The 72,089-nt window shown below is 37.9% G+C and overlaps 1 protein-coding gene across 6 annotated transcripts; it reads left to right on the forward strand.

The window, feature by feature from the left end:
• Positions 1–15,145: 15,145 nt before the first annotated feature.
• PPM1A (protein phosphatase, Mg2+/Mn2+ dependent 1A) lies at positions 15,146–58,452 on the forward strand. 6 transcript variants are annotated; one of them, XM_070249838.1, is made up of 7 exons: positions 19,404–19,692; positions 43,975–44,101; positions 47,625–48,478; positions 50,882–50,999; positions 55,158–55,266; positions 56,517–56,574; positions 57,564–58,452. In XM_070249838.1, the coding sequence occupies exons 1-7, from the start codon at positions 19,675–19,677 to the stop codon at positions 57,591–57,593; spliced, it is 1,314 nt and encodes a 437-aa protein (XP_070105939.1). In that variant the 5' UTR covers positions 19,404–19,674; the 3' UTR covers positions 57,594–58,452. The 6 variants fall into 6 exon arrangements, 4 of the variants coding, with proteins under 4 accessions (XP_023483605.1, XP_023483606.1, XP_070105939.1 ...); XM_023627837.2 differs by lacking the exons at positions 19,404–19,692; positions 43,975–44,101 and adding an exon at positions 15,146–15,496; XR_011432159.1 differs by lacking the exons at positions 19,404–19,692; positions 43,975–44,101 and adding an exon at positions 15,166–15,496 and having other exon boundaries at positions 56,517–56,745.
• Positions 58,453–72,089: the final 13,637 nt, after the last annotated feature.

Consider the following 72,089-nt stretch of genomic DNA (forward strand, 5'->3'; position numbering starts at 1 on the left):
GGCTAGCCCCTGTTGTTTTTATTTTTTAATCTGAGAATGTCTTAATTTTTTCATCGTCTTTGAAATACAGTTTTGCTGCATATAGAACTCTCGCTTGACAGTCTTTCCTTTCAGAATTTGAATATGCCATCCCACTGCCTTCTAGCTTCCAAGTTTTCTGATGGAAATCAGCCGTTAATCTTATTGAGGATTCCTGTATGTGATGAGTCTTTTCTCCTGTTGCTTTCAAGATTCCCTCTTTGTATTTGGCTTTTGACAGTTTGATTGTGCTATATCTAGATGTGAATTTCTTTGAGTTTTTTCTACTTGGAGTTTGTTAATTTTATTAACTGTATACATCAATAATTTTCACCAAATTTGGAAAGTTTTAGGCCATTATTTTTTCAAATTTTTTTCTGCCCCCTCTTCTCTCCATTTGCTTTCTGGGACTCACCCCATGAATATGTTGGTACTCTTGATGGTGTCCTACAGGTCTCTAAGGCTCTGTTTGTCTTTCTTCATTTTTTTCCTTTCTGTTCCTTATGCTGGATAATTTCAATGGACTTAAATTCAAGTTAACTGATTCTTTCTTTTACCTGCTCAAATATGCTGTTGAAGACTTCTAGTCAGTATTTCGTTTCAATTATTGTACCTTTTGACTCCAAGATTTCCCTTTGGTTTGTTTTTATATTTACCATCTCTTTACTAATATTATCTATTTAGTAAGTCATTGTTCTCACACTTTCCTTTACTTCTTTAGACATGATTTCCTTTAGTTGTTTGAACATATTTAAGTTAGCTGATTTAAAGTGTTTGTTTAGTAAGTCCAATGCCTGGGCTTTCTCTGGAATAGTTTCTATTGACTTCTTTTTTTTCCTGTGTATGAGTCATACTTCCCAGGTTCTTTTTATGTGCGTGAGGGGGAATTTTATATGTCAACTTGACTGGATCGTGAAGTGCCCAGATTTTTGGTTAAACATTATTTCTGGGTGTGTCTGTGTGTGTGTTTCCAGAAGAGAATAGCATTTGAATCGATAGACTGAGTAAAGCAGATTGCCTTCCCCAATATGGGTGAGGATGATCCAATTCATCGAATAGAGCAAAAAGGTGAGGGAAGGGAGTTTTCTCTCTCTTTTTCTCTCTGCCTGATTGTTTGCACTGGGACATCAGTCTTCTCTTTCCCTCAAACTTGGACTTACACCATCAGCACTCCTAGTTCTCAGACCTTCAGATTGAGACAGGAACTACACCACCAATTTTCCTGTGTCTCCAGCTTTCAGATAGCAGATTGTGAGGCTTCTCAGCCTCCATAAACACATAAGCCAATATATATATATAAATCTATAGATGCATTTATTATTTATGTTTATTTATATGTATATATTCTCCTATTACTTCTGTTTCTCTGGAGAACCATGACCGATACATCATGTCTTGTAATTCTTTTGTTGAAAACTGGGCATTTTAAGTAATATAACGTGGCAACGCTAGAAAGCAAATTCTCCCCTCTTCCTGGGGGTTTATTGCTGTCGCTGTTTGCTGTTGTCTGTTTGTTTAGAAACTTTTCTGAACTAATTCTGTAAAGTCTATATTCTTGGTCATGTGTGGCCACTGAAGTCTCTGCTCAGTTACCTTAATAATCAGCTAATCATTAGACAGAAATTTCCTTAAATGCTTGGAACCAATAAATCTTCCAATTTGCTAAGAAGCTCTGTATGCCTAGTGGGTGTCTCAGTCAGGCACTATTCAACTCTGTCTTTGATTTTACTGTCTGATTGTGTAGAGCCTCAAAGTTAGCCAGAGGTGACAACTTAGGACTCTCTCAGGTCTTTCCTGAGCATGCACATAGCCCCGGGCATATGCACAGCCTTACATATGCACATGGCTTTCTAGATTCTCAGGCATATGTTGACACTTTTCAAAGCCCCCTGTAGACATCTCATTCCCCAACTTTTCCTTTTAAGCTTTTTGGTTGGCCCAACTGTTTGCCCCAACTGTCATCTACTGTTTCAGGTTACCATGATTTTAAACAATTGTTGCTGATTATTTTTGGTGCAAACGTTCCTGGAAAAAGGCAGTTTGTGCTGAGCAAGATTTGAGTTGGGTCTTCCAGAAAACCAACATGCAGGTCAAATGACTATTCTCTGGGAATGGGGCTTTGAAGGAATTCCAGCTCTATTCTGTCCCCTCCAGTGGGTGTCAGGCTGCTGCTTTTCACCATAATTGCCAGCTGTTGGCTTCAAGGCTACCATGGAGCTGGAGAGGAGAGTACGGGGATAGGGCAAATTAAAACACCACAAAGCTATTGTTCTTATCAAGATTCAATCATTTTTCTTGAATAAATGTTCCCAAGATTGCTGTAAGCATTTGGTTAATTTCCAGAGTCCTGAAAAAAATTCATTCTGACAATTTTTCCAGGGTTTTCATTGCTTTTATGGAGGAAAGGATTGTCAGAGGTCCTTACTGCACCATTTCACTGTCATCTTGTAGCACCTTCTAAAAGCTAACCTCAGACATTCTGTAGTATCACTTCTGCCATATTCTATTATTAAGGCAGTTACAAATGTGTACCTAATTTCAAGGGAAAGTGACATAGATTCCAACTCTTTATGTGGAAATGGTGAAGTTCTGGAAGAACATACAGGACAAGAAATATTGTTGTGGCTGTTTTAGGAAAATAAAGTTTGCACAGTCCATCTTCTAATCATAATGATTCACAACTCTCCCACATGCTAAATCTTCTAACCTCTTCCCCAAGAATGCCTAAAATCTTATGCTATTAAATCATCAGCATCAGGCTTGAAGTTCAGAATTTCATCATCTAAATCACCTCTAAGAATGAATGAGGTTTCTTGTGTATGGCTCCTTGGGCATAGCTCTCTGAACGCTTTTGATCCTTTGATCTAAAGACCTTCAAATGAAAGAGTTAAGTTATCTGCCCTCTACACACCCAAAATATAATGTTAGGTTAACTGTTGTAGATACTCCATTCAAAAAAGGAGAAATGGGAGGCACAAAGTGTCACTGGCCCATAGCAGTACTAAAATCCAACTGGGCACATGTTATCAGTTCTTTGATTATGGCTTAGTCCTTTTACCTAGAAATGATTCTCCACAGCCCTTGGTTCTATTCCCTAAGCTCTTGGTTCTACACTCTGAATTATTCTTCCTTTTTCACAAATAGTTTGTGTTTGCAAATAAAATATTTTCTCAGCTTGCGTCCTGTCCATAAAAGTTCAGGGATGTAGAGGCTTCTTTTCATTTTTTTCTGTCTCTATTCCTTTTTGTGTAAGCAGATAAAATTCCATTAAAACCTTGTGGATTTCTTTTGTATCAATTTATACTCCACTCTATTTCATTGAGACAAGCCCTTCCCTACCTTGGGTTCTTGGTAAGGCTGCTGTGGGAAACAGCCTTAAGATTCTTGGAGGCTGTATTTTTCAACAAACAGTATCTGTGAGACATGCCATTAAGATCCTCAGAGGGATTTTTGACTGAAAAAGTCCATGAGGCACTACCTTAAATCTTTCTGAAGTCTTAACAAAAGGTTTAAAATAACACTTTTGACTTATTTAGACTATGCTTTCCTGACAGAACCCTTGATTTGACCTCTTCCAGGAAACCATTCTTCCTTTGACATCATGAGCTGTCTAGGGAGACTGGGAATGAGAAACAGTTTTGGTTATGAACCCAGCAGATCGTAAGTCTTTTTTTATATTTGACAGATCTTTCTTTAGAAAGATATTATCTCTCTCCTCTCGCATTTTACCAAGGCAGCTAGAAGAAGTCATGGGATATATTTAACACTCTTCCTGGGAGTTTTCTTAGCTAAATCATCCAGTTAATTAGGTACATTTCCTTTTTTAACTTTACTTCAGGCAGTAGTGTTGCTAAACTTTCCCTCCAGCTTCCAATAACATTTTCCTCACTTTCTTTTAATCTTTTGTCGATAGGCCTCTTGAGGGCCACAAGATGTCTGCTAACTTCAAGATCCTTTAGACTTTCGCTAACTCTCCTCAAGTTCCTTTCACCTTCTGCCTGCCACTTGGTCTGAAAGCCATTGCCTCATATTTTAGGCTTTTTACAATTCTTTCTGGCATGATCCGCTTCTATCCTGAGTCATCTCATTTGTTTAAACTATCTAAGGGCCCACCATTAGTCACATCATCAGCATAAACAATTAGGAAACATGACAAACAACAAAGACACTCCTATCACTTAGGAAATTACAAGGGTTTAGAGGCTATTTCCCAGGAACTGGGGGCAAAGGCCAATTTTTTTTTTTTATTACACAGACTATCAACTAGAACACCTACGCATGGCCTCTCCATGTCCCTTGGGCTCCCTCATAACATGGCAGTATGGTTCTAAGGGCAAATGTCCTGAAAGAGAAAAAACCAGGTAGAAACTGTACTGCCTTTTATGACCTAGCCTTGGAAGTAGCACAGTGTTACTTCAATCACTTTGTATTTGTTGAGGCAGTTCCAAAGGCTCACCCAAGATCAACAGGAGACGATATTCTCCCTCCTCTTGATGAGAGAGTGGCAAGATTTGGAAGAAGAGAGGTGGAACTGGAAATATCATAAAGGCCTTTTTGTAAAACAAAGTCTGATCCATCAAGTCCAAAGTCCTCCTGGAGGCTTTCAAAATCTTTGACAACTCCGCCTCATACTACTTTTCATTCCTGACATCTAACTGCCTCTTCACATTTGTTTCCAATCCAGTTAAGAAAGTCATTCCCGTCTCAAGGATTCCGGGCATAGCTACCCCACTACTGCAAAGTCTCCTCCTAATGCAAATCCAGCCCGTCTTTCAAGGATTACCCTATTGTGACATCTATGAACCAATAGATAGAAACCCCAATTTAAACCAGCTTAACAGAACAGAGAATTTATTGTCTCAAGAGACTGAACACTCCAGAGGAGGAGGTGGCTTTCAGCATGCCCCTGGAAGCTCCAAACTCTCATCTTCCTTACTGCTAGCAATCGTAGAGGAATGGGGGGCAGGGGGTAGGGGTGTATCTGTCCTCTAATGACTAGCAAATGTTTCCTGGGATTTACTCTAAGTGGTCTACTTAGATCATGTGCCTAACCTTGCGCTAGATCCTGAGATCAGAGGAAGGAATTATGCTGAGAGAGAGAAAGGGGTAGTTTCCCCTAAAGAAATGAGGATTACTGTTACTAGAATACAGGGGAAATAGATGTCCAATTCCAGAGTCAGGGTTTTTCCTTGCTAGAGTGGTGAAAGATTGAAGTTGGCAGAGACTGTAAAGATTATTTGAGTCATCTTCATTTTACATATGTGGAAACCTGAAATTCAAAAAGATAGAATGACTTTCCTAAGTTGTATACAGTGGTACAGCATCAAAGCCAAGAATAAAACCCTATGTTCTGATTCCCCAGGCCAGAGTTTCTTTGTATAGCTTGACATCTTAATAGACATTGAGATTGTGTTTTAAACTTCAGTTTCGTATTATAAACAGCAAAAATTAGAGTCACATGGGGTTCAAATTCTATTCATTCACTTGCTCTGCAAATTTGGGCAGTGACTTAACCTCTCCGAGACTCCATTTCTCATCTGTAAAATATAGTAATAATAGCTACCTTGAAGGGATATTGTCAGGATTAAATTAGATATTGCAGAAATAAAGATTCTGGCAAACGGGAAGTGCTCAATAAAAGGTAGCTATTATTTGTATCTCTTGCCATGTTTCTTAGGGTTTGACACATACTATGTTTTTATTCCATACTTGGCATTTGACTAACTTAATTCTTTTCATAGGTGGAGGGTTATGATTTACGTCATCTAGAGCGTTTGACTGAGAAGTCAGTGAAAACTTTTCTCCTTAACAGCCTTCAAACAAATATTGAATAACCAAGAAGGATCTACCTAATCCAAATTAGAATTACAAGGAACACTTCATGGGTTTTTAACACCCTTTTGTAACATTGCCTTTGAGAATCTAAGTGTAGGATAGTAGAAATTTCATATGTTGTCAATTCCATGTGTTTCTGTATTTTAGTTTTTGCTTTTGAAGTCAGGCAGGACTGACATGTGATGATGAGTTTCGTGATGACAGTCTAAATAGTCCGACTGTCTTTAAGCCAATGTTTATGGGTACATAACCCAGATATGGTACACATGACTCACCAGGCCACATAAATCACTGGCATTTTATATCAAGCCAAGATTTTTCTTTTGGCATAGCATGTTTCAAGTACTCACATTGTTCCGTTTAACCTTTCCATGCTTTTGTTGTGATTTACAACACAAAAGAGTTTTGTGTGTCTTCACTACGTGGACAAAGGTCAGTACTTTTACTGACCCCCGAGAGATGTACACATGACTTTTTTTTTTTTTTTTAAAGATTTTATTTTTTCCTTTTTCTCCCCAAAGCCCCCCGGTACATAGTTGTGTATTCTTCGTTGTGGGTTCCTCTAGCTGTGGCATGTGGGACGCTGCCCCAGCGTGGTCTGATGAGCAGTGCCATGTCCGCGCCCAGGACTCGAACCAACGAAACACTGGGCCGCCTGCCGCGGAGCGCGCGAACTTAACCACTCGGCCACGGGGCCAGCCCCTGTACACATGATTTTTTAAAAGTACAGATACATGTATTTTATAAGATATTTCTTTCAAGAACTTATAATTGCCATAAAATGCAATTCGAACAACAAATTATTTCTAATAGATATTTTTAATAGAATTGATATTACATATATAAGAGTCTGGTAAATGGGAGGTTTGTAATATAGTACAGCAGCTATTACTTTCATCCCTCTCCATGGTTAATGGTATTTGACACACAGTAGGTTCTTAATCAGTACTTGGTTTTGAATGATGGATTATTCTTCCCAGTAGTAAGTGCTTGTGATTTATACCATCTAGTGCATAGGCTGAATTTGGCACTAGGAGCAGAAATTGTTGTTTCGCTCCTCAATGTAGAGACTACAGATTCTACAGTTGTAATATAATAGCCATAATAATTCTTTTATGAAATATTTCTTGGGTGTCTATAATCTACTAGTTATAAGATTAAACATACAATTAGTCATGGTCCTTTTCCAAAGGCTTATTCTAGGTTTACTTTGAAGACTACCAATATGTGACCATTAAATTAAATGAAGAAAACTTAGTAGAAAATAAGAAGACTAAACATGTGAAGTGTATGTATTTCTTTTATAGGTCCGTGAGCAAGAGTGAACCTAGGCACAGTTGTTGAAGAAGTAGAATTAGTCTTTAGAGTTGTTGAGGTCTTCACTAAATCCCTTCTTAAGTGTTTTCTACCCTATCTCATCAATGCATGTCCAGGCAACTTGTTTCCTGAGTATTGAAACTTCACGCTGCTAAAGATTGTGATGTAAGTATCTGCCTTAGGTAGGGACACATTAACTATCATCCTCACTGGATAGCACAAGTTGCAAATTAGTTAGAATTTTAGTCTTCAGCCTTCAGATATGTGTTGGGAGAGTAGCAAGTTGAGAGAGAGTAATGAGGTTCTTGGAGAATATATATATTTTTAAACTATTTTATTGAGGTCATAATAGTTTATAAGATTGTGTAATTTCAGGGGTACATTATTAATCAGTTTCTGTGTAGACTACATCGTGCTCACCACCAATAGTCCCAGTTTTTATTCATCACCATACATATGTGCCCCTTTACCCCTTTCACCCACCCCTCCCCCTTCCCCTCTGGTAACCACTAATTTGTTCTCCTTATCCGTGTACTTGTTTATCTTCCACAAGTGAGTGAAATCGTATTTGTCTTTCTCTGTCTGGCTTATTTTGCTTAATGTAATACCCTCAAGGTCCACCCATGTTGTTGCAAATAGGATGATTTTGTCTTTTTTTTTATGGCTGAGTAGTATTTAATGTATATACATGCCACATCTTCTTTATCCAATCCTCAGTTGATGGGCACTTGGGTTACTTTCATCTTGGCTATTGTGAATAATGCTGCAATGAACATACGGGTGCATAAGTCTCTTTGTATTGTTCATTTCATGCTCTTTGGATAAATACCCAGTAGTGGGATAGCTGTATTATATGGTATTTCTATTTTTAATTTTTTGAGAAATCTCTATGCTGTTTTCCATGTGGCTGCACCAGTTCACATTCCCACTAGCAGTGTATGAGGGTTCTCTTTTCTCCAAACCTCTCCAACATTTGCTATTTTTTGTCTTGTTAATTATAGCCATTCTGACAGGTGTAAGGTGATATCACATTGTAGTTTTGATTTGCACTTCCCTAATAATTAGTGATCTTGAACATCTTTTCATGTGCCTGTTGGCCATCTGTATATCTTCTTTGGAAAAATGTCTGTTCATGATTGGTGGTTACCAGGGGAAAGGGGGGCTAGGGGGGTGGGCACAAAGGGTGAAGTGGTGCACCTACAACTTGACTGACAATAATGTACAACTGAAATTTCACAAGGTTGTAAACTATCATAATCTTAATAAAAAGTAAAAAAAAAAAAAGCACTAAGCAGTAAAAACAAAACAAAACAAAAAAACAAAAAGAATTGTTCATATCCTCTGCCCATTTTTGATTGGGTTGTTTGTTTTTTTATTGTTGAGTTGTATGTGTTCTTTATGTGTTTTAGAATTTAACCCCTTGTCAGATATATGATTTGCAAATATTTTCTCCCAGTTGGTGGGTTGTCTTTTCATTTTGTTGATGGTTTGCTTTGCCATGCAGAAGCTTTTTAGTCTGATGTATTCCCGTTTGTTTATGTTTTCTTTTGTTTCCTTTGCCTGAGTAGACATGGTATTCAAAAAGATGCTGCTAAGACCCATGTCAAAGAGTGTACTGCCTATATTTTCTTCTAGGAGGTTTATGGCTTCAGGTCTTACATTCAAGTCTTTGATCCATTTTGAGTTAATTTTTTGTGTATGGTGTAAGATAACGTTCTACCTTCATTCTTTTGCATGTGGCCATCCAGTTTTCCCAACACCATTTATTGAAGAGATTTTCCTTTCTCCATTGTATGTTCTTGGCTCCTTTGTCGAAGATCAGCTGTCCACAGACGTGTGGTTTTATTTCTGGGCTTTCAGTTCTGTTCCATTGATCTGTATGTCCGTTTTTGTGTCAGAACCATGCTGTATTGATCACTACAGCTTTGTAGTATATTTTGAAATCAGGGATTGTGATGCCTCCAGCTTTTCCCTTTTTTTTCCCCTTTTTCCTCAGGATTTCTTTGGCTATTCAGGGTCTTTTGTTGTTCCATATAAATTTTAAGATTCTTTATTCTATTTCTGTGAAGCGTGTCATTGGAGGATATTTTTGAGGGCAATAAGTATTCACCAGAAATTAAACTGCTTAAGTGGGCGACTATTTTACCTACGCTTATTGGCCTTTCCTACGAAGTACTCCTTGCTACATTTTACTAAACTTACCAAGAAAGGTTACTTGATGAGTCATTGCCAAAACTATCTAAGTATAGTTCCCAGAAAACGAAAACATGAGCCCCAGTAACAAGAGCTTTCTAAAAGACCACATTCCTGCCACCAAAATGTAATCACTCTGTGCCATTTAAAGCTGAAAGCTCATTTTGCTTCCTCTTTAAGGATTTATGAAGCTGACATGAAAGGCTTTTTCTACTTCCACTTTTGTTTTCCTAAAATGTCTTCCTCTACTGCAGCAAGAGCAAAACATAATCAGATCAAGTCACTAGGCTGCATAAAACCTCCAATGGTTTTCCGTCACCTGAAATAAAATCAAAATCCTTACTGTGGCCTATAGGTACTCTGCCTACAGACGACTCCTTCCCTCCTAGACTACGCCCCGACATCCCAGAGTGCCGTCTGTTCCTTGACACACCAAGCTCTCCCCTACCCCAGGGTCTTTGCTCTTGCCTGGGACACTCTTCCCCTGGACCTTCATATGGTGGCTTCCTCCTGTCATTCAGGACTGCCTGGCTTCCACTTCCTCTAAGAGCCTTTCTCTGACCAACTGGTCTACCGCAACCTCTCCTTCACCCCCTCCCGTACTGCTTGTTCATGTCATGCTTTGCTCGACGTCCTTTATAGTATTCATCCCTCTGCAATGACCTTGTTAGTTTTCTACTGACCCCAAGCAAGCTCCATGAACACTACCTCTCGTCTTCACCACAATGCCCCCAGCATCTAGAGCAGTGTCTGGCATATTCCAGGTGCTCTGTACCTACTGATTGAATAAAATGCATGGAGACTCAAGTCTATACTATAATAATTATGAATACCATAACATATAAAATATAGGGCTTCAAAATCCTTCTTTTGAAGCACTATAAGAAGAATAAACTAGAGTTTAGGTTCAAAACCAAATGGTCACCTTTGGTGCAGATGGCAGCAAGGAGAAATCCACACAAAAAAGGTGAGCACTGGTGCGGGAGGCAGAACACTCCAGCAGAAGATCCTTGTTGTAGGTCATGCATGCATTCCCTCATGCCCTCACTAAGCCAAAGGAGTGGAAGTTAAAATAAGTCTTGAAAAGAATGATTTTAGTCCTGTAACTGACAACTCTAGTGTAAACTTATACCTTGGCCTGTAGGAGAGAAAATATTGCATGGATGGTGTCAAATCATTTACAATGTGTTGTTATTATTAAAAGTATCACCCGATGTGCTTAAAAGAAACAGTTACATTTTCTTGTGTGTCTATACACCATGGTATCAGGTGATGTGGTAGGTTCTTTATGTGCAGGATCTCCTCTGTTTCTGCAAGATGATTATTCCCATGTTCCAGATGAGGAAACCAAGGCTGAGAAAGGTTAAATAATTTGTCCACAGACAGCACAGAGCAGAGATAGGCTTTGGATTATCCTCCTTGTCTCCAATATGTTTAAAATATTTAAAAGTTATTGCTTTGAATGTCTTCAAATGGAACAAATAGGCTCTCCTTCTCCACAGTTCTCACCACTGCCCATTTTGTTATTCCCAGCCTGGCCTCACCCTTACAGTAGATCTGCCTGGCCCCTACCATAGTCTTGAGCTGTCAGTCTCTGATGCTAACCTGAATTCTTCCCACTACCTGCTGCTTCTCTACAAAGAGGCTTCTGCCATGTTTGTACCAATGGCAGGATGAGAAGTCTCTCCAAGGACATGTGGGGTGGCGATCAATGGATGTTTTGTTAGCTTTTGTCTTTCTAAGTGGGATTTGTAAAGAGTGTGCCAGAAAGAAAAGAGTGTGTGTCAGGAGAAGGAAAGAGAGAAGTTTTCCTTGAGTGGAGAGAGCAGGAGAATGAAGGAGGTGACAACTGGAAGCAAAACTCTAAGAAAAGTGATGATGCTACATGGAACTTGAGAAAATTTTGCTGTGTAATATGCAGTATAACTCCTCTCTCCTCTCACCAATACATCTTCAGAAAGGACACCATTGTTGGAATTGTTATTTTTTTCTTGGAAGGGAAAATGCAGTGGAAATGGCCTCAAGGAGAGAGAAAGGCATCTCAAGAAGGCCCAGGCCCCTTCTGCAACAGAAGAAGCAGGGACTTTGGGATCAGATGGTCCTAGGTCTTCAAAAGAGCTCTTTTCTCAGCCTTACTGTTCTCTTTGTAAAATAGAAAAATAACATCTTCTTTGCAAAGTTAATGTGAGAATTAACACTCATAGGGGTCTGGTATGGAGCTGGGCACATTCTAGACCAAGTTCATTCCCTACTCTTCTATTGAACTAAAATTGTCTTCTCCATAATTCCCATGAATTGGTTCTAGTTCTATTCTGCAGAACACGAAGGAATTCTGCCACCTTTTCATATGATGGAGCTCTAGTTTGTCTAGATCCTGCAAGAAAAAAAATGCATATTAATATCTCTGTATTTAATTGCTCTCAAGCTTAAACTAACAATTTTTCAATTATTGCTTTTGCTACACTTTTAAGAAAGAATCAAGATAAAGATTAAAAGTGAATCTAAGTACTGAGCAAATTCCTCAAATATTTAAAGGATAAGATCAGTACATATTTGACCATGGCAGCTTTGCTAAAGGCAAAGGATCTAATTTGGTAATTAGCTAACCTTACTGAGCACTCACTCAGTGTCAGGGATGTACCAGTTCTTCTACTGTATTTGGGTGTTTTAGCTACAAAGAACTGAATACAAAAATAAAAGTGGCTTAAACAATGCGGAACATTTATTATCTCCCTTAAAAATCATTTCCCAAGGTAGGCAATTGCAGGGAGGGCTCAATGGCTCAATGATGTGTAGGACCCCACCTCTTGCCATCATTCCTCTTCTCTGCATTACATTAGTTCTTTGCAAGATGGCCCAGAAGTTCCAGGCTCACATATACACACCATAACACCTGGTTGAAGAGGCATTTTCTCTCATGTGACTCTTTTTATAAAGGTGGAAAATCTTTTACAGATCCATCCCCTCAAGACTTCCTCTGGTTCCATTGGTCAGAATTGTATCAAACACCCTGTGCCATAACCCAGTGTTTCCCAACTTTTTAATCATCACACAAATAGAAAGATAAAGTTTTTATGTCAAGGGAGGTACCTGGTTGAGGTTGCTTATGGTCACATGGAACTATTCCAGGGCCTCAGCAGCTGAGCCTCACTTGAATGTGCCAAGGGCTTAAGGGGTCAATACTTTGTCGCATCTATAACCCACTTGAGACATAGCAGCATGCACTGGCACATAGATTGGGACACTCTGCTCTCAGTTACAGGGGAGCCTGAGAGAGTATGTATCCATATACAAACTTTAGTGAGAGAAGGGTCTACCAGTGAGGAGGAAGAAGAACATGGTGGTGAAGGGTGCCTCATCTATTGTAATTCTCACAACACATCCTGAGAGGAAGTACTTTGTGGAGAATGCAACTGAGGCTAATAATTTAAGTGACTTCCTTAAGGTCACAGAGCCAGTAAGTGGCCCAATTGGTGCAGCAGATCCAGATCCAGTGGTGTGCTGGTAAATGATTAACAACCAGCTCTCCAAATGTAGCTCTGACATCCCTTTTGGTTAAAGCTTCATTTAAAAGTGAAACAACAAAGATGTGTAAGAGAACTTACTTATCAGTGATGTGAGTGACTTCTTTGTGGAACTGGATGATTTTGTGCCAACAGTTATAGACACAACATGCTTTAATCTGCATTATTAATAGTTTCTCTGTCACTTTCTTAGGTCTAGACAACAAAGCAATAAGTGAAGCCCTGATTTGTAGGATTTGCTGATTTTCATGGTGTAAACATTCCCTCCCCGGCCCATATGGAGCTACTGAAGTGAAGTCACTGAATGCAGCTTTGCGAAGAGATGCAGAGGAACAAATTATAGAGAATTTCTACCATACAGATAGAATAGGTGTAAGTAACCTCAAGAGCATAGGTATTATACTATTGTAAGATATATTAAAATAACTTGGAAGAGATGAGTTTTTAATATACATTATCTTTGTTAAAAACTTATTTAACTGCAAGCTTATATAATTTAATTTTTAATAATGGCTGTGTTTAACAGACAGCTGGCCAAATTCCTGAAAATTTAAGAGTCTGCTCTCATGAGCTAGTATAAACCAGCTCCGCACACTACTGTTGACTCTAAGTTCACACGCTTTCCATTCCTGATGCTCTTTGCTGCCTTTGTTACTGGCATATAAAAGCTAGGGATGATTTGTGGGATACAGGGAAAAACCTGGGTACCAGCCTTTACTTCTAGTGACCCTGGGTAGTTGCCAACTCTCTGCCACTCCGTTTTCTCTTCTGTAAAGAATGAGAACAGTCCTCGCCCTGCCTACCCACAAGGACTTTTGTGAGGATTAAACTAGTTGGTCTAAGTGACACTGCTTTGTAAACTGAAGAGCCAGATACAGAAAAAAGCCTTTATTATGATGGTCATTTCATCACTGGTTTTCAACCAGGCCACATGTTAAGGATGCAAAATGTGCTGCAGCTTTCAAAGGTATGGTTTAGCTTCAGATTTTCTGTAATGTGTACAATAGATGGTAAACACACAGAAAAATTGTTCTCAAAAAGTCCAATTTTTGCTAGTTTTTACCCATTAAGAATAGCTATCTGTATTGGGAGAAAAACGATTTTTTTCTTTAAAGATTTTATTTTTTCCTTTTTCTCCCCAAAGCCCCCCAGTACATAGTTGTATATTCTTCGTTGTGGATCCTTCTAGTTGTGGCATGTGGGACGCTGCCTCAGCGTGGTCTGATGAGCAGTGCCATGTCCGCGCCCAGGATTTGAACTAAGGAAACACTGGGCCGCCTGCAGCAGAGCACGCAAACTTAACCACTCGGCCATGGGGCCAGCCCCGGGAGAAAAATGATTTTTATCAAAACTTACAGCTTACTCATTTCTAGCTGCTGTTGGATTGTCTGAAGGGACCTCTCCCTGGGGTTGTGGAATGCTTCTTAATTTCAGTAGTTGAATAAAGGTCCATTGATTTTTAACTTTGATTTTTCAAGCTGCTTTGCTTTTTGAGCCAGACCAACTCACTAAGTTATTTTGTATGGATTGTACCCCTCTGTCGAGGTGGTTTCCCAATCGTAAATTGGATTAAGTACCCCAAATATCCTAAATTGAAATTCTAAACTTGAGCCACTTGATGAAATATTTTTTGCCTTGAGTTTGCTGAACCTCTCTTTGGTCTGCAGGTAACTTTTCTGCCAAGCTCTTTCCCACATCAGGCCCTTCGCCCATGCTGATCCCTCTGCCTGGAAAGCTTTCTCCCAACTCTTCACAAAGCGACTCCTTCTCCTCCTTTAGCTCAAATGCTATGTTCTTAGAAAGGTCATCTCTGAACACCTGTTTCAGGTCCTCTCCCTGATCTATTTCCTTATTTATTTCCTTCACAACACTGATCACAATCTGCAATTTCGGTGTTTATTTGTTTAGTTCTTTGCCTATATCCCTCATTATAGTATCAGCTGTTTGGGGGCTGGGACTTTGCCCATGGATGTCATTATCTATGCCAGCATCCAGCACAGTGCCTGGCACACAAAGACTATCTGTTAAAGAGACGAGCTTGTCTGATAAGATCCACACCAATGTCATGGGGTTGTGGTCATATACAGTTCTCTTGAGGTGAGAGCCTACCTTAAAGACTATCCAGGGCTTGGTCTGTGGTGCTCATGGTGGCCCACATTTCTCCCAGGGCCCAGGAGGAGCCAGAGTGGCAGCACAAGACTGCTGGCTCCTGTCTGCCCCACCCTAGGGAGGCCGCCTCAGTGATGTCACACAGGACAGGATTCTCTAATCCACTTCATTCTGTAACAGTCCTTTAAACAGCTAAGTCTTTCATGACCCCATATAGCAGGGGGGATGGAGGAAAGAGGACTGGGGTGGAGGGTATACGCCCCCCAACAAAGTTAGTTTAGGAGCACTATCTGCTCATACATTCTGCTTCAGGAGAAAGCGGGCAGCAGAAGCTGGAATTTGGACGAACCTAAGGAAAAGTGAGAAAATAAGAATGGAGAAAAGAAGAGCAAAGGAGATAAAAAGAGAACAGAAGAAAGAGAGAAGAGTGATAAGCAGGAGAAAAGAGAGAAGAGGAGGACAAATGAAGAGGATGTTTGTGAGAAAAAGACGTGAAACAGGTAGTGAAGGAGGAGGAGGAAGAGTTGAACCTATGTTCTGCTGGGCTGTTGACTCTTGGGTAGCGAGTGGCTTCAGTGTGAGAGGACGGATGGCTGAGAGGAGGGGCATTCTCAGGTCCTCACTCCCTTGTGGGGTTACTTCAACTGCTGAGATTTATTCTGAGACGCCCAAGCAAGGCTGTCTCAATGGTGACTCTCCTGGATGGATTCACAATAGTAATTTAGGAACGAGAAATGTAAACCTTTTCTTTAAATCATGATTGGGAAGGAAAAGAGAAGAGAGTATTGCTGACCAGACTAAGCTTTACTCACTGCAGCCCCTGTCCTCATCCCCAGCCTCTCAATTAGCGGGCCACTAGCAGACAGCTAACTTCAGAACTTGAAAGCCAGCCTTTCAGACAATCTGTTTCCCTCTTTGGTAATTGAAATAGAAACAGATTTTCAAAGCAGAATAGGATAGTTTTATACAAAACCCATAAAAATTACTAAAATACAATGATGGCAATATATGCTCACTGACACTTCACAAAAACTTACTGTGAACATCCCACATACGTACAGGAGGCCCAAGCAAGGCCTTGCAGTTCAAAAGAGAAGAAAACTTCTCTCCTTTTTCAATATCCTTTTCTCCCCTTCTAAATAAAGATTTTTGCCCTTAGTATAGTATTTTGGATAATATTTCGGGAATATAAAATTGGGTATAATAATGAGGAAGGGGATAGTACAATACCAAGCATCTTTATTCAGACAATATTAACATATCTTTGTTCCAGATTTTAAAATGTCAATCTTATAACCCATGAGTTTCCCAGTTCATACGAAAATGTCCCTGTAAGCTGTATCCAGAAATATGAAACAGTAGGAAGGTGCAGCTTTGTCAGCAGTCTGTGGTACACTGTGCAGACTCCTGAAAAATCTCTTTACGCTCATATTTTCTATTTTTCTACCTCTTCTGCTATAATTGACCCAGATTCTCCTATAAGTGTAGAGCAAAGAGAAGATATGGAAGCCTAAAGGAAGGAAGCAGTAAGATAGGCAAGACCTTAGAGTTCTCTATGACCCACTACTGCCACTGGTGGCTCAGGATCTACCTTATCAATAAGAAAATTTGTTTTCTAAGGGCATCTCAAACAGGGGTTGCCACATGGGCTTTTCTATTTCAGAATGGTAATGAGTCCACTAGCATGCTAATCATGCTGTTACTTGTCTGAAGTATTAAGGATTCCAATAAGGCAGAGTTTCAAAGATCTTTGATCTAATTTCTTTATTTTTATTGGTTTTTTTTTTTTTGGCAAGGGTGTGGAGAAGTAATTAGGAAACGTGTCCTCAGATGATACTGGAGATCAAATGCATAAGCGAATTTTATTTTTATTTTGTATACCTGGAAATGAGCCATCTTCATCTTACTCTAAGAAATTCTAACCCCAAAGATATTGGGTAGAGTAATTTTTAGGTTCCTTGAAGAATTGGCCTGCCAGGGATCATTTGGTGATACTGTTTGATCCTGCTGTTAGGTCCCAGGCCTAAGAGTGAAAGAAACAGAACCTTCCCCAAAAAGTCATGTTGAACAAATTGGAGATGGCTTTTATAGCTTTAAAAGCACTAAGTATTTGTTGAATGACAGAAAGACACAAGAAATAGGTGCCTTTGATTTAAGAGTTGGGGCAACAAAGTGGTTTTAAGAGACACAAGGTAGCAGGGGACAAATTGCTACAGTAAGCTCCTGAGATAAAACAGAGAGGCCTCCTCACAAATTTACCATTTTATCAGCCAGAAAACAATTTGGCTAATATTTTCAGGTGTTCTTTTTAAAGTACCTGCCTCCTATAATGAAGTATTTGGGGTTTTTTTGTATATAACAGAGCATCTTTTTAAAACACGGATTTTTCTTTTAAACTTCTGTTCCTGCAAATGTGGTGTAGGTCAAACGCAAGAACAGGTTAACCTTTGACAAGAGAGGGAAAGGCACCCCAACCAATGGGAACTCGTGCTGGTGATGTACTGCTCCCCAGTTCTGACTCATTGGCCGCCTAGGGTTTGTCATTCTATCCCAGGCGTCTGCAAACAGCGTGGGTTGGGTTTTCCGTAGTCTAGCTAGCTAAACTGGATTTTGGCCGCCTGCACGTGCAGTTTCAATTAGGTTTAGCCGATCTCTAACTCTTAATAGAAGCAGCTGTTACTTTTCTGATTATCCTCCAGATTTTGAAAAGTCCTTCGTTCCTTTAACCTCACTGGAGGTCGTTGGAGGTCCCCTGTGACAGAATCACGTGACTGTCTAACATGTGCAAATAAATACAATGTGGAATCCCCTGAGCTACAGACCGAAAACCTGCCAGAAACTCATGCACCGCGTGCGTGTCAGCTGCTCTGGCTTGTGGGTGGGTGGTGGTAGGGGGCGTGTGCTGCCCTTCGGGACTCGAGGTGTGTGGCTGGGGCACCTGCGTGGGCCTCCTGGGGTCACTGGGGGAGGATGGCTCCGGAAGCGTGGGACCCTGGGGAGGGGGTCTGGCGGCGGCCTGGGACCCAGCGCGCGGTCGAGCCGCAGCAGCCAGGCCGCCGCCAGTCCGCGGCTGCACCCGAGAGCGCGGCCGCGCGGGGCCAGGCCTCGGGGACTGTGGCCGGCGTCTTCGCGGGGAGTGGGCGTGTATTCGCAGACAGGTGGAAGCGCCGGGGCGGGAGGCGGGACGCCCTAGCGGGAGCTGCGCCCTCTCGACTCGGCAGACGCCGGGCTCGGACACGTTCGCGATCCCCGGGGTTCCTAACATCTCGGCCACTGCCCAGGCTCCGGCGCCGGGGCGTGAAGGCCCCGGTCTCGGTTGGGACTCGGGTTTGGATACTCTTTTCGGCTTCAGCCTGGAGCCCCGTCAGCCGGGCGGCTGCGGCGAGCGAAGCCGGGCAGGGCAGTGACGTCATCTGCCGCCGCCCCTCCCCCGCGCGCCAGCCCTCGCCGCAGTTCCTGCCCAACGACATCCGGGTCTCTCCAGCTGCTCCGCCGCGCCGCAGCTGTAGCGGCGGCTGAGCCGGCGGGGCTGGGCGGGCGGAGGAGGGGGGAGGGGCAACACGGCGCCGTCGTGAGCGCGCCTGCGCGGGGACGCGCTCGAGGCGGTGGCGGCGCTAGGGGCGGGAGCGCGCGCGGGAGCGAGGGAGCAGTGGTCTCGACGCCGGCCCGGACCGCGGCTTCGGGTGCTCGGGCGGCTGCAGTTCGGGAACGGGTGGTTGGGGAGGGGGGGTGGGGGGGCGCCAGGCAGGTGGGGCGCGAAAGCGATGAATCTTCGGCTCTTCCTCCTCCTCCTCTGGGACCCGCTCTCCGCCTCCCGCTCCAACGCCCGGATGATCTGAACCGCGAGGACGCCGAGAGCCGGGGGCCCGGACGCAGCCCGGCTCCTCCCCTCCTCCACCCCCTCCCCGGCCTGACCTGGCCGGCCGCGGCCGCGGTGACCCCCTTCCCGCCCCCTCCCCGGCCGCCGTCGCCGTCGCCGCCTCGGCCGACCAGGGACCTGCCCGCCCGCTGCTGCTCCGGGTAAGCGCTCCGCTCGGGCCGAGGGCGGGCTGGCGGGCGGCGCGGGCCTGCGCGGCGGCGGCCAGGCCTGGGCCTGGGGCCTGTAAACAAGCCGGGCGTCTGCCCGGGCGCTCCCGGGAGGAGACGCGACAACTCCACCCCCTGGCCCAGCCTCCTCCCCGCGGCCGGGCGGCGGGCGGCGAGGGGTTAACGCTCCGCCGGGGCGGCGGCGGGGAGGCGGGGGCGGGGTGTTCGGCGGCGCGCGGGGGGCGGGGGGCGCGACCCTCGGGCCGCCGAGGCCGGGCGCGTGTCGGCGGCGGCGCGGGCGAGGGCGAGGGCCGGCCTGGCCCGAGAGCGGCCGGCGGAACTTTTCCCGAGAGCAGAGGGGGCGTCGCGGCGCCCCCACCCGCCGCCCGGCCGCGCGCCCGGCCGCCTGGGCTGCAACCCCCGGAGGGAGGCCCCCTTCGGACCGGACTGACCCTCGGAATAGCAGATTCTGGAGAATTTGCTCCAGGTTTTATAGGGGGCAGAGCTGAGAGTGAGGCTCCTTCAGAACTCGAGTCAGTGATGCCGCCGGTCCATTCATTTTTAAGGCATCAGACAAATCCATTGAAGTAAACCACGCTGATTTCTTCTCCTGTCTTTTTAACCGTGTAAATTGTGTGGGTGAAAGTTCTTGATGTTAGAGTTTGGTGAGGTATGGTTCTGTTCTCCTTGTACATTGCAAATACGTTCTTGCGAGCTGGCTGTGGAGAGCCTTCTACGACCGCAGTTTTAGATAGGTTTTGAAAATTTCATCCCCTGGGGTATTTTTCCTTCCCTCTTCTAAGATCCACAGAGGTGGTACTTCGTTGTCCAAGCCAGGAAATCTACGCGCCGTCCCACCCCCAGCACTGAGTTTTCTGCTAATTGCAGTAAACGAGCCGAATACATTTTAAGAAGTGATTGGAAGAGAATGGGAAGTGTAAAAATCTATGGGAAATAGCTCTTATTTTCCCAGAGTTAATGATTTTGACGTTTCTGGAAAAAAATAGAAATCTGAAAAATTGCTCTGAGGAAAAAGGCTTAATCTTTTCAAACTTGCAGGTTGGGATTTTAAACAACACTGTTTAGACGTGAAGAGCTCTTAGGAGTCAGGGGGTTGATTTATTTCATCAGCACTCTGCTGAGCCATAGGGGTTCCAGAGCTCTCCGAAGCCCAGCGGAGCTGGCTCCCCAACTCTTTGACTGGAACACCTTCACTTTTGCCTTTTTACATATTGGGCCTTTTCCGAAGATTGTATTTCTGTAACTCTTGACAGATTAGAAAACTGACTAGGAAGATAGTCACCCCGCCTCCCGCCTATTTTTTGTTTACAGATGTTACCTTTATTAATTTAATATTTCCTTTGCCGATAAATAATTTGAAGCACAAAGTAACATTCCTTGCCTGATGTTACAGTTGTGTTCTTATGTGTAACTCACATATATCTGATTAAACATTCACTCATGTAGGGTGATTACTTTTAACCTGCAAGTTACAGCAATATCACGCTATAGAAACTATAATGAACTGCCCATGAAAGTTGCTTAAGACATTTTTGATTTGATATCATTAAACATTTTTCATATCAGTGAAGTAACTATATAATGGGAGAGGTATATTAAGACTAGTAGAGTTTGGCTAGCTACCTCAGTATATATTTGAGAAATAACATGGTTCCATGCTGGGGTTATTAACATTTCTTTTTACTTGGCATTTATGTGTGTATATATATAACCTGTTGAAGGGAACATTGCACTAGGAGGCAAGAATTGTTTAGTCATGGCTGTGCTCCAAAATATCTCTGTCCGTGGACAAGTCCTTTAACCTTTTGAGTCTCCACTTACAAATCAGTAAAGCCAGAGGGGTGAATATATGATCAAATGTACTGTCCAGTTGTTAAATTTTTTGATTCCCTTAACATTGTCTATTCAGTATGCCTTGACCAAATGCCTGGTGTGTGCTAAGCAGTTAGATGTTTCTGCACTCTAAAGCTGATTTTCTTTCTGGGTTGTGTCTTACTTAAAAGAATTTTAAGTGGGTGATAATTCTTCAGGAAAGAGATTCCTGTAGGTGGCATTTATTGATTGTTCTCCTGGGATTGGGAAGTCGAGAAAAACCCTTGGAGGAAGGATGGAGATTCCACGGGAGACACAGGGTGGTTGAGTCTACACATTTGAACAAGCACACGACCCTTGATGGTTTGATGCAAAGGGCATTATAAGAACACATTATGAAGGTTTTTCTGTCAGTTCAGGCTGGGTCTTGCTTATCTTGACTTGATAATAAACTTTCCTTTGAAAATTTGTTCCTTGGTACCTAATTTTTTTTTTCAAAGAAATCTATAGCACTGTCTGTCATGCTGTCTGATGGTAAATATTGCTAAGCAGTTACCAGAAAGCTACAGCCTTTGAATTTGTTCATATTATACTTAGACTATTTATTATAATGGCTAGTAGAATGTGTAGCTGATTCTGGTTTAACTATGAATGCTTATTTAATAATTTAATACTAAAGACTGACGTAGGTCCACAGGGAGCTTATTACCCCTGCGATGCTCACCCCTGAGAGCTGGATTAATTTCTTAAGATGTAAGTGTGTGGTCATGTAGGAATAATTAATTATAAGGTGATATTTTGGTGATTCCCCCCCAAATGATTGTCTAACACTTGCCTGGGTGCCTGAGTCTGAGTGATACTCTTGACTGCTTTCCATCCTTAATCAAATTGGAGGAAGGAGGCAGTCATGTAAGAAAACAGGCTCAAGTGGAGTCCTCCAAGAGTTAAGCAAGAAGATAAAATAAGGTGTGGCCCTGTGAAGGATAGGACCTCGAGGGAGGGGAGAGTTGTTATGAGGCAACTAGGTAGACGTTTCTGTCTTCCTGTACCTTGGATAGTAACGTTATGCCAGAAGATGTTCTGTCTTCCATCTCAAATAATGTTGGTGAAAAAATTTTAAAAATTCAGTTGCTTCATTTATTATTTCAGGATTAGCCAGGATGTATAAATTCTCTGAATTTCCACCTGGGATTATTAACTAACCTTAAGTGAAAGAAGCTTGGGTTAAATTATATCAAAATCAAAAGGTTAATTATCTATATTCTTTTGCTCTTTCTGTTGTCTGATATGCTCCATATGACCCAAGTAACAATTTTATATTTTGTTATGAGTCACTAGAATACATTCCTTGATGATTTTGACCTTTGCTTGTCCTAGCTGTATATGTGCTCCCTAGATAATCTCTTTACCTAGCTTTTCTTTTGCTGAGGCAGGTAGGAGGAGCTAGAGACAGTAAGCGATTAAGAGAGGTGAGGTTCTGTCTACCTGTATCTAAAGTATAATCGACTTTAGAATTTTTCTACGAAACTGAGGGAGAGATACTGGATACTAATGTATATTAATAAAGTAGGCTGTTGATTCTGTGTTTATAAAATTAGAGCTGTTTAAACATTACTTGAGTAAATATGTGATAAAGGAGGGAGTCTGAGTTTTTATAAATTTTTTTTTTTAAAGATTGGCACTTGAGCTAACATCTGTTGTCAGTCTTTTTTGCTCACTTCTTCTTTTTCTTCTCCCCAAAGCCCTCCAGTACATAGTTGTATATTCTAGTTGTAGGTGCTTCTAGTTGTGGCATGTGGGACGCTGCCTCAGCATGGCTTGATGAGCAGTGCCAGGTCCACGCCCAGGATCCGAACCAGGGAAACCCTGGGCCACCTAAGTGAAGCAAGCAAACTCAACCACTCCTCCACCGGGCCGGCTCCTATAATTCTTAATATGTTTGGAATCCATTGACCACATTTATGTAGTTCTCATATTTAGGAGCTAGATTGAAAGTCACTAGAGTTTTTGTGGCTGATATGATTTGAACTAAAATCCTATGAGAGTGAACTACTTCTAGATACAGAAGAAAGTGGATGATAAAAGCCATAATTTATCGACCATTTATTTGTGTCAGCTTTAATTTTTGCTGCAACCCTCTAAATCATATGATGTTATCTCTGTTTTACAAATGAAGAAGTAAGGGTCAGAGAATCTAACATGCCAGGATCAGATCCCGATAGAAATAAAATTATTTTCAAAATATTCATGTGTGGATTTTTTTCCCAATTAGATGAGCCTTCTTGTTCCTAGCAATCAAAATGAAAAGCTGAATGGTAACACTTCTGGTTCAGATTCCCAGAATTAAAAGAGACCGTAGAAATTTATGTAGTTAAGTCTTCCAATGCAGGGGTCCCTTCTAAAACATTCAGAAAAGATTTAAGAAGTTCAGTTCAGGGGCTGGCCCCATAGCCAAGTGGTTGTGTTCACGTCCTCCACTTAGGCCACCTGGGGTAGGCCGGTTCAGAGCTTGGGCACAGACCTAGCAACTGCTTATCAGGCCATGCTGTGACAGCATCCCACATAGAAGAACTAGAATGACTTGCAACTAGGATATACAACTATGTATTGGGGCTTTGGGGAGAAAAAAAGAGGAAGATTGGTGACAATCTTCTTCACCAAAAAAAAAAAAAAAAAAATGGGCTCAAAAAAAAGAAAAGATCTACAAAAAAAAGTTCATTTTCTCATTCCCAGAGTTTCAGAAGTCAACAGAGTTAAACAATTTTATGTCTTCAGCTGTCATTGTTCATTCAGATTGAGGAATGGAATCGATGTTAATTCTCATGGTTTGTATCCTTAATGAAGGATTAAGAGAAATGTTTCTGAGTACATCTAGTCAATAGAGCCACATAGAAGTCTTTGGAAAGGAGAAGGTGGTAAAACTTACTAGTGGGGTGATCTTGGGCAAGCAACTTGATTTCTCTAAGCCTCAGTTTTCTTTATCTGTGAAATGAAAAGGTCATTCTAATAAGGTAATCTTGAAGATTAAATGAGATAATTATGTAAGGCACTTGACATGTTTTCTACCATGAGAAAAGTACCAAATAAATAGTAACTGCTGTTGTTGAGTAGGATATGAAATCTTGAGGTACATAGGGGAATAGAGAATTAGTGGGTGTGAGAGGGTTGTCTTTTGAGTATAATTTTAGCAATGAGCCTGGAAACCAAACTATGAGATTGAGTAGACTTTAGAATAGGTTCTAAAGGTTGTTGGTATATAGAACTTGTATATGAATAGACTAAAAGTTAAGAGGTAATGGAAGAGAAAATTGAGTATAAGTAGATTTATTTGACTGTATGAAGCTGGAGAGAAGTTGTGGGTTTGGAGTTAATGATTAGATGAGAGTAGATGGTTAAATAGAGGATAAAGAGTAAAAGTAATAAAGCAAAGGTGAATGTTCAGAGTAGAATGATCAGTAAGTGAGGAGGGACAAGGGTTGGTATTTTGGAGAGGAGGTACAGTTCATGATTAGAAATGGACAAGAAGATATTGCTACCAGAAAAGATGCAAGAGAGATTAAGGGAACTAAATTATTCTAGTTAACTCACTTCTTCCTATATAAAGAAAAAAGGTAGGCGGAAGGAAGTCTTCATAAAAGGCATTAAGGCTTTTTATGTGGATCCTGGGTTATTTAAGGTTGAGAAATTGTATTGGAACAGTTCAAGTCTTATTACCTTATACCCAAACCATGTTTTAGCACTCCAACTGGTCTTTCCCACTAGTATCTTGTACTACGTCTCCCTCCTACCTCCCTCTGTAAACCATCCCGAAATTCTTCCTAAGATACTATTTTCATCATATTATTTCTCTGCTCAATATACTTACTGACTCCCTTTCGCCTCTAGAATAAAGTTCAGAATTCTTGGCTTGGCTTTTGCCACTTTCCATGATTGGACCTTAGGACTGATCTATTTCAACCAAACTGGTACATTTGCCATCTCTGGAACATACCCTATACTTTTCTCTCAGTGGATCTTTACACATGCTAATTGCTAGCTTGGAATTCTTGCCCGCCCTTCTCTAGCTTTTGTTTTCTCCTTTATCAAAGCTCACTTCTAATATTTCCTCGTCCAGAAAGCCTTCTCTGATCACCAGAGTGTTTCATCTCTCATTTCTCTGTACTTCTGTAGCAGTATCTGTTGTATTATTTGTATAGCTTTAGTCATATGCTTTACTGCAAGGTATTTGTGTTTTAATTATAATTGTGTGTTCAATTTAATTATAAAATTCTGAAGGGGAAAATACAATAACTTTTTATTATACCCAAAGCCTGGCACAGTGTCTTGTGGATAGTAGACATTCAGATGTTTTGTGTTAGGCGAAATCCGCCTGAGAGTGGGAGTGATTGCTGTAGAAGGTGGTGGAAGAAGGTAGAACTTTCTGGTAGCAGACATTTCTGACTCTCTTCCTATTTATTATTTTGGCTGAACCTGGATATTTAAGTGTGAAGATTATACAAATCTGAAATGTGGCAGAGTTTTTCTGTTGTTGGCATAGAAAATTAGCTTGACTGATTCTGGACCTAAAGGTTTCATTTTAACGTCCTACGTTTTGGCTTTGAGGGTTAACAGGACATTCATAATGATGCATCTCTTTCCAGAGTTACATCTGCAAATATTATTGTGAACTAGGTATCCTTTTAAACAGAAATTGTGGAGTCATGGTAATTAGTGTAGTACAGAAGAGAGAGAACTATTAACTGATTTAATTTGAACCAAGCAAATGTCTAAATATGAATAGTCTGTGTTCACATAAACCTCTAAGCTAAACTTTAAACCTCATCAAACTGTTAAACTATATCCAGTATTTAGCAAATACATGGTAAATTTTCTTTTTAAAAATTTCAATTTTTAAATGGATAGTTTTATGTAGGCAGTCTGTGACTGCTTGGTATGATACTAATGAGACCAGAATCACGAATATGATTCTTTGTGTACCTCTTAAGTTTTTCAAGCCTTGACATTAGCTGGTAACAATGATAACTAACATTATTAAGCATTTATATGCCAGGCATTATCATAGAAATTTTCAAGTACTGTCTCATTAAATCTTCATATCTATCTATATGAGACAGATACTGTTATTACTTGTATCTTAGCAGATGAGGAAATTGAAACAGGTTAAGTGATTTGTCCAAAGTTTCACAGCTAGTAACAAAAACCAAACACATTTCCTTGGACTTTTCAAAGTAATTATGTTGTGGGTCACTGCAGTTTTATTGCTACTGCTAAAAGAAAATGTGTTGGCAGTTGTGATGGGTTAGAAAATCTTTGTATATGAAGGATATGACTACAGTTGCATTGTACACAGAGAATGACTCTTGTGGTTAAGTTGGGATCTGAGGTGGAAGAGTGCACTAAATTTAAAGTGCACAGTGACACTTGACAGGTCAGCTCCTTTTAGAACTTTCACAAGAAGAACTGTTAAATTTTTTAATATAAAAAAGCATATAAGATATAGCTATAATACAACTAGTACCACAGCCAGACACAGTTTTGTCTTATGGCTTATTTTATTCATGTTCATTACTTTGCACCCTGCTGACAAATAATTTCATCAGTCCTTTATTCAAGTGAAATTCTTACTGAGTTTAAGAAGATAGTGTTAAACACAAGCTACCTAATTGGGTTTACAATAGAGATTATACTGTAAGTGGAACATTTCAATATTAAGATTTATTAAAAATAAAAATTCCTTGAAAGCAGGGACCAAGTTTCGTTTGTTTTAAATAGGTGCTCATTATACGATTATTTAATCTTTGTAGTCTTCCTGTTCATTTTCTGATGAACACATGACAAAGAAAATTGAATGTGAGCCAGAAATATATTAGACCATGAGAGAGCATAGGTCATGTATAATCCAGTTTAAATTTAGGCTGGTGCTTTGTATGCATCTGTGATATGACTGTCTCAGGCAGGGATGTAGATAAACGGCTTTGTTTTGTTTTGTTTGAGTCATGCTTTATGTGGCTTAATTATTTAAAGAATATGTCATTCAAGAACTGTTGTACTGTCTCAGAGAATAAGAACATAATTCACTACCAACTTTGAATGAATGTCTTGGCTTCTTAGAAATGCTCCTTTTCTTTAGCGTGAATGGTAGAAAATTGCGTCAAATTTGGTATTACGTCTATAGGAGATGCAGCTTGCTTACTTAATTTTGTTACCAAAATTCAGAAATGAAAATATTAATGATAAGGATAAGCGACGAGTGGCTGTGTATTACTTTTTTAGTTTTGTTTTGCAAACAGAATCACAAAACTTACCAGACTTTAGAAAAACATCTTTGCAGTATGCCATCATGCTTCAGAATATAAATAGGTAGTAACTAAAATTTTCACTTTTTATAAAGCAGTAAAATATTATTGCTGAGAGTCTGTAAGGCTGTTTTGGATGTCACAGGGCTGATCTTAGAAGTGGCAGCTTTTGTTCTGTGGTCAAACCACAGCTTAACCCTGTGTTACTCCATATCTGTCATCTTCGTTTTCTCCATCTGTATAAATGCTTCCTGATACTATAAGCAAGTACTTCAGCAACTAGTCAGCCATCTGGTGTGATCTTGTACTGTTTGCTACAGTCAGTAGAATAAGGAGCTCCTTAAGTACAAATGGGATGATTCATTTTATACAGTGAAACTCCCAGACTCAGTTAAAGATATTTTTGTCTAAAATACATTGAAAGTGGATTTCCTAGCTCCCAGAAATTATTCCTTTGTGTCTAACTTACCTTATACTTGCTTCTTACATCAAAGACTTTTTTAAAAATTTACCTATTCATGAATATTGAATGACTGAGTAGATGCATAAATAAATAGCTCTGGGAAGGAGAACGTATGGGCACTGTAACCTCTAGTCGAAACTGCATCTTGTCTCTTTTGTCTTCTCCAGTGTATTTTATGTGGCATTTTTCAGTAATGAGAGTGTGCATCTGATGATGTTGAGAAACTTTTAAAAGTCATTAATGAACAGTAATCTGAAAATCAAGTTTTTGATTGATAAGCTGCAAATTTGCTTGAGAATCCAATATTTTCTTATTAGAAATCAATTATGTTTCTATAGAGATTTTTAAAATTACAACTATGTATTCTATAGAATAACAAAATGGAAATGGTAGGATATAGTTTGTTTGTAGGTCAGCTTCTATGGGAATACATTTTACTGGATGGAAAAGAATTCCTAACTCCTCTGTTAAAGGAGAAGTCACAATGATGGCTATCATTCATTTGTCCTACATATTAATCAGGTGTCACTATGTGCTAAGTACTGTGAAACAAAAAAAGACATGATCTCTTCCCTCATGGACCTGAAAATCTAAAATGAGAAAGCATTCACGGAGTCTCTTGTGCTGTGATAAGGGAAATACAGGATTCTGTGAGCTCGTGACTAATGGTAGACCTATTTCCTGAGACAGGGAACTGGGTAGGAGAAGTGGCAGGGAGTTGAGAAATTCATTTTAAGCCATGTCATTTGAGGTGTGGCTAATCAAGTATAGGAAGTAGCTGGATATATATGTATTTTTAAGCTATTAGAAATACAGGATTTTCACTTTAAAAAAAACTTTTTTCTCATACTTCCCCAACACCCTTTTCCACACACAAAACATCTATATCACAATTTATGGACTCAGTGAATGATTCTATTTTGAAGAATATTAGATTGTATGCAGAAGTCTATCTCTTAGAGTCAAATACTTTGTTGTCTTTTTTTCTGGCAGAGACATTTCATATGTGTGAAATACTTAGAATTCCCCCGTTTTGTGTGTGAATGAACCTTTTACCATCTTAGATATTTAATGTTTTATTTTTCCCTTCTTTCAACTTAAATATACAAGGTTATCAGCAAACACTTAATAAATGCTCTGTGTGAGGGCTTTTGTTTGTTTTAAGCAAAAGAAAAAAAGGATAGGTTGGCTGAGGAAGTCATTTATTGTTTTCTAGGTCAGTCTGAGTCTGAATCCTCAAATATGCAAGGATTAAAAAATAACAAACTGGGAATTGAATCCGCTTTCCAATCTGTAGACATGTTATCCAAAACTGAGACATTTGAAATAGTTAATAGATGAGGCAAATTGAGATTGTGAATACCAGAACATTCTTAGAGAACTTTAAAAACTAAATTGCTCTATGCTAAGTCTTTAAATGTTTTGCTCATACTGTAATTGTTAGTGAAAATAGGTCACTATCTAATTTTTATAGCCAGTAGAACCCTCCAACTAAATTTAGCTTAGATATTTTTCAGGCAGTTTGTACTGCTAAAGTTTACTTTTAAAAATTGTGCAGTTTGGGGCTGGCCCCGTGGCATAGTGGTTAAGTTTGCATGCTCTGCCTCAGCAGCCTGCAGTTGGCGGGTTCAGCTCCCAGGGCAGACCTACACACCAACTCATTAAGCCATGCTGTGGTGGCATCCCACATACAAAATAGAGGAAGATTGGCACAAATGTTAGCTCAGTGACAATCTTCCTCACCAAAAAAAAAAAAAAAAAAAAAAATTCTACAGTTCATACCTCTGTAGGAATTTAAGAAGACTGCTTTATGGAGTATGTAATTCAGATCACAGCACATGTCTAAAACATGTTGATACGTTAAAAAATCATGGAACATGAAGGAAACATCAACAGTGGCAAGCTTTGTGTCAAACGTACTTTGTGAAATTGAAAGTGCTGCTAATAGCTGTATAAACGGACTGGTTTGGGTAATTGTAAATTTTTACCTAATTCAGCAATGACAAATTTTTGAATAGTTTTTGGTAGAGAAAAAATGACCTGTGTCATGGGCGTTATCGAAATACTGCTTAGCATAGAAGAGCTTTTTCTGACTTACTTGGGTTGGTTTGATTGGTCAGTTTTTTTGTTGTTTTGTTTTTTAAAGATTTTTTATTTTTTCCTTTTTCTCCCCAAAGCCCCCCAGTACATAGTTGTATATTCTTTGTTGTGTGTCCTTCTAGTTGTGGCATGTGGGACGCTGCCTCAGCGTGGTTTTAATGAGCAGTGCCATGTCTGCGCCCAGGATTCGAACCAATGAAACACTGGGCCGCCTGCAGCGGAGTGCGCGAACTTAACCACTCGGCCACGGGGCCAGCCCCACCCCTTGATTGGTCAGTTTTGGTTTGCTTTTTGAAGTTTCATTTTTAAGGTTTTAATTTAAAGCATTTAAATTAAGGTATTTTTTAACTCAGTAACTGTTTTGCATTGTAATTCATTTGGTGAAATTTGGTTTGTTGGAGGAGGTTAAGCAAATATTTAATTGAAAGAGTGAAGTAAATATTTAGTTGAAGCTACAAGATGAACAACTGTTGAGCAGCAAGAAATTTGCAGGTAACTCTTTTTTTTAGTGTTTGAAAAAATGTTAATGTAGTGCTTTCCATATTACTACATAATCTACAGTTATCTTTTTAAATCTTTTTATGTAAAGTAAAATACAGATACAGAAAACCAATAAAACCCTAGAAATCTTTTTAAATGGCTTTATTAAGTTATAACTAACATAGCATAAAATTTACCCATTTAAAGTTTACAGCTCAGTAGTTTTTAGTTTATTCACAGAATTGTGCAACCATTGCCACAATTTAATTTTAGAACCTTTTCATCACCCCCAAAAGAAACCTTGTACTCATTAGCAGTCACTCTCCATTCTCCTGTCCCCCTTGTCAACCACTCATCTACTTTCTGTCTCTGTAGATTTGCTTTTTGGATATTTCATATAAACAGAATCCAGACTTTGATCAGTGATTTCTCCCCTTTGTGAACATCTTGTATCTCTCATGAGATAGTCAGCTTTGAAAACTTAGCCTTCTTTTATACCTTAAATAATAGCTGTTTCCTCCTTCTCTGACCAGGAAAAATCATTCAGTAATTGGAAGACTATATCTAAATTTAAACCAAGAATGAGGCTTTTCACTAGTACTATAACTTTGAAGAAAATGTACCATTGGTCCTCACCTCCAATATGCTTTTCACTGTGTGGATTGTTCAGTAGCGCCCCTCCCCCCCCCCCCCCACGCCTGCCCCAAGACATTACCCTGGTAGCCATTTCTCTTCTCCCTCTCAAACTCAGTCTTGCATGCGCTCACTGAAATGTTCCTGTTTGCAGCTGGCTTACCTGAACTCTACCTTCTTGAACTTTCCTCACACCAAGGATGAGGAATTAAAGAAAGGGAAAATAGAAGAAAAGATTGCTCAGGCTTGGGAGGGACAAAGTGGTAAGAGCAGGAGTAGAAATGGTATAAAATTTGCAAGGAGACTGAATTTGTGGGCAGAAGAATAAAACTTAGAGGCTGCTTAGGAGAGAGTGAGAAGTAGAGGCAAGAACAGAAAGCAAAGGTCTTATAATGTGGAAGACAGGTGACATTTTTTAAATATTCAGTTGTAAAATTTTAATTTTAGTCACATGTCAGTGAAGCACAAAAGATAATTTCGTTTTCTGATGAGGTCTAGTATCCTTGACATACTTTCTTTCCAGAACTTTGTGTAGGAATTTTGATGCTGAACAATAGTTATGTGTTGTCTTTTGGGTTGTTCGAAGATCTTCAGGTTTAAACCAGTGCAGAGTGGGAAACCCATATACCACCTTGGGATTATTCTTCAGAGAAATCCCACAGAGAGTTAAATGGCACCGTTCCCCTGGAGTTTCTGATTGGAGGGGCAGAATCCTATTCTGGGTGCCCCTGTAGTCAGTGGACTGCGTCAGAGGTCTAGAATTGGCCAGAGAATGGCACAAATGAGAAGTTGCCACTGCCAAAGGAAATCTTATTTGATTCATAGATCAGCAGTCTTCTGGTTGGATTAGAATTGTTTGTGAGATTTTAGGGACTGTCAGTAAAGTGCCCCAAAAGAGCCAGCCAGCATCCCACATAATAGCTTTAAAGTTAGTAAAGTCCTGTAATTAAGCAAATTGGAAATTTGAGAGGAGGGGAGTGCAAACTAATGAGAACTGTTAGTACCTGTATTTGACCACTTGGATGTATTCAGTTCCTTATCGAAAATATTGTCTACAATATTTTGTATATAACTTTTTTAAGGAGAAAGGTGATGAAGGTAGGTTAAATTTTCTTTAGAACAATTGAGATTCATTTAACAGATAAAATGTGTATCTGATTTAAATGAGTGTTTTTAGTATTGGAAATCAAGTTTACAAAATATCTGTGTATATAATTTGTTTTAAGAACAAGTATTCCTTTCTCTGCAAAAGAACTCTATAAATGCTCATAACTTTTTTTTTCCTTTGAGGAAGATTAGCCCTGAGCTAACATCTGCTGCCAATCCTCCTCTTTTTGCTGAGGAAGACTGGCCCTGAGCTAACCTCCATGCCCACCTTCCTCTACTTTATATGTGGGACGCCTACCACAGCATGGCGTGCCAAGTGGTGCCATGTCAGCACCCAGGATCCGAACCAGCGAACCCAGGGCCGCCGAAGCGGAACGTGTGCACTTAAACCACTGCACCACGGGGCTGGCCCCAATGTTCATAACTTTTATAGATTATTTATGTCATAGAAGGAGAAATTAAGAGTATTTGTTGGTTTAATTGACTGATCTATAGGATTGAGCTTTATTAAAAGAATATTTAACCAGAGTAATCTGTGAAAATATTGTTAGTCCTGAGGGAGATTGGAGCAGCATTCTAGAGACCTTGGCTGGTGAACTGCAAACTAATGGACCCTGTAAGAAACTTTTACCTCTAACTAAAGTAGGATGTGAGAATTTAAAGATTGCTATGATTTAAAAATATTTAGAAAATAGGAGTTACCAGAGGAGCATTTGTTAAATGAGATTAGGCTCTTCTGTATAGAGTAAAGTAACCATTATTTTTTTTATTTTTTACTTGTGGGTCCTTCTAGTTGTGGCATGTAGGACGCCACCTCAACGTGGCCTGATGAGCAGTGCCGTGTCCACGCCCAGGATCCGAACCAGCCGAAACCCCAGGCCGCCAAAGGCGGAGCGCACGAACTTAACCACTTGGCCACGGGGCTGGCCCCAGTAACCATTATTTTGCTGGTGTTTTCTGATTCTCTCAGTGGAATAAATGTTGATATTAAAGCCTAGAGAAGTCTACTACTACCATAGCCGTGATCCAGGAAGTTGACCTGATCGGAGAGATGAATTAATAGTCCTGGGCTTCCAGGGGCACTACAGTGTCCAGGTCTTAAGTTTTTAGAACCTACATCTGTGGACTGTTTATGCTGTTACTATTGTTGGAGAACTTGATTTTCTTTTTCTCCTTCCCCTTCCCCCCGATCCTTTAGTTATAGGTGTTTTGAAGTGAACATAGTTTTCTTGAACTTACTGAACTAATTTACTGCATTTGTTTCTAATCTGTTGTTTAAGTTGTCCTTTGAACTTTTAATACCAACAATTATTTTTTCGTTTCCAAAAGTGGTATTTAATTCTTTCCCAATTTGCCTGGTAATTTTTTTGTTTTTTCTTTTTAAATCTTCTTAAACATTTCATACATAGTTATTTTATATCTTATATTCACTAATTCCAATATCTGAAGTCTGAAGCTAGTTGTATTTGTTATATGTTAACTCCTACTCGTGGCAGCTTTTTCCTTGTATATTTGGTGATTTTTTTGTGAGCTCATATTTGATTAAACACTAAACGTTCCTCCATTATCTATATAATTGCCTACAATTTTATGTCCCCCTTTTTGTAGCATAAAAAATTTCATTTTCTTTTTTATATTCAATACCTAATTTAATCAGCCAGTGTATTTTACCAGTTTCTGTATTTACTGTTGCTTGTATCTCACTCCAGGCTTCACCTTTCTTCTTGCTAAAGTATATCCTTCAGTAGTGTTTTTAGTAACAGAATGTGGCTTGTAAATGTCCTTGGTTTTTGTTTGAAAGTATATTTTACACATTATTTTCTTTTTTTTTTTTAGCAAATAGAGAAGTCTTGGTTAATAAACTTCTCCCCTCCCTCTTCCTGTCAGCACCCTCAAGATACTGTTTATTATATTATGAAACTTGGCAAACATGAATCTCTGAAAAGTCTGGTCTCTAGCTAATTGTTATGCCTTTGTGTATAATTTTTCTCTCTTGTAGTTTTTAAGAAGATTCCTTTTCTGTGTCCTGTTGCCACTGTTTACTGTGTGACCTTGGGCTAATTCTGAACAGAGATGATGAAACAGTGTCCGTATTATAGGGGTTGCAGTGATGATTACATTAATATATGTAAAGCACTTAGGATAGAACCCTGTATATTTCAAGTGTGATGTAAATGTTAGTATTTGTTGTCTATTTTACTATGCTTGATGTTCTGAGCACATTCCCATGATGTGCCTGGATCTGTATGTTGTGTTGTCTCTAGGTGCTCTTTGAAATACATTGTTGGTCTGTAGACTCCTATCTTTCTTCAGTTCCAGAAAATTCCTGAGGTTTTATATCTCTGAATATTGTTTTTCCAGTATTCCTTCTTAATCTTTGTGTTATGTTCTGGGCAATTCCTAAGTATTGTTTTTCAATTTACTAGTTCAAACCTTGACTTTGTTCAGCTTAGAATTTATGTGGCTTCAGTTGTTTTATTTCTCAGTGAATATTTTCCTCATGTTCAGGTTCTCTCTCTAACGGCCACCTATTCTGGTTTGATTTCTGATTTTTTTATTCTTTTTTCCCCCTTTATGTCTATTGTTCTTTTAACTTTGGAAGGATCCTAAACATGTACATTTGAAGTTATTTTCAGATGGTTACATTTTCTTCTAGATTGAATTCTTACAATTACTGATTTTGTTTGCTATCCGTCTTAGTTTAGTTTTCCTTGAGTTTTGGAGTTTGGTTTTGTAGTCTCATATTAAATGGAAATTTTGTTTTGTTTTCTTTCTTTTCACCCTTTTTATCCAGTGTTTTTGCATGCAGCTACATCTTGGCCCTAGGGTGCCCAGTCTGAAACCATGTCTTATATTCGAGACTTGGTTCTCATGATTCGTGATAACGTTAGGATCAGGCTTATCTCTCCAAGAATAAGACACAGACTAAAGGAAGATCTATACTGCTGCTCTCTGGGCACATAACTTCATCTAAACTGTAGCCCTAGGTTGTAAGTAGCTTTTTCCAGGAACTTGTACAGGCAATAGAGCCCTTCCACCCCAGGCATTAGTTTCAGTGAGCCTGGGTTCTATCCCAGCTTGCGCGGGGGCATTTTTAGTCTCTGAAACCATCCCTACAGGATGTAGACTTCTGTCTGTCTCTGTTACTTGTGCCCAGGAGGCTCACAGTTTCAGCTTCACAAAGTGCTTTGTATTTCAAGAGTTTGTCTTCAGCAGGTGGTTTGGTCTTCTTAATTTTCTGTTTTATAGTTAATCTGTTTTTAAAGTACTTTTGGAATAAAGGGGTGCTTCAAAGTGTGAATATACAAAACCATTTAAATGGAAGTCAACATTTAAAATTAATGTGTATCGTACATATCCTTCAGAAAGTTACTATGAGATTCCTCTCCTACCTGTGAGGCATATATTTTTTAAAATTCCTTTGCTAATACTGGACATTATAAATCTTTAATTTTTGATAAAGTAATGTATAAAAAATTAATTTGTGTTCAATGGCTAGTGAGATTGGTCAGTGTTTCATATATTTATTGGCCATTTATATTCTTTTATGAATTGAATTGCCTATTCATGTTCTTTGTCCATTTCTTTTAAAGTGTTCCTTTTATTGTCTTATAAGAGCCTTTTGTCTCTTTTAGGAATATTAACTTTATCCTATATATTGCAAATACTTATTTTAAAGAGATTTGCCTTTCAAGCTTATGAGCTTTGCATTATAGTGTAGAAGGTTTATTCCTCTGGAGTCACTTTTTATTCCTTTGGAGTCTCTTTTCCTTCTTGCCGTTGATGTCATACTTAGAAAGTCCTTTTCTATCATAAGATTATAGAAATATTTGCCTGGCTGTCCTTGCGTGGTTTTATTAGTATTTCAAACTTGAGTCTTAATCACCTGGTATTTACTTTAACATGTGCGACAGTGATTCAGCTACCCTCCCTGGGAGGGCAGGACTGGAATAGGCCAGCTGTTCTAACGCTTTATTGAATTTGCCTTCCCACAGATCTCTTTGGAGTCTCAGTTCTAGTCTACTGATCAGTTTATTCCTGCAATAGTATTCCCTCTTAAATACCATAATTTGAAATTGTTTTAATATTAGGTATGGCAAATTCTGATGTTTTTTAGAATGTTTTTACTATTCTCAAACATTCGTTCATATGAATTTTGGAATCATTTCATCAAAGTCTGGGAACAAAAAGACCCAGTTTTGATTATATTGAATTTATTGACTAAAAAAGGAGGGATAAATGTCTTCACAATATTGAATCTTCCTGTCTGAGAAAAAGGAATATCTTTTCTTCTGAGGCTTTCTTAAAGGTTCTGAGTATTTCTTGTTAATTATTTATTTGGATATACTTTTATTGCCATTTTTTCTTTATTTTCTAAGTGGTTGTTATTGTTTAAGTTTTTTTTATGATTTTCTATAGTCAGATAACCTTACTGAACTGTTTTTTCCTAATAATGTTTTAGATTTTGAGTTTGCCATCACAGTTATTATCTGCAAATAATAATGTGATCTCATCTCATATTTTTATGCCTCTTTTTTTTTTATCTTGACTTACTGCATTGATCACTATTTCTAGACAGTGCTAAATAATAGGGATAAGAGCAGGTATCTTTGTTCTTGTTTCTTTTGTGGCAATTGTTCTAATCACTGTGCTTCCTATTTGGCTTGAAGTATGTGTTAATGATTATGGAATGACTTTTATCAGATCCCTTTTAGCATGTGAAGAGATGATGGTATTGTTTCTCCTTTGAACTCTTTTTTTTTTTTTTGAGGAAGATTAACCCTGAGCTAACTACTGCCAATCCTCCTCTTTTTACTGAGGAAGACTGGCCCTGAGCTAACAGCCATGCCCATCTTTCTCTACTTTATACGTGGGATGCCTGCCACAGCATGGCATGCCAGGCGGTGCCATGTCCGTACCTGGGATGCCAACCAGCGAACCCTGGGCTGCCGAGAAGCAGAACATGCGAACTTAACTGCTGCGCCACCGGGCTGGCCCTCCTTTGAACTTCTTAAAAGATCACTTATATTAATAGGTTGCTGAATGTTGGCTCATAGTTAACTTCCTAAAAATGAAACCTACTTGGTAATTTGTGCTTATGTATGCTCATATTTTATGTGCTCATGTTTTACTTAGGGTTTTTTTGCATCTGTATCAATGAGTGTGTTTGAACTATAGTGTTATTTTTTAGTGCTATCTTTGTCAGATTTTATATCAGGATTATGATAGGTTTGTAAAAAGAAGTGGAAAGTTTTTTTCCCTTCTTTTGTTAATTTAGGAGTTACATGTTCTTTTAAGGCTTGAAAGAGCTTAGTTGTAAAATTGTCTGATGTACTTGTAGTTTTTAATTTTATCATTATTATTTTTTGCTGAGGAAGATTAGCCCTGAGCTGACAACTGTGCCAGTCTTCCTCCATTTCACATGTGGGTTGTCATCACAACATGGCTGACGAGTGGTGTACGTCCTTGCCCAGGATCTGAACCTGCAAGCCTGGGCTGCCAAAGCAGAGCGTGCTGGATTTAACCACTACACCTTGGGGCTGGCCTCCACTTTTAATTTTGATAACTTTATTTTGAACACAATTCAAATTTACAGAAAATTTGAAAAAAGAATACAATGAACTCATTTATCCAAAATGACCAGTTAACATTTTGCCACATTTGTTTTATAACCTTCCATTTTTCCTTTGGGGTGTGTGTGTGTGCATTCTCTTTGCACAGATAAATATGTATAAGCTGGTGGGGGATCACACATTACACTTTGTTGTCATTATCTCTTTGGTCTTCTTTACCTAGAATGTTCTTCAGCCTTTTTGTTTTTTGTTTTTCATGAGCCCAGGAGCTTTTTTGAGCGATAGTTCTTTGATAACTTACTCATTTTGTTGCAGTTGTTGCAGTTACTGGTCTTTATTCCATCACTTCTTGTTTTTTTTTTTTGTTTTTTTGGTTTTTTTTAAAGATTTTTTATTTTTTCCTTTTTCTCCCCAAAGCCCCCCAGTACATAGTTGTATATTCTTCATTGTGGGTCCACCTAGTTGTGCCATGTGGGATGCTGCCTCAGCGTGGTTTGATGAGCAGTGCCATGTCCGCGCCCAGGATTCGAACCAACGAAACACTGGGCCACCTGCAGCGGAGTGCGCGAACTTAACCACTCGGCCACGGGGCCAGCCCTATTCCATCACTTCTTGAAAAAAAAATTTGGTAATTTGTTTTCCAAGAACCTTGTCAGTTTCCTCCATGTTTTCAAATTTATTAGCAAAGAATTGTATAGTGTGTTTTATAAAAAACAAACAAGCAAAAACACCTCTATCTGTGAAGTGAGTATGGCCTGTTTGGTTTCTAATTTCGATTAATAATTTTTCTCAACGAGGCTAATTAGTGGTTTACCTGTTTTACTCATTTTTCTCTCATATAACTTATCATATTTACCTTAATCTTTCATTATAATTCCTTCAGCTTTCCTTAGGTTTTGTGTGTGTGGTGGTTCTTCTTGCATTGAATAGTTAATATACTGATTTTCACTTTTTTACTAAGAAAGTGAGAGTTTCCCTGAATAACGTTTGGTTATATCTCATAGAATTTGATACGAGGTCTTTCTCATTTTTCCTAAATATTTTGTAATTGCGAAAATACACAAACTCAATGCAAAGTTGATTAGAAGCATGCCTTTTTTTTTTTTTAAGATTGGCACCTGAGCTAACATCTGTTGCCCATCTTCTTCTTCTCTCCTCCGTCTTCTCCCCAAAGCACCCCCAGTACATAGTTGTATACTCTAGTTGTAGGTCCTTCTGCTTGTGCGGAAGCATGCCTTTTAAAGCAATTTCCAGATATTTGAAGGTTTTTTCCTTTCTTTATTGTTATACTATCTACTGTTATTGTATTAAGTCAGATAATATGGTCTGTGTCACTTGTTTTCTTTATTTCTTTTTTTCCCCCCCTGGTCCCCAGGGTAGGGTGGGTGGGAGTGTGTTAGGAAACTCTAAAGCTTTTGTTTTCTAATATATAATCCAATAAATGCTTGATTTTGAATTAATGTTTTAAGCATGTTTGAACAGAATATATAGTCTGGATTTCAGCATATAGTATTTTTGGTAAGTTTGCTGTGAATTATCTGGCATAAAAGTATTTAGCATATAAAATTCGTAAGTTAAATTATAATTTTAGACTACGCCCTCATCAATTTAAAAGAGACACTCATCCTATTTATTGCTTTATTCCTTGTGCTTTCCTTTGTCTGAAATTAAAATCATAGCCCTTGATTTCTTTTTGCTTAGTATATTTTGCCCACCCCAAGCCCTATACTATGACATCTCCATTATTGAGTTTCTTATTTTGATTAATCTCTTGATTGCATAATCTGTCTTAAGAAATAGGTTTTTCAGGAATAGTACGTGGATGATATACTTTTTTAGTTACAGGATATTTGATGATATCTTTCTGTTACCTTCACATATAGGTGCTGATTTTGCTGGGTATAAAATTCTTGGAACATCCACCTTTACGCTCAATATTTATAGACTTGACTTCATTATTGCCTATCATTTGACATTGCAAAGAAGTTTGAGACTAGCCTGATTTGTTTTTGTTTTTATTTTTTTGGCATGTTTCATTTGTCTAAATTCTTGTATTCTTGAAGTGCATTGTCTTCACCAGATTATGCTTTGGTGTTGGTCACTTTCTACTAAAATTATCTGGTACTTGATGAATGCTTTCAGTCATCAAGTTCAGTTTAGGATTAATTTCTTTTTTCTTTGAAGTTTAATTTCTTTTCCATTATTTGATTTTCTTTTTACAATGCACTGATTAAACTGTTGGATCTGCATTGTTTGTGTCTTTTCTTCAGTCTCCTCACTTTTATCCCTTTATTCTTATTATCTGCATACTGGATGATTTTCCTCTTATTTTGGTTTTTACCCCATGCAGATTGTTTTCTATAGATTCTTTGCTTCTCATCATTGCTTTTCATGCTGTTTAAAATGTTACAATAACTTTTTATCTCTTACATTTCTTTCTTAGCTCTGTTAATGCTTTTCATATTCCAGTTTCTTATTTTTCATACACATTTATTCTCTTACAGTTCTGGAGGTCACAAGTCCAAAATCAGTTTCACTGGGCCAAAATCAAGGAGTTGGCAGGAATCTGCTCACTCTGGAGGCTTTAGGGAAGAACGCATTTCTTGCCCTTTCCCACTTCTCTTGGCTGTCAGCGTTCCTTGGATTGTAGCCACATTCACTGTAATCTTAAGGCCAACAACCTTAAATCTCTCTGCTCTGCCTTCTCTGTGTGTGTGTGTCAAATCTTCCTCTGCCTCTCTCTTATAAGGACACTTGTGATTGCCTTTAGAGCGCCCCCCTACACCGCGCCCCCAGCCAGCATAATCCAGGATAATCTGCTTGTCACAAATTTCTAAACTTAATCCCATCTGCAAAGGCTCTTTTTGCAAATAAGGTAACATTTACAGGAGTAGGACTTGATATTCTTGGGAGCCATTATTCAGCCTTCTACAGGTATCATTTTGTTTGGCTACGTTGGGATGATGCAGCCGCATTAGTGAAAAACCAGATTAGAGTAAATCCTCATGGATTGTATGCTGTTACAATCACAGGTATTGTCCTCTTTGCCAAGTGATGCAAACTCAAATGCCATGTTGAGAACGTGGATAAAATGTTCTAGATGTGGTCAGTGAGGAGTAGTGGGGACTCTAGAGAATGCTTGTTGTTTGCGGGGAGGGGATAACAATATATGTAACCATCAAATTCAGGCTACCAGCTAGCACTCCTAGTTGGTAGCTACTTTTCTCCTTTTTCATTCTTTACAGGTTGATTTTTCCATAGTAAAATCATTTTGTTTATCTCTTATAATCTTCATCTTGGTATTGAGTATAAGAGTTTTTACATGAGAATTCAGCAGCATGATTTTAGACTAAAGTATTACTTTGCTAATACCATTTGCCTAGGTATTCCTAGAACTTTAGTCTTCTCACTTAACTTCTTACACATTCCTCAGAACAAGGTAATTGTTCTGAAAACACTTAATCAAGTTTGCTTATTTATCAATGAGGAAAGTTAAGACATTAAGATAAAGGACTTGTCCAAAGTCACATAGTGGATAGATGTGTAACTTTTAAGTTTAATCTTATGAAAGATATTTCCATTTTTTTGATGTTTCGTATGTGTTTTGCTGTTGATGTGAGGATTCTAAAAACATAAAAGGAGTGTTTCTCTAGTATTAAATTGGATAATTGGGCAATTTCCCAAGTTCTTTTTACTTTATATATTTGGGATTTTGTTTTTCTCAATTGTTATTTTTAAGAATCAGATTATTTCTGACTTTTTCTGTAATGTTATTAGAGTTTAATGGCAAGTCATAAAGATGAACTTAGTTTTAAAACAGCAGTAGATGTTTGCTTGGCTGGAATTTTTTCTTGAATTTTTCATTAAGGTATGAGTGTATACTTTGAGTTCTTGTGTATCTTAAAATGTTTTCTGCCTCCCTTTCCACCTATACACATGAAAAATAACTTGGATAATTATGTAATTCTAAGTTCATTAATCTTTACTCTTAGAACTCTATTCTCTATTGTCTTTTAAGATTCAGTTTTATAGTTGCAGTGGGTATTACCAATCTGATACTCTTTCCTTTGACAGTTACCCAAGGTTCTCCTAGAAGCTCAGTATTTTTCTTTTCCTTGAATTTCTTTAGTTGTGGGTAACTAGATGTGGCTTTTAGCAATTAATCCTGCTAGATATTCAGTGAGCTTTATCAGTTTGAAGATTTCAACTGAGGGAGAATTTCCTCTCATTTCTTTGATTATAGCTTCTCTGACTGTTTTCTCAGTCAGAAAGTCTTATTTTTTATGTGTATATTTACTCTCTGTGTGCACTCTCCCTGTCTGTTACCAGATTTTTCTTATTTGCATCTGCTTTTTCTTTTGAGTTCATTCAGTAAATGTTTATTGAAGGTCTCCTGTCTGCTCTGCGCTAGGGAAATTGACCTAGGGTATTGGAAGAGGCTCTCCGGAAGAACCGACATGAGGGTTAAGAGCTAAAGAATGAGTATGCGTTAACCAGACTAAGAGATGAGGGAATAGCTTTTTAGGTAGAGGAAGTAGCATTTGTTTATGTTATTTGGAAGAAGACAGCATGACAAGTACTAGGTACTGTAAGAAAGCTCTTATGGTTGGAGTAGAGAATGTTGGAGGAGGGACGGTAGGAGGTGAGATAAGTCTGGTGAAGGGTCGTAGGTGCCTGACCAATTAGGGCTTTCATGTAAGCCATATTAAGCAGTTCTTTGTACTCCAAAATGGTGGAAAGCCATTAGATAACTTTTAGTACAGAAGTGACATGATGAAATTTTTATTTTGAAAGGTTTACTTAGGCTGAGGTTTGTAGAATGAATTAGGAGGCCAGCATGCGTGTGAAGAGACAAAATAGGAGGCTGGTGTTGCAGTGAGAGATGATGGTAGCTTGAAGACTAAGGTGTTAGTGAAAAGAAGTGGACAGATTTGAGAATATTTAGGAAGTATAATCCATGGGACTTGATGATGGACTGATGAGAGATGAAGTAGAAGGAGGTGTCAAATATATGTCCTTATTTTTTATTCACTTTGATGGATGATGGTACCATTCACTGGCCAAAAACTGCAGATATGTGAAAGAGTGCCGAGGGAGACAGCATAGAGTGAGAAGAGGGCCTCAGTCTAAGCCTTGAATGTCAGCATTTAATGGCTTGAGAGATGAGGATGGGCCTGCAAAGGAGACAAGGATAGAAAAGCTAGGGATAGGAAGAAAGCTGTGAGTGTGTAGCATATTGAAAAGCCAATGGGAAGAGTGTTTCAAGAGGGAGTGTTGTCGAATGCTGCTGTGAGCAGTCAATCAGATGAGGGCTAAAAAACGTCCATTGGATTAAGCAACTTGGAGGAACTTGTTTTGGTGGATGGCCAGACAACATTTTGGAGCATTGACACTTCTTTTTCAGAAGTTGAACTGTAAAGGGAAGAGAGGGGCAGGTCAGTAGCTAGAGGGGAATGACTCACATAAAGACTTACTTTTAATGGGCGACATTTGAGTGTCTTTAAAAGTTGAGGTTGAATACAAAGGAGAAAAAGGAGCCTAATAATGTAAGGTTCCTGAGAAGACATGTAAGTCATGTAAGTTCCTTTGAAGCATGGGCTCCAAAGCTGTGGTAGAGGGATTTATCTTAAGTGAGAAGACAGAGAGTCCTCTGTTATTACAAAGTTTAAGGATAGGATGGGTACGGTTGTGGGTGGGTTTGTATGTTTGGAATCAACAAGATGAAGAAAGCCCTCTGAATTATAAAAGAATTCCTTGAGGTAATCTCATTTGTTGGCTTGGGTGTTTTCTTTTGTTTTTTCAGTATCCAATTGGTTATTCATTGTCTCTATTGAAATTTTTGGTTTAGTAGTTATTTGTGTTTCCATGAACCTACTTTAAGATTGCCCTTTTTTTTAAAAAAATGGACAGCCTGCAATTGTTTTATTCATTCAGTGTCATCTCACATCTCAAACTGCTGAAAAGTTTTGTTCATGTGCTTATTTGTCCTTACCATAGTTAATTTGGAGACGGCTGCCTTGGATTACAGAATATAATTTATGATTACTATGCCTGATAGCTTGTGAAGTAAAAAGTAGTTTTTGTACCCTGAATTATCCTTTGCCATAGATTTGGCTATACTGAAATATTTCTTCACTGAACCCCAGCTATGCAATATGTTACTTAATATTCTTTTGTTCATTAAATGTTCCAGAGTCGGTTAAACACTCGTCCTCATCTTGGATAAAGTCTATTCATATATAAGCATTAGTGGGCAACGTAGAATATACTAAAGATTTGGTAATAGTAGAGAATTTACTTCCCACACCCCACTGCAGTAACTTGACTGTTGCCATGCTACACACTGCTGCCTATGCTGCCAGCTAGTGTTCCATGTATTCCCTCTTCTCCCAAGAAGCTTCTCTTGCTACATAGTTTTTTTCCTCTGGATTCTCCCCAACCTTTAGATTTCTTATTTTTTAATGCAGATCCACTCTAGATTTTCCTCCCTAATTTGTATAGCCAAAACTATTTCAGTGTTCATCAAACAAAGGTCTTCCAGTTATCAGCATCTCCCCTCCTTCAGATGCCTGTTTCGCACTGATCACTTGTTATGTGAGTATATCTTTTGATCCTTACCCCCTACTTTACATGTCTGATCAAAGTAGTGTTTCTCAGAAAAAGTAGGGCTTGTCCTAAAAAGAATTCTGTCGGTTGCTAAGAGAATATAATTTTCTCCACGTTGTTTACATATGTCCATTTCGTTCTCTGTTTATGGAGCCTGGAGGGGTTCTGTATTAGACTGTGTATCCATAGGTAACAGGAAAAAACCTTATAGGGTTTTATTCTTAAATTTTTTACTGAAGGACTCTGCCCAAATTGTAGGTTGAATAACTCTTGTTGTTTTGGGGCTAATAGATTCCTTAGGGATCTTAACAGTGGCATGTATAGAGCTTTTTTAAAATTTGGGGTAATTGTGAGTAGATTAAACCAAATGACCAGGTTCAAGACTGTTTGCTATGGTTATGAGATCAGTTTTGCTTAATAAAAGGCAGTGGCTGAACTTTAATGAATGACTTCCTCACCCAGCCTTAGAATTTTTCAGTTTAGGAGTTAGTTTGGTTTTAAAAGACAAAAAATGTTCACCAGATTTTCTCATTATATCAAAGATGAATTCAGTCTTATGATTGTCAGAGTATTTTGTTTTGAAAGGTTCAGTCACTGATAATGTTATCATTGTAATGAGACCCAGCATGTGTTCAGAGTAGATTTAAGACAGGTGAGAACTAGATTCTTTCAGAAACTAACTTAAACTTTAATGGGCAAATTGAATCCCTTTGGGGTCTACTATTTGTAGATATATGCCAATTTAATAATTTGACTAAGTAAAATACTGTTTGGTAGTCCACTTATAGAAGATGACTATGAAACCAGTATTTGTAAGTTAACAATTTCTGGTAAGTATTATATCTACATAAGTATCTGCTGTATTTATGTAGCTGTAGTTGACTGCTTCACCTGGATTCTACAAATTATTCAGAATCCCAGGAGGTAAGATTTCTGAATTGCCTATTTTCACTATGTGAAAGTCCAACCACAAAATTATTAATTTGCCCTTGACTGTATTTTTAAATTTGCTGTGGAGCTGAACCTAAAATTTTATCAGATAGTTGACTTGGTTTGTTACATTTCTAGTATAAATTTTGAAAAGTTTTGGTTTTGTTTTTAGAAAGTGTACTCTGTTTATCTTCAAATAGTTATTTATTTGGTAGTTTCGTAGGTATGTCTGGAAAATAACTACCAGACGTTTCTATAAAAGAGAGAGTAAGGTCCCTGTTAGATAGTATCAGAAGCTAGATGTAGCTGTGTATATAAGAATGTTGTAATAATAGTTTCCATTTGCTGAGTGCCTCATTTTTGCCAGACTCTGTGGCTACTTTGCAGCCATTACCTCATTTAAACCTTGCAGCAACGTTCAGAGGTAAGTCGTAATGTGCCCATTGTACAGATGAGGAATGCTAGATTAGTAGGTAACAAGCATCTTAACTATATAATACCTCCCTCCTCCCCTTTACCCCAGCTAAAGGAATTGAGGTACAGAGATGAGACAACTTGCTGTTGACCTTCAGCAGATGGCTTTACCTCACCATGGCTCAATCATCCTCTGCCTACCTATCTAGGCATTCCATCTAATCTTTTCCACAGATACACAGATGCCTAGGTTCCAACCCTACCTGGAAATTCTCATTTGTTAATCTTAATTTTCCAAAAGGTCCACAGATAATTGTATTGTACCTCAGTGATTGAAACCATTCCCTTACTGATAAATGGTGCTTTCCAGTCAGGCAGGCTTAAGTTAGAGTACTGATTCCTCTAAATTTATCAGCTGAGTGACCTTGGCCACATTCTTTAGTCTTGCTAAGGCTCTTCATCTATAAATTGGAGATAATACTGTTAACCACTTTAGAGGGTTGTTGAGGAGAACGAATGAGGTAATGTTTGTAAAACACTTATCAGGGTAATTTAGAATTCTTCTTAAAAATTGTCTGCTATTAAGGTGTCATCATGTTATCTTTGTGGAGTCAAAACACTCACCCTTGCCATAATCTGTATCACCTTGGTGTCAGAAAGCTGATACCACCATAAGGAATGAATGATGGCTAGTTTTCATTATTTACCTCCCATTAGTGGAATTGTAAGAGGGGGCAAAGGAGTAGGCAGGAGATTGTTTTGTTATACTAATCAACCAGACTTCTCTGCCTGTGTACTAGTAGGAAAAAGAAGAGGAGAAGGTTGCTGGGAATCTGCCTCTTTCCTAAGGGATTTTTCTTCTTCCCCTTTCTCTCCCAACTTCTTCTTAGAGCTTTATGTCACTAGCATCATCAATCCTTAATCTCATAACTGCATCCTGATTTACCTAGGTACTTTTTCACACCCTTACCTTCTACTTCTCCCCTTCACCTCCATTCACTCTCATCCTGTCCTTTCAAATTGCTTTTAGTTCACTTGTGACTCATTTGGTGACTTGGACCCATGTCTCCACTTTCTTAGGCCATTACTCAAGTAAAGGCCAACCTAAATCCTGACCAACTGTCTCCTTGCCTTCTGTGGGCCCACTCCAGACCAGGGGTTTTAGCTTTTGACTATTGGGAAAGAATTATATTAGCTAAGCTTTCAGGCTTGTCCACAGGGCTGTGCCTCAACCCTTTGATCTCCTTTACTATTTATACCTAATGGTCATAGAGTGCAATAATAAGGATACATGTTATTACCACTAGATTAATAGAATACTAGTAGATTAGAGTAGGTTAATTCTGTTATGTTTATATACAATAAGCTTTATTATATGTATGTATAATTGCTTTGCAACTTGAAAATTGAGGCTGGACCACTTAACAGTAGTTTAATAACTTACCGACTTTGTCCAAGACTGAAAAACCTATGGAAAAGGTAGAATTGGAGCTAGACTTTAAAGGATGGGTATACTTTTTTCTGTAAGCAGGGAGGAGAGGCAGGGGATTTCATTTAAGGGGACAGACATAAGCAGAGTCTTAAAGGAAGGAGCATGCAAATTTGGACCATTGTGAGTAGATCATTTTTTAGTTTTTCAGAGGGTTCATGTAGTAAGGATAAAACTAGATAATTCAGAATCAAACTTTGGAAAATTCTCAGTGTTCAACTAAGATGTTTGAATTAGTAGGCTTTTGGTATGTCCTGTGAATTCATTTGGCTTTTCTTGAATAATGTACACATACAGCTTAGTTGTGAGATTCCATAAGAGATTCACATGTTCACTGCATCCTAACACTTGGCCTGGTTCATGTAAACTGATGGCCACTGCCGAGTCTCCTTTCTACAAGTGGTTGTGCCTTGGGGAGTGTCAGATCAGCTGCCTTCATCCTGATGCTTTAGTTCACTGCCTGCTGTCCATTCTGAGCTGTGCCTGATCAGCCTTTCCCCTAATTTTTCCTTGTTAATCTCCAGATTCTAAGTCAGTGATACGATAAATGCTTATCACAAAAGTTGTGAATTCTTATTTAAAGCTTTCTTTGTATCTCCTTCACTCTTAAAAATGTTGTTTGATATGAATTTTGTTTATAAGATAGTTATTAACTTTCCTGTTTCTCTTCCTTTGCAGACCTAGAGGATCAAGACATAATGGGAGCATTTTTAGACAAGCCAAAGATGGAAAAACATAATGCCCAGGGGCAGGGTAATGGGTTGCGATATGGGCTAAGCAGCATGCAAGGCTGGCGAGTTGAGATGGAGGATGCACATACGGCCGTGATCGGTTTGCCAAGTGGACTTGAAACATGGTCTTTCTTTGCTGTGTATGATGGGCATGCTGGTTCTCAGGTTGCCAAATACTGCTGTGAGCATTTGTTAGATCACATCACCAATAACCAGGATTTTAAAGGGTCTGCAGGAGCACCTTCTGTGGAAAATGTAAAGAATGGAATCAGAACAGGTTTTCTGGAGATTGATGAACATATGAGAGTTATGTCAGAGAAGAAACATGGTGCAGATAGAAGTGGGTCAACAGCTGTGGGTGTGTTAATTTCTCCTCAACATACTTATTTCATTAACTGTGGAGACTCGAGAGGTTTGCTTTGTAGGAACAGGAAAGTTCACTTCTTCACACAAGATCACAAACCAAGTAATCCGCTGGAAAAAGAACGAATTCAGAATGCAGGTGGTTCTGTAATGATTCAGCGTGTGAATGGCTCTCTGGCTGTATCGAGGGCCCTTGGGGACTTTGATTACAAGTGTGTCCATGGAAAAGGTCCTACAGAGCAGCTTGTCTCACCAGAGCCTGAAGTCCATGATATTGAAAGATCTGAAGAAGATGACCAGTTTATTATCCTTGCATGTGATGGTATTTGGGATGTTATGGGAAATGAAGAGCTCTGTGATTTTGTAAGATCCAGACTTGAAGTCACTGATGACCTTGAGAAAGTTTGCAATGAAGTAGTCGACACCTGTTTGTATAAGGTAGCTAGACTTTTCTTTTAAAAGATAAAATGATTTTGTGCCATCTTAATTACTGCTGTGGTATTTAATCATCTTAGAACCTGTAGTTCTCAGAAATAAGTTTTTGACACAATTGCAAGATACTCTTCACACTGATAAAAATACTGAAGAGTTTTTAGAAATAAATAACCCAATTACAAAGTATGCAAGAGTCATATAATCTGAACGTTTAGTCTTAAGTAACCATGACTACTTGAGCCTTTTAAGATTGTGGAAGATTATCAAAGGTAAAAGGATTATATCAAAGTGTAGGTTTTAAAAGAAAGGGGACGGAGAAGGTTAAGTCTCAGTGTCCATAAATGAAAAGCATTTTAGAATTTTAACAATTTATTTTTACCATGTGATATCTCCGTACATTTATGGAAGTACTTTGAGACTATGGTCTAATGAATCTGTAGCACCAAGAAAGAGAATTGAGTGATTTGGTGTGATGTAATGGAAATAGCCGTGAACATGGGAGTCAGAAGAACTTGGTATGAGACTGTATATGACTTCAGGTAAGCTATTTAAACTGTCTGGAAGATCAGTTTCTCTAATTATAAAAAAGGTAAGAGAGATTATTACCCTTTTTCATGGGGTTGTTGGGTTGATCAAATGGGATTGTGTACATAGATGAGCCAGCTCAGCTCCTTTATTTTGCAGATGAGGAAGCTGAAGTCAGAGAAGGCTCTGCTAACTTGTTAGACCTGGAAACAAGGCTTATCTCTATTACTTTTGTACTCTACAGTTTTGAATAAATTGTTCAACGTCCCTCAGCTATTAAGTGGAGATAATAATATGTAACTAGTAAGACTGTTGAGGAGTTAAATTAACGAGCTAATGTATATATATATGAATTGCCTAGTTTAGCAAATAATATGTACTTGATACATGCTGCCCCCTTTCCTAGAGAAGTTAGAAGTGACTTCTACAGGGTTATATACAATTTACTTCTTTAGTAATGGTACCAAGACCAAAATCTAAGCCCTTGGCTTAGGTTCAGTGTTCTTTCTGCTACATTGTTCTATTTGTCAGTAATGCTCCTTAACTAATTTTTTTATTTTGACTTTTTTTTAAATATACTGACTTTATAAAACTCTGCTGAGGCTATATATTTGATTTTCTTTTAACATGCGCCGATAGAAAGTCAACATAATATTCTTTGTAGTTTTATATGCACACTGCCAGCTTTACTTAAAATCTTAATTAAAATCTGATCATACTTAGAAATCAGGTTTATGTGATATCCAACACAAATCAAGTTTATGTAATATCCAACATATGTTAAAAAAATCAATAGAGCAACAACTTAATAGTGCACACTGTTAATTTCCGAATTTGGGAAGAACTGAACAGTGATGCATGTGTTCTTTGTCCTTTTCAGTATGTATACAAGTAACATCTATTTTGTTGGGTTTATTCTGTAGCACTTAAGAATTAAATAGTTGTTAGCTAAGTTAAAAGCTGTTTTCTTGAGAAAATTGCCAGATTCAGATATTAGTAAATTATGACTCAGATTCCACTTTTTCTTTTCTGCATTCTACGCTATTTTAAAAATTATTCAGTAGCTTATCATTTGCCACATTTTATACAAATCCAAGATTTTTTTTAATATTAAATTCTTTGTATTGTTTGCTTAAACTAATGGTATAAGGTCAGTTTTCTCATATAGTGGAATTAAATCCTTAAAATGTGAGGATTTTTTTAAAATGTAAAAGTTAACTCTAGTTAGTAATAGGAAGGAAAGTGTGGGGAGACCAATATCAACTCAGGTATTTTAATTATAGCATTTTGAATACCTAGTTGTCTTTAAAAATGAATGTACTTTATAAAAAGTTGTCATTTTTTTAATTATGAAAGTTAAAAGCTGGCTTATAAACTTTATATATGTAGTTTTACTTCTAATTCCGTATCTTTATTTATTTTGAAGCAAATTAATTAGCCCAACAATTTATTATAATTTATTTTAAATGTAAGTTTGTCAAGTACATGTAACTACAGGTCAAATCCTCTTGTAGGGAACACCACTAGAATTGTCCATTTTGTTGAATGTGTGTTAGGTATCACTTCAAGTGAAGTAGGCCACCAAAAGATGTTCAGAAATATTTTTGTTTTATAGAATTTTTCAGAATGATTGTTGCAGTGAGTTTAACCTGTAGTGTTTCTCTCCTGTCTTTTTGAGTGTTGATTATACTGTATACTATATTGTATACTATATTTGTATGGGGGGTACCTCCTCCACATATGTGTATATATTTTTTTCTCCTTAAAAACAATATATATTTTCAACTAGAATAAATATAATTGGCGTGGCTGTAAAGGTTCTCAAGGCTTTGAAGAGCAAAAAGAAAACCATATTATTTTCTCAAACTTTTATCTTCCCAGGGAAGTCGAGACAACATGAGTGTGATATTGATCTGTTTTCCAAATGCACCCAAAGTATCACCAGAAGCAGTGAAGAAGGAGGCAGAGCTGGACAAGTACCTGGAAAGCAGAGTAGAAGGTGGATCATTTAACAAAAAATAAGTAGCTTTATTAAAGAAAAACCTCAACACAATCAAACTTTAACATTTTAGCTTTTAGAGCTTTATAAGCTTTTGACATCTAGTGTTTAGTGTACAAAAATGAGAAAGGGCATTTCTGTAGTAGCTGTTACAATGTTTGCAATTGTCCTATCACGGTTATATTAGAAATAACTAGTGTGGCCCTGTACATTCTGTTCAGCATACTTTTGTTTAAAAAGGCTGAAGTGTTTATATGCTTTAAAATTCATGATGAGTTCACTGGCATGAATAATTTTATGCCAGGAAAGTCTGATTTGTGGTTTATTTGATTATAAACAGATTATTTATGATGGTGATAATATGAATACCATCTTTCTCTGTAAAGCTGTGTGTATGAATTTAAGATTTTTAGGATTTTTTTCAATAAGCTGAAGATCACAGCCTGGTTATTAACAACCTCTATGTGCCACAGCTTTTAAAAATTTATTTTAATCTGTTTCACAGCTTTTTGCCTAAACTGTAAACTGCCTCACCTCGACAACATAGAACCAAATATAGAAATGCTAGGTCTCTACATGGCAGAAATGTAAATGCTGAATAAAGTCAAGAAATAAGTTTGGAATTCCAGGAGTATATTTGTCATAATTCTGCAAATTACTTTGAGATAGTTAGAAGGATATTTGTAACTCTCAAATGTAATGCCTTTAAATATTTGAAAAAATTTAAATGATCTTTGCAGCTACTACTTGGTATAAATATTAAGTTTCCCCAGAGAATTCCAGTGTAATGCATATATGCAGTAAGTATGTAGATTATGCAGTTTCTTTATGCAGAAAAATTTGACATGCCTATAATAGTGTTAAAATGCATTTTGGGCCCCTAATGTCATTAATTTGCACGTTAAAGACCTTTAATAGCATGTAAGCATTGACCTACATACTATTATTTCCTGCTGTGCCTGCATTATTAAAATTAATGTGCACTTTAATTTTGTTTTCTCCCTTTTTACAGTTTTATATCAATTATAATCAGACTCCTATTAGGATTATAATGGTTTTGATTTTCAGTACTATCTAGAGCTGCTACTTTGTTTTTGTTGCTCTCTCCCACTTGAGAGTGATATGTCTAGTTATGTGTATGTGCTATTTAGTATTTCTTTCATTGGACACACTATTCATGAGTTGATTCCTAACTATTACCAAGGGTCTTGGAATTTTTATATTTTAAATGAATCATTTCAATATAAGTTGTTTATACATAATACAGTAAAAGAAAATATTTAGAATGCTGCCAAGTCATATCACATTGGTTCAAACTGCTGGTTAGTGGAAAAATATGAAATCGTAAGAAGACTATGTATTGGGATAAGCTGATATTTAATTTACCAGCACTTTAAAGTAACTTGGTTGTAATGTTTTCTTATTGATTTAAAGAAATACAAATAAGTACTTGAGTTTTATTTACTATGAAATGGGATCAAATTTTAGAAATGAGTTACGACTTTTCTCTTTAGTGTATGCTCTTTAAATTTTTGATGCAATTTTAAATAATTGCTTTAGATACATAATTTTATGTTACAATATTGTTTTATATTGTTTATTATCAAGCAAGAATTGCCACCTGAACAGAATTTACATTAATAGCATTTCTGATATGTTGAAATGTTGTTATACTTGTACCATTCAACTGGAGATTATGATGTCATAAATTAAATACAATATTCATTACTGAGGTGGATTTGATGAGACTGCAACTAGAGATTAAATATTACATTAATTAAAACAGCTGCTATATTTAAAAACAGAAAAAAATGTAACTATTTGTATTGTGAAAGTTGTTATATGTCTCAAGTGAAAAATACTGCGTTCAGATTCCAAAACAGGCACCAAGTACCTTTCTTTCTTTCTTTCTTTAAATACGTGCCTTCACTAAATTGCTGTGACCTACTAAACCTCATTTTATTTCTTTTGAATACTTTTGGCTTCTCTGTCCACATGACAGAAAAGAACAAAGGCTCTTCAGCTCTCCTTCTATTATCTGTGCCCGTCTGAATACTTGACTCTCTACGGTTGTGAAAGGATTCAGCTCATAATTTAAACCATACTGCTTAAAGTTGTGGTCCTTCTAAGCCATTTTAAGGTTATACTTGTGCGTATATATTTTTAAAATCTTTGCTACCGACTGCCCAAGATTTAAATTTGCTAATTTGGAGATATCTGATAGAATCCTTCAGACTTTGTGGAGGGCAGGGGAGAAGAGCAGAATGTGTTTATTTGTATATGAGTATGTGAAACATAGATCTTCTATACATATATATTCTTTAATAAAAGCATTCAATCTTTTTGCCATTCTAATTAAAATGTATAGTCCAAGAACAATTAAAGGAATATTTCTTAAAATTCATTACTTTTTTCTTTTTTAAAAGCAAAAGAAGCAAGGCCAGTGTAGTACTAATGGTCAGATAGTTTAAATGTATTGTCCCATGTGGAATAGGAGACTTTAACTGTTTTTAAAGCCTTACGTTATTTTTTTAAAAGAATTTGTCTTCCTGTAATTTTCTTCACAATTAAAATATCCTAATTTATATTTTAACAAAGGAGATGTAAGCTACATCAGATATAGATGATTCAAGGTAATGTTTTTTAGACTTGAAACTATCATTGATTGAATTATCATCAGTGTTTATTTCTATTGTGTCTAGTTATTTATCCAGTAATTGTATTGGCTTAGCAGAGACTGTATGTTAAGTGTATTATAGCTTTAGATTGTGAAATTGTGCAGTTTAGGTAAACATCAAATCCCTTTATTTTTGTACAGCAGATTTCCAGCATTAGAACCATGTAGAATAAATATATTAGATGTTAAAGATTACACAATAAAGGAACTTGGCAAACCAAATCTGAGATCCTTGGTTTTTGTTCAGATTTAAGACTGTTTTTTTTTTTTTTAAGGCAAAAAATAATAGATGGTAAAATTTGGCCTGATTCTAAAGGGACAGTTTGAGTCATTTAAAGAAATATGGGTAGTAATGTCTGTGAATATGCGGCTTTAATGATGAATTAATATTTTGAGAGTTGATCAAAGGATAAAAAAGCTTTATATGCATTGTTATTCTCAAAGGTATTTACAAATTGAGAACTAGAATGATACTTTTCTTGCCCCAATGATGAGAAAGAAAATTTCTTAGTATAAACATTGAAAAACAAAAAATTCAACATAACTTGAATGTATAACTTACAAATACCTTTGGCATGATCTTGCATTTAGAATAAATAAGGTAAACTCCAAGTGAAGACTTCCTATACTTAGAGTGAAAAGTTTGAGAGTTCTTCTAAGTTGTTTGTACATAATTATTGGTATTCTTTGGTGTGAGTAACTGTGCATTTGCATGGCAACACTGCAGAGGTTATTATATCCATTTAATAACTAGATGTTTTCAAATTAATGATTTTAAATGCAGTTGTATAGTTTGTCGTATTTTTTATTTTTAAAAAATTGGCCATAAAATTTATACATTTTTCCATTCTATAGGCTTTGATGTTCAAATAACTGAGAAAATGATATATCTATTTATTGCTTAAAGATACCTTAGATAAAAATTAAGCTGAGATAGTGGTATTCAAGTACATAGTCTCATCTGCACCTGCTGCTTAAGTATCATTTTGCAAATGTAAACATGTAAAAACGATTTGGATTAGTATATAATCAATAAATTCCCCTATACTTAAAGATTTTTTTTGTTTTTTCCAAATCTTGAAATATGTGCAGTGTGTTTTCAGGGCAAAGTTCAGGAAACATGATTCCAGTCTAAAGAGAGGAGTTGCTCTCCTCAGAAGTAACTCGTTGGCCTCTTAAGAATATTCTCATTTGTACACAGATATCCCTGATTGTGTAATACATTGATTGTAACATGAAATTTTTTTTCACAATTTTATCTTGTTATATTCATTCTTTGAAGTTAATCTGGAAAGTATCTCATCTTTTGTGCATTTCTTTGTCATAAATTTTCATATGTCAACTTGATTTTTTTTTATACCAGTTTAGAAAATCTCAGATGTGGTAAATGTCATCTTTAAAAACCTAAGTTATCTTTGTTTCAGTTTTTTTTTTAACTAAATTTGGATAACACTTACAAAAAAAGTACTTCTGATTCCCAGAAATCATAAAGAAGCAGGGGGAAGGCGTCCCTGACTTAGTCCATGTGATGCGCACATTAGCGAGTGAGAACATCCCCAGCCTCCCACCAGGGGGTGAATTGGCAAGCAAGTAAGTTATGTTCTGCAGACCCTTATGATTTATCTCAGTACCTGAAAATGTTAGGTGTCCGTTGATCAAACTGTATCTTCAAAGAAATGTTTAAGCTATGTTTCAGTGTTTTTCAGTATTAATGATGTGTGGTGCTTGTTTAGAATACGTATCAGAATGTTGTTTGTAACTAATTATACTGAAGACTGTCTGTAGTGAGGCTTGGGTTACATTGATTTCCTCATATAGCATAAATGAGATAATATAATGAAAGAATATTTTTAACTAAATTACATAGCACTACAAAATTCTAAGTGTCATTATTATTCCTGTATTATAATTTGATCTTGTCAATACCTGGATAACTTAACACCCCAGGGATAAGCATCTTTCTCTTCCTCCATCTAGACCATTTTTCTACGTCTCTGATTTTCCCAGTGTTTTTGGTTGTTTGCTGGTTGGTTGGGTTTTAGTGTGATGAAAGATAGGAGGGTGCATTTCTTGCCTTTTTCTCTTTGCACTTTAGTGCATAGAACTGGACTAATGTATGTTAAATATTAAGCTTACATCTTTATAAACTACAGTAGAGACTTTAAGTAACTTTATAATACAAGGCTTAAAACATTGTTACCTCAGATATCCATATATTTGACCTACAAAGATAGATTGACTAATTTCCTTGATTCTTCATTGTGTTCTCTAAGTGTAGCCATATTCTTTGTAATGATTTCACTAAAAACTAATTCCTAGACTTGTCAGGAAAGTGTCATATTTGACATTTCATTTTTAATAGAGCCTTTTTAAAGGGGCATTATGAAAAGCAGAAATTTAAATGTAAAATGTATCTAAATCATTTACTACAAGAAGTAACTACAAGTTACTTCTACTTCAAAACTAACATTCAGCTCTTAACCAGAATATATTAGTATTATATCTTAAGAACTGCATCGTCATTGCTGACTTCTAACCACTTAAGCCTGTTCAAACAGAAGTAGACCGTATAGGCTGATTTCTTTTTTACACTATGACTTTGAGCCTTCTATTAATTGGGTTAGTGGAATGTTATATTTTAGAGTAAATTCACCGCTATTTTAACAGTGAGACCCAAATATCTTGAAGTGAGGCTCACTTATTGGACAGTAAGACATAGAATTAAAATAATTTCTAAGTGTAAGATTGTCTTTGACATTTTAATGAACACCTGGCTATGATTATTAAACAGTTTTATGCTCTGAAGGAGAATTAACTTTCTGCATTTCTTTTAAATTTAGGCGGAATGTAATTGAAGCCGTTTACAATAGACTGAATCCTTACAAAAATGATGACACTGTAAGTAGCATTTTAGCTCACTCTGCTTTCCCTACCCCTCACTCTAAATGCATATCCTTCCTGCCTGTTTTTGCAGAGCTGTTCACTGCACCCATTCTCTTACACACACCCTGACTGATTGCTCTGAACTCTGCCTGCACCACAGTTCTAGTGATTGAGGACATAATCATGGTGAGTGGCCACCTCTCTCAAAAAAGAAGAAAGTCCCTTTGAATTATTCTGGGTTTTTTAAGCCTCTACAAGCAATCAACTTGAGAAGGTTTGCTTCCACTAAATGTTTTTTTGAAATTAGGAATAATATCTCTACTCAGAATCTTGAATTATTCTGAGTTTTATAAGCAGCTGCAACAGAACTTCAGAATGCCCATCTCCACTAAATAGTTTTTATGGTTAGAAATACCTTTGCCAAGAACTCTGAAGTATGTACTTCATTTAAATATTAAAGTAGAGAATTCTGTTTATAAATAGACATTAGAATGCCATGTTCTCCAGTTAAGTTTCCCATTACAATTCCACTGTAGTGTGGTATTTACAGAGAAGTGGTAACTTAAAAGCATTTGGGCACAGCTCTGAGATATTTCATATATTGCGTTATGAACCTTCATCAAACCTCCTATTACTTGAGGTCTTAATCTCTTCTTATGCAAGAAAAGTTTATAAAAGTAGTGGTCTAAAAATAAATTGGCTTTTATTGAAAAAAATTCTTTTTAGTAGTGCTATTGGTTTAGAAATACATTTGGTCAACCTCATGGTAAAGTCATAATTCACATATTTTATTTCAAAAGAAAACAAAGGGTTAACAATTCTTTGAACAGATAAAATATTGATATTTCATATACACACAGACTCATACTTAGATTCTTTGAAAAACACTTATATTCTACAAGTCAACTTTACAAAACCTTATCTTTCTGCATTATCCAGAAAGTAATGTATTTTGGCGCCTCTGAGCTTCAGTTTCTTGTTTTGCTTTGTTTCCTTTCATAAAGGACTCTGCATCAACTGATGATATGTGGTAAAAGCGCTCCTCCAGCCGTGGGGTTTATCTTCCGCTCCAAAGGAGAGTACAGCTCCTCTTCGTTGGACCTTTTAAACATGCATCTTCGACTTTAAAGAAGGGCGTGTGACGTGGGTGAAAGTGACTCCACCAGAGAACTGCAGCAGGACAACAGCTAGCCCAGAACTGATTTTTTTTTTGTAAATTTGAGACTTACGTAAACGTGATTTCAAACCATAATTCATGTTGTAAATCAGACTCCAGCAATTTTTGTTGTATGATTTTGTTTTTTGTAAAGTGTAATTGTCCTTGTACAAACTGCTCATATTTAATTATGAACTGCTTTAAATCACTATCAAAGTTACAAGAAATGTTTGGCTTGTTGTGCGATGCAACAGATATATAGCCCTTTCAAGTCCTGTCGTGTTTGGACTTGGGGTTGGGACAGGGAGAGCAGCAGCCATGTCAGCTAGATGCTCAAACGTGCACGTGATTATGGAGAATAATTCCAAAATCCGACAAAGCTGGACATCCAAGGAATTGGTTGAAAACTGTCTTAATGTTCTTGGCGGTGGGATTGGCATTGTTGATAAAGCTGGTCCCTCATTTAACTGTCTTTTAGGTTGTTCTTGTTGCCATGAGTATTGCAGGTAATACAGTATATTCATAAGAATATCAATCTTGGGGCTAAAATGCCTTGATTCTTTGCACCTCTTTTACAAGTCCTTACATTTAATTACCAATTGGTAAGCAGCAGCTTCCTACATACAGTAGGAGACTGCCACATTTTTGCTATCATGATTGGCTGGGTCTGCTGCTGTTCCTAGTAAGATATTCTGAATTCCATTTTATCAATAAAGCTTGATTTAACAAACAAGAAATTTAATCACGTATGTGTAATTCCTCCTTTACCCCGCCCTTTTAAAACACCATGCTGTTGTAAATGAAAAGTTTCTCATGGGGAAAGATGTTAGTCTCTTTTAATTGGAAAATACTGTTACTCAAGGCATAGATGAAACTATTTCCCTTCCATTAGAAAGGCTAAAAGATGTGTCTCTGTTGTTCCTTAATCTGTTTTTTAAATGGGTTTCTTTCTGGCTGCTTATTTTTCTTTAAGATGTGTATCAGCTTGAATTTGCCTACTGTTTAATTAAATAATTGTCAGAGCTTGACAATCTAACACTCTGGTGGGTGTGTGTGTGTGTGTCTGTGAGTGTGTGTTTGCCTGTGATTTTTAATTGGCCTGTCTTTAGAATCTAAGCAGTTAAGATGTATTTGTGATTTGAAATATGGCATGTTGATAATATTTAGCTGTTGGCCTTTAAAAATAACTTTCAAAGCTTAAAGAATTGTAGATATAAAAATAACCTAATTTAACTTAGGCTTAAATCCCTCTGATTAAGCATGTGAAAGTAAGTTTTAAAATCTGTCACATTGAAAAGACTACTGTTCTGTGCCCTTCTGTATTTTTGTCTCTTTAGGTTGAATATTGTATTTATCACCATGTAATTAGTCATTCAGTAGGCAGATTCCCCTCTAGAAAACTACTAAAATATAAGATTAAAATACAGTATTGAATACAAAGTCAAAACTTTGTGTATAAAAAGTAGTATGATCAGTTTTGTTCCATTCTTTTTTTCCCCCTAAATTGGAAATATACATGTTTGTACATATAGCCTTAAAACTAATGCAAAGTTAAAGGAGTACAGTAGGGGGAAAAGTAATGTGAAACGTCTCAGATTTAAGTAATTACATACCAGCAAAATCTTTTCATTATCCCTCTTATTTGTGAGGTAATTAAATGTAACATAATTGTACTTAATTTATATCTTAATCCAGCATGAATAAAGAAAAACAAGTACTATTTATATTTAGAAATTCATAACAGTGGGAATTACAGAACCAATTCCGTACTTACAAATAAATGCTTAATGTCTCAATCTGTGGTAGAGTGCAAAGTATGATAATGTTCTAAGTTATGCCTTTGCAAGCATCTAAATGTGCATTTAATGATGACTGTGCTTCTAGTGTAGATTAATTACCAGACATACTAGTACTGAAAACTAAATCCCTATTACAAGAAGCAAGGTCCTTAATTTTTTAAGTAGACTGAAATTTTTAGTTCTGGAAATTTCAAAACCTTAAATTGGATTTTGAAATGCAAAATCTTAAATCACAAGTAAAATATGTGATGGAAAGCTATATTTCAAACCATAACAGCATAGTTAGAGCCTTTTTTATTTGAGAGTCTTTAAATAAAAAAGAGGAGGTTAAAATATTCCTCTGTTAAAATTATTAGTACTGAGATCAGGCCTGGAGGTGTGTGATCTAACAACACTACATCTTTTCCACGTGAGTCAGCATTGCCATACGAGATAGAATTTTTCATTATGAAAAGACAGGAAGGAAGTGTACATTCTAACAGCAGACTGTGTGTTCTTGATTCCTGGGGGCAATGGTGATGGTGAGGAACCAACTACACTTTAAACGGCACGTTTGCACCTCTGTTGTTGACTTCATTTTTTGTACCACTTAAATTCTTGGCCTCCCACCCCGTTTGGTGTGCTAATTAGCATCTCAGGGCAATGCCTCAAAACTTTTCGATGTATTATACGTTATTTTCTTTGGAGAAAAAAGTTCTTGTGTGACAATAATATACTATTCAAAATGTACTTTCATTTAAATGTTTTAATAGGCTGAACCCAGTTTGCTGCTTTTAATAGGAAGTTCATTTTGTATAGCAGACTCTTGTTACCCTAACATTAAAAAATGTCACTTACCTCTTACTGTTCTAGCAAGGTAAGTTCTCTTAATTTCCACTTTCTTAGGGAATATTTTTACATATAACAGAAGGAGTTCTAAATATGATAATTATCTTTAAATTTTCTTAATCTGCTTTAGAACTATTTCACACATTTTTAATTATAATGCATTAACTTGCTTTTAGAGTACTATGCAATTAGTGTACTGCTCCAGCCATTTAATTTTTTTTTACTGACTATATAACATTAAGAAATTTGTATTAAAGAATGAAGCAATTATGTAATTCAAATAATCTGAGTTATAGCAGTACTTTTAGTGATCATTCATTTGACCATATATTAATCCAGCTAATAACTCACCTTTTCCACAAATTGTATTGAGTGTTATCTGCAAACACTGTTTTAGGCTAAGAATAGGTCTTTGCCCTCAAGGAGTTTACATTTGAGTAGAATTTATAGCCTAGGGGCCGGCCCCGTGGCCAAGAGGTTAAGTTCCTGCGCTCCACTTTGGCGGCCCAGGGTTTCGCCAGTTCGAGTCCTGGGTGCAGACGTGGCATCGCTCATCAGGCCATGCTGGGGCAGCATCCCACATGCCACGGCTGGAGGGACCCACAACTGAAAATACACAGCTGTGTACTCGGGGGCTTTGGGGAGAAAGAGGAAAAATAAAATCTTTAAAAGAAAAAAGAATTTATAATCTAATGTATGTAAATATTAGAACTGGAGCACTCATTCAAGAAAAGAGGGGTGTTTTTTTCCTTAGAGAACTTTTTTCCCCCAGGGGAAGATTTGCCCTTGGCTATCATCTGTTGCCAATCTTCCTCCTTTTTTCTTCCCTTGTATTCCCCAACCCCAAAGTTCCAGTACACAGTTGTGTAAAGTTGTAAATTCTTCTAGTTCTACATGAGCCACCGCCACAGCATGGCAACTGACAGACAAGTGGTGTGGTTCTGTGCCTGGGAACTGAACCTGGGCTGCCAAAGCGGAGAGCACTGAACTTTAACCACTAGGCCATCAGGGCTAGCTCCAAAAAGATAGTTATTCCTCACCTGCTGTCTGCCAGCTACTTTCCTGAACAAGGCAGGTCTCTGCCCTAAAGCACTCATTTGTACTTCCTTTATTCACTGGGAAACTCTTTTCTTCTGTATATTTTCTCTTCCCCGAAGTTAAAATCTCATTTAAAAGAAAACTTTGCTCAGCATAGAAATGAAATTGGACTGACGAGGCTCAAGTCTATGCTTGACTGCCTTTAATGAATGGCCTTTACTCTTCCTCCTGACAGCAGCAAGTTTGGAGAAATGGGGAATGGATGTCTTAGAGTCCTCCAACCCTGGAAATACTGGTGGAGTTTGAGTTTAAGGCAGTTTGAAAAATATATATCTCTAGCTAAATTTTTCTTAAGTAAAACTCTGTGTTCTTTTCTTGAAAACACACTGCCAGTGTTAATATCCAATCTTAATCAAATGATTACAGTGTGTTTTAATTTTTTTAAATAATTTCTCTGCCCACCTTCACTGGACAAATTCCTATGGAAATTCAGTTTGTGGTTTCTGAAAGAACTGATGAAATCGGTTACGGGTTTTCTTTTCTGTTTTAACTTTGAATTTCATGGTGTATGCTTTTAGTTCATAAAGTTTGAGAGGTTTAAGCCTTTAATGTTTTGATTCCTATTTGTACAGTATTATGTTAGGATTTGGTATTAAAAATATTGTGTAAATATTTCAGTATATAAATGTTTCTCATTTGAGGTTTTTCTTTGAAGGAACTTTGTGTTTCATATACTTTCACTTGCAGATACTGCTGGTGAGATGACCATCTTTTAACTGAGTGATCTAGTCTTTTAATTAGTTTTTCTTTTAGGCATTAGGAAGGCTGTTGTATAGTTTAAAATTTTAGAAGCCTAATTTTACTTTATTTCCTTCAGAAATGTGCCATGAGTTTTGGATTGTATTTGTTTTAAATTATACATTACTTCAGAATATGCTTGAAATATTTGATTGCATTTTCTAAATGTTATGAGTATAATGCTGTATTGTTGGTCAGAAATAATGTCTCAGTTAAATGTTAGTTATTACTGATAGTAAGAATGCTGTACAGAAATGACAAGAGGCATTTGATTCCGTTCTATTGTCAAATGACCATTTCCACTTTTGTTCACCTCAGTGCAGATTCTTTCCCTTTACATGCTTTATATATTGAGAGCTAGTGGCCTCTGCTCATGTTTTCCTAATTACATTACCAGCAGGTAGGAGTGTGCCAATTAGAAAAACTCAGATGTATTGAAATTGTAGTTGACAACTCATACTTTTATTAGCTAGGGGAAAAGGTTGTTTAAATTGATATAACAACGAGATATTTTTTTCTCCCTTATCCTGTACGAAATGTTGCTTTATTTCCTCTGCTACCCTCTTGGTGGTTTCTCTTCTCCCTCTCTTCAAACTGAAATAAGCCAATTCCATTTTCTTGAGCAAGAAAGCTTAGTGCATTACCTAACCCAGGCCAATAATGCTATGTAAAACTAAGCAGAAAATAAGAAAACTGGGGAGGTGGAGGGGTGAGGAGATGCAAGGACAGAAGGAGGATTACTCTTAATTTAAAAGCCGTAGGAAGGTCTTCGTTGGACGCAGCTGTGTATTACTAAGAACTGTTGCATCACATAAACCAGCAAGAATCAACCTTTGCTTCTTCAGATAATTTGATTTTTCCAGCAAAGGAGAAAATGATAAAAATTACTGCTGCTTCAACATAGAAACAATTGAGAAAAATAAATGCAATGTCTCTTCACCGCAAAACCCAACCCTTCAGTTCTTTTCATTGCTCCAAAACCCATTTTTCTACTAGTAGCTTTCTGATTGAACTAAATGTTTAGAAAAATTGTGTAGTGTTTTTCCTTTCTTTTTACATTGTCCTCCTGATCCAGTAAAGGACGTTTCGTAACATTTGCATTTGTATGGTACTACCTGAAGTACTGCAGAACAAAATTAGTAATAATTAGGTGTAATGAATGGCACAAATTCATTATAGCGATGTTTCTTAACCTGTAGGGACACAGGCCCTTGGAGACGGATGAATCCTAGGAACTTTTTCACTGAGGAAAATGCATATAATGTACATAACTCCCCAGAGTTTATAGTAGTGCAGTGGTTATGGGCCCCTGGTTAAGATCTCATACTACAGCATAATAGGTCATCAGCCTTGTTCCTGCAAAGCCCATAAAAAAATATTTTGAGGGCATCAAAATAATTTGAGTCTATTTTAAGGAATTATTTCACTTTTTAAAAGGCGAGTTGGATGGGGGCCTAGGCTAGAATATGATACTAAAATATCCTTTTTAAAGGTGGTATTTTGGAGAAAAGGAGAGTGATTAAAGGTGAAAAAATACAGTATTTGGACTTGTTTTGGAGGATAATGTCATTCTCGAAGTTCGCCACTTTTGAAACTCAACAGAAAGGAGGTAAAACGGAAGTTGAATCTTTGTGGAAAGTTTCTGACCTGCATAGTATAGATACAATATATTCACAAACAACACATTTAACTGTGAGATCTTGCTCAGGTTTTAAGAGTTTGAGCTTCCTGATGTTGGTGTTCATTAAGTGTTCGATTCACTTCAGATTCTAAGGAATTAGGTGTTTACTTAATACAGAATGTTAAAATAGAATCTACCATATAGCCACCAATATACAGGATTAATGAGATTTCTACTACAATATAACTACCATGAAAAAATTGATTAACTTGTTGCATTTGATGCCAAAATTGGATGTTTAGTTACAGCTTATTTAATTCCTGTTGTGGGAATTTTGAAACAGAAACCGTTGTCTTACCTGGTTAGCCCTTGACTAAATCCACAGCATATCTGCAGGAAAGTATCTAATTTGTAGTAATATGCCCCAATACTGATTGGTTTCACTCTTGAAATGATTTATTTCACTTAATTTGTATAAATGTTATGCGAGACCATGTACATGTTAAAAGCATGTTGTATTATATATAGATTGACTTTTTAAAACCTATAAATGTAAAACGAATACAACTGCAGAAATATTTTTCCTAAACACAGTGTATTACAAAATTCTACGTAGTAACTCACCCACTGTTTGCAGTTTATGTGATCCAAACTTTTGAAGAAATTCCATAAATGTGTATTTTGTATTCTGTACCATTTCCTAGTCCAAAGAAAGTATGTGAATTCAGTTCTAACTTTAAGAATGTACTTTTTGTTTTCAAGTCTGTTGAAGAAATTGCATTTAGCCTGTGAATGGTTGCAGATTGTATGTGAGATGAAGAGTAGAAATAATTTCTAGTTTGCAAAACAGGTGCCACTAAATAAACAGGCAATTGTGTAATGTGTGTGTATTTATGATTGTTTGATATGGCAAGCAGCATTTTTCTTCTGACTAGAACGTTGGAAAATTTGAAATTAGTTACTAGGAGACCTTAAGAGAATATTTGTTCAACTGAACTTGGTTAATTTGCTTAAAAAGCCAGATCTGATGATCACAATTTGAACTAGACTTGTCTCCCTGATTTTAGGAAGATTACTGAAAGCCACTAAGTTTGGGTTGATGGTTATTTTCATAAAAACATTCCAGAAATAAGCCAGAAATCATTCGTCTTTGGCAAGAACATGCCCATGTATCTTCTTATAGATGATAATATATTTCTCACTCCCTTGTGGAGTTGAAATTGGGAATTGGAAGTGGTCTGGGAAAAGCACTTCCCCACCTGGTATCTTGGTGTAGTGCCTGCTTTGTAGTAGAATGTGCGAGAGAGTTTAGGAGGCTTACTTCCTCTGCTAAGCCTGATAATTGGTTGTACTACCTGTATTCAGGTCTGAAAGTGTGACTTATTTTATAGGCTGCATAATTAAATTAGAGGGATTTTAGAGCACATTGGTGACAGAACTGAAGTTCTATGAACCCGCAAGAGCTTAGTTTGTTGTAAAAAGTGTAATGAAAACAGTAATGAGGCATCATAACTAAAGGTAGCAAGTCTTAGAACTAAGTAAGGTGGAGTCAAATAAGGATTTAATTGGCTTATGTGTAACTAGTACCTGTTCACTTGTCAAAGTGTATCCTGTAGTTTTGTTTTTGTTTTTTTGTAGTTATTCTTTTGAACGTTGAGGCTAGGTTTTGTTTTGTTTTTTAGCAAAAAATGTTTATTTCAGTTACTTTTTCTGCTTAATTGGTTACTTACTGAGAAACTAATATTGAGGTACTCTTCTTTCCCTTTTTTCCTTGTTATCACCTAATAGCTCAGACGGAAATTCCCATCAAATTACAGAGATTCTGATTCTAGTTGAAAAGTCTGTTCTTAGATGAACTACCCTAGAAAAACTTGGCTTGTGTGTCCTCTCTAGGACTCTGTTTACTTGCGGTAAAAGCAGCCACTCACCAGAGGCTGGTAAAGATTTGTGCTTGCTGCTGCCTGGTGTCTTACATGAGACTCATAGTTACTTGTTCTGAGACCTTATGTAAGGTGGTTCAGAGTATCTAAAAAACTTTTTATAAGATAGTGTGTTTCATGTTCATAGTTGTACTGTTCCCTAAATGGTGGAGTAGCTACTGAACACACTACATGTGTGCCATTCCCTGCTATAGTTTAGGGGCGGACTTGGGTCTCCAGACCAAAGTACTTTCTCTGTGTCTTTTCTTAGAGCTACACAAAAGTTTTTCCACATGTTAATTTGGACTAGCAAAATTTCCAAGATTTGAAGGCAGGATTATAATGAAGCATAAAGATAAGATGGGGGAAATGATTTTAAGGATTTGTTTTGAATTACATAATTTAGCAAGGTGAGTGAAGATTTCCTTTCAAACACTTTATTAAGGCTGTTGAGATGAATGGATCCAACTCAGTCTGACTGAGACGTCACTCAAGTCGCTGGAAGTAATTACTCCTTTAAGTGCCGTCTTGTTAAAGGTGGACGAGGGCTCCAGCTTTCTAGGGGACAAACCCTGACTTAGGTTGTAGCCGTGCTTGCTTTTCTTAAAGATCTTTTGGTATTATATTTTGCTATCTCTGTCTGTTTTGGTACAATTGACTAAAATTTTCTAGTATTTAAAAATCAAAGGGTTCATGGAAGAGTTTGTGACTGTTCTAGGTTAAGGGGTTATATATGTACCTTACATGAGCATACTGAAACCATTCGGGATTGTCTGTCTTCTAAATTCTCAGTTTAACAATCTGGAATGTGTATTTGATTCTATTTAATGAAGAAAACAGATTCACTATATATCATTATAAGAACAGAGTTATTCTCAATTATTTTAGCAATTGATTTCTTAACTGCTTACTAACAAAACTGAGGGGTTTTTTTTTAACTAAGTCTCCAGAACATTCCTTACAAAACAACTAAAATTTTCTAGTAATTGGATGTAGTGAAAGCACATAGGAAGTGACTTTTTTAACTTGTCACTAAGCAAAGTCTTCATGTAACTGTTGTAATTCAACTTTTATAACTGTCCACCTTTCTTGATGTATTTTGACAGGCTCTCTGCTGCAATGATCCTTAATAAATAAAAAGAGAGGTCTGAGCAATGAAACCACTTCTGTGCCCAGATCACAGAAGGGAAGCTTGCTTGGTGTCCTTCTTCCTTAATATTTACTTTTATTTAATGTATTTACTGAAATCACAATGCTTGCCTTGTTTTTTCCCTTGGTTTTGTTTTAAATTTATAAGTTCCTAGACTACATTCTGCTTTATGACTTGTGTAAATTTTTTAGAAAAGTCTGGGAGCATTGAATTCTGCATCCTTGGATTTCATAAGGGTTTGCCATGTGCTCTGTCCTGACTTTTACAACCTATGTAGGCTGGACTATTTAATGACAATATAGTTATAAGTGTATTATGTATGCATGTACAAATATCCTTATTCAAGGTCAACTCCACAGTGCCTGATACTAGCATTTTGGTTCAACTTCACCTTCAGAGAGGTTTGCCTGCTTCACAACCACATGGATTTGGCATCTGACTGGACCACAGTGTCAGTAAAAGCTTCAACTCAGGAGGAGGAGAACTCCAAGAAGAAAACTTCCGGATGGCAAGTCTTCAGAATTTAAGATAAGGAAGAATGCAGTAGCAATTTTTGAAGGTCACATAGTTCATTCTCTCCTTTTTTGTTTTTGGTGAGGAAGATTGGCCCTGGGCTAACATCTGTGCCAATCTTCCTCTGTTTTGTATGTGGGATGCTCATGGCACGGCTTGATGAGTATGTATGTCTGCGCCCAGGATCCGAACCTGTGAACTCCGGGCTGCCAAAGTGGAGTGGGCAAACTTAACCACGATGCCACCAGGCCAGCCAGATTCTCTTAATCTATTGGAACTGTCTGGGTATTTTAGTTTCTTGGACTGAATGTCAAACACTTTTGTTCAAAAATCATTTGTTCGAGTTTAAAATTTTGGATACTTTATGTGAAAATAATTGTACTTTTTAATCGTAGAACCGTGATTTTCTTAGACTAACTTGAAGTCATTTAATGAATTTGGCATTTTTCTTTTTGGCAAAGGAGGAAGAGGAAAAGGGACTGGAGGAAGGGAAGAAAAGGAGATAAATACTAAGAGCATGAAAGGGAGGTTGTTTTAAAGTGAAAAATAAGATTTTTTTTTAAAGTTGAGAAAATTCTATTTTTCTAAAATTTAAATGGAATTAATTTAGGCCCCATAAATCATCCTTATATTTTATAGCAGTCAGTAATGTGTCCCTGGTTGGTCGATGAGTCAAGTCTTTTTGGTCTGCCTCCATTTTGTCCCTCCGAAGACCCTGTATTAGGGGAGGGAAGGGCATGAGCCAACTTCACTTGTCAGCTGTCACTTGTAAGTGTGATTAGGAAAGCAATTAAAATGACGTTAAGATAAGGATTGCAGATTTCCCTTCTATTATCGGTTCCCTGGCTTCTCCGAAGCAGTGGTTCTTGACCTGTCGGCAGGATAGAATGACCTGGGAAGGTTCACACTGAAAGTTAGCCCTCCACCGCCCCAGTGAGGGCCTGCCGCCTGCCTGGCCCTCCTCAGGTCCTCTGTCCAAACCCCTGCCGTGGCGCCCCTTTCACTCAGCAGAAGCTAAAGTCCTTGCAGTGGCCTACAAAGCCCCATCTCTGATCTGATCCTTGTGACCATTTGGACTCACCTCCTTCACTCTGCTCCAGTCACACTGGGCTCCTGGCTGTCCCTGGAACACGCCTGTCTCATTTAAGCCCTAGGGTCTTACAGGCACTTGCTTTAGCCGTTCCCTCTGCCTGGATTGTTTCATTGCTCGAAGCAAGTCACGTCTAACTTCAAGGGGGCCTGAAAGGAACAACCTAGAATATTTGTAAACAACCCTAATGACTACCATGGGTGCAAAATATGGATGAAAAGCCTGTGCGTGTGTGTGCACCTGCAGAAAATGAGATACGTGTTATATACGTTCCCGGAGACGTGGTCCGTCTTGAACTGTGCACTCCGAGGCAAGTGCTGGTAGCAGAGCGGCTGGACCCACGTGGGATGGCCTCATATTGTGAATGCTCCTAATTATTGGAAAGAGGTCAGGGTTCCTGCATCTTTGGGGATGAAGTGGAACACTAGCATTGAGGGCGAGGTTAGATTTGCATCGTCAGAACTAAGTAGGAAGGGTTTTCCAAGCAGAACAGGTGAGCGAAGGAAAAGAAGTATTGTGTAGGGAAGGCAGCTGAGGCCGGGGAGAAGACTGGTCCGAGCAGGAACTTCCCATCCTCAGACTCCCTCGGTGGGTGAGAGAGGTTTAGATAAAGCTCCTTCCCTAAGGAAGCCTGCTTTTTAGTGCCGTTTGCTTCTTGGAAAACATTAAATTTATGTTATGAATGTGACATTGCTTATCTCAAATCAGCTTTACTCAAGTCCAGGGGCATTTCAATAATACACGCAGGAGTGGTCCTCCCCTCATATACCACCCAGTGCAGTGCTGCCCCAAACCTAAAAGTCTTTAAATAAGTTCGACTGATTGCCCAGTCAGAAAAATTTATGTCTTCCACCCGAGTGGAATGTTCTGGAGCCTCTGGAAGAGATACGGACTGTAGAGAGCCTTGGGAGTAGTTCTGGCAGGCCAGTGGATCCACATAGAAGAAGTCCATAACCTTAGCTGAGCCCTGCTGCGCCGGCCTGGCTCTTACCTGGCCAGCAGAGCAGCGAGCTGAGGTCTAATGTCAACTGTGCGCTTGGAGGCAAGTGCGTGGGAGCAGAGAGGCGGGGACCACAGGAGATGCTGTTTGAGGTTTCCTGTTTGTTCTAGCTCCGCCACTGCCCTCTGCACCACCACCCTCCCAGGCAAAACAAGGTAGCACTAACATTCAGAATGTGGAGTTAGAGCTAGAAACGGCCAAGTATTTGATAGTTTATCATTTTCCAATGGACAGCATATTTCCTAGTTTAAGAAGCACTATAAATTTATCAGCAACTTGTTTCTGATGTTACTATCTTAAGATGTATAATTACGTGCATATTTTTAAGCTGCTTCTAAAGCTGTTATCCAAGGCGGTTCACTGTGGATATGATAATTTGGTTGTAAACATTGCAAAACCTTTTGTTTGATCAGAAAGCTGCCCTTCACCCACGGGGCTATGCTTCCTTCCATTCCAACACGATAACCTATAGCTGTCGTGGCTAGGACATGAGGGAAAACGATGATATATTTTTCTTCTTAGTAAATGTGATTCTTTGAAGTAGAAATTCTCTGAATATGAGTGATGAGCAGAGAACAAAACAACAGCAAAACCCAACAGCAAGGGCCATGCTCACTTACTGGATACTTCATCTTCCTGCAGTTTCCGCTGTCCTACCCAGCGTTGCTGGGGAGAATTATTAACGACTATTAAATAATAAACCCCTGCTGTCACTAAACCTGAAAGACGCTAAAGCTCCCCCTGTCAAAGGCCCTTCCACTGCCATCCACACCTACAATCTGCCTTTGAGACTCAGTGGGCAGCTCACATGGAAGCTGCTCTCTCCTGTCCGCACCGCCCACCAGCAGAGACCTGGGCCTCGGTCTCATCTTCAGATAATGCTTCCTCATCTCTTCGAGGTGCTTCTGGGAGCACCAAAGTGAACTTTTAAGTTTGCCGTGGAGACTATATTTTAAGTTAGGCTACCTTAAAAGCCTCCAAATTTGGTGACAATCATGATGCTGAGAAAAGACAAAAAAAAAATAGAAATTCTAATGTATATGGATTATCGCATAAGTTGGAGAATATCAGTAATTAAAATATACTAGATTTTTCTCTCACCATGATTTAAAATAACCTGTAAGAGAAAAAATCCTGAAGCTGGAAAAGAACAGTATTTTTTCAACTTCAGCCACCTGAATTAACTTCTCAGGGAAATCTCACTAGCTTTATCTTTTGACATAATTTTTTAAATTGTGAAATACACATAACAAAATTTACCATTTTAAGCATACAATTCAGGGGCATTAAGTCCATTCACAATGTTACCACTGTTTCCAGAGCATTTTCATCCTCCCAAACAGAAACTCCGTCCCCCTTCAGCAATAACTCACCCTTCCCCCCTCCCCTCAGCTCTTGGCAACTTCTAGCCTACTTTCAGTCTCTAGGAATTTGCGTAGTCCAGATGTTTCATATAAGTGAAACCATGCACTATTTGTCCTTTTGTGACTGGCTTATTGCACTGAGCATGTTTTCAAGTTTCTCCATATTGCAGCATGTATCAGAATTGCATTTCTTTTTATGGCTGACTATTATTCCAGTGGCGTACATATCAGTTTGTTTATCCCTTTATCCATTGATGGACACTAGGTTTTTTCCACTTTCTGGCTATTGTGAATAATGCTGCTATGAGCATGGGTATATAAGTTTGAGTCCCTGTTTTCCATTCTTTTAGGTATATATCTAGGAATGGAATTGCTGGGTCATATTGTGATTCTGTGTTCAACTTCTTGAAGAACTAACAGACCGTTTTCTACAGCAGGTGCACCATTTTGTGTTCCCACTAGCAATGCATGAGGGCTCCAGTTTCTCCACATCCTCACCAACACTTATTTTCTGTTTGTTTAAATAACAGCCCTCCCAAGGGCTGTGCAGTGGTATCTCACTGTGGTTTTGATTTGCATTTAGCTGATGACTGATGACGTTGAGCATCTTTTCATGTGCTTATTGGCTATTTGTCTATCTTCTTTGGAGAAATGTCTTTTAAGTTCTTTGCCCGTTTTTTAAATTAGGTTGTTGTTTTTGGTGTGTTGAGTTGTAGGAGTGCTTTATAAATTCTGAGTATTAATTTCTTATCAGGTTGTTAGCAAATATTTTATCCCATTCTTTGGCTTTTCTTTTTACTCTGTTGATAGTGTCTTTTGATGCACAAAAGGTTTAATTTTGGTGATGTCCAATTTATTTTTTATTGCCTGAGCTTTTGGTGTCATACCAAAGAAATCATTGCCTGAACCAAGGTCATGAAGATTTTCACCTATGTTTTATTCCAAGGGTTATGTAGTTCTTAAATTTAGATCCTCAATGCATTTTTGAGTTAATTTTTGTATATATTGTAATGTAAGGGTGCAACCCCATTCTTTTGCATGTGGATATATAGTTTCCAAGCACCATTTGTTGACAAGATTACCAGCTTTATTTACCATGAGGTATTGAGCTGTTCCTTCGCTCTTCCTGCCTCACCTGACGCTGGACACAGGCTGGAAACAGAAAGCTTGCAAACTGCTTCTTCTCCCTATTACCTGACTGGTGAGGATCAACCCTGATTCCTACAGTAGTCAGGGCACTTATGCTCCCCATTC

This window comes from Equus caballus, chromosome 24 (genome assembly GCF_041296265.1).
Source record: "Equus caballus isolate H_3958 breed thoroughbred chromosome 24, TB-T2T, whole genome shotgun sequence".
Lineage (NCBI taxonomy): Eukaryota > Metazoa > Chordata > Mammalia > Perissodactyla > Equidae > Equus > Equus caballus.

Coding starts and splice junctions, on each gene's coding strand:
- PPM1A (XM_070249838.1), top strand. Junction 48,479..50,881: donor TCGACACCTGTTTGTATAAG/GTAGCTAGACTT, acceptor TTATCTTCCCAG/GGAAGTCGAGACAACATGAG. Junction 55,267..56,516: donor GGGGGTGAATTGGCAAGCAA/GTAAGTTATGTT, acceptor TTTTAAATTTAG/GCGGAATGTAATTGAAGCCG.